The 55,318-nt window shown below is 48.5% G+C and overlaps 1 protein-coding gene across 1 annotated transcript; it reads left to right on the plus strand.

Annotated features, from left to right (window-relative positions):
* Window positions 1-8,757: 8,757 nt before the first annotated feature.
* KLF3 (Kruppel like factor 3) lies at window positions 8,758-33,267 on the plus strand. The gene is made up of 6 exons (XM_004703169.2): window positions 8,758-8,873; window positions 14,341-14,436; window positions 21,587-22,070; window positions 22,631-22,781; window positions 28,284-28,444; window positions 29,374-33,267. The coding sequence occupies exons 2-6, from the start codon at window positions 14,380-14,382 to the stop codon at window positions 29,553-29,555; spliced, it is 1,035 nt and encodes a 344-aa protein (XP_004703226.1). The 5' UTR covers window positions 8,758-8,873; window positions 14,341-14,379; the 3' UTR covers window positions 29,556-33,267.
* Window positions 33,268-55,318: the final 22,051 nt, after the last annotated feature.

A 55,318-nucleotide genomic window follows, 5' to 3' on the forward strand; every position in this document is an offset into this window, starting at 1 on the left:
CCGGCGCGCGGCTGCTCGCCCGGCGGAGCAAACTTGCCGCCGCCTTCCAGGCCCTCTGGGAAGAAACTTGGGCCCTTGGGACCGGACGCAGCATCCCGTTCCGTGTCCGGCGACTCGGGCGCTGCCAGGGCGCCGAGGACCCCCGGGGCGGGAGAAAGAGCTGGCCGGCTTTGGAGAGCCCTTCTCTGGAGCCCAGCGAGAACCTGCCGCAGTGACCGAGCGGGCATTGCTGCGTGGCTGGGGCGGAGAGCGCCCTAAGACCATTGCCTGCTGCATTAGGGACCGAAGCCTGGTGTGGGCACCGGGGCTGACCCCTGGGCCAGGACCCCCGAGACGGTGTCACTTTCCCAGAGATGGCAGCTAAAACCTGTCATTGCTTTCTTTTCTTGGGGCACATAGCAGAGGGAACACTATTGTGCCTGAAATGTACAGGGCCACAGTCTTTCGACCTAGGGACTATGTAAACGGGCCTTGTTTTTAATGTCAGGTGAAGTGGGTATTACTCATCTTATATTTCACTAAAATAAACATTTTACACCGGATTTTTTGCTAGTTTGATTCTCGACTCCTTCCCACCCCCCACCCCCCTAACTGCTATCACTCTAGAGACTTTAAATATATTGCCAGTCTTTGGTGTCTGGGGGGAAAGGATGAAGTGGTCTTCTGATTTCATTTAGATTTAGTATCTATAATTATGCGATATGAAGTGGGGAGTAAGGGTCATTAATAGGGGTTTCCACTGTGCTGTCCCTTTTGGGGTGTTCGCAGGAGTAGTTTTTCCAAGAGAAGTCTATCTGGGCGATAATCTGAGTTTTATGGAAAACTTGCTTTTTTTTGCGGGGTGGGGGAATCCGATAGCATCAATATCTCCAAATTTTTGTGAACTAATAGTACCTCAAAAAGTGGACACATGCCTACTGTGGCTTGAGACAAGACGCGTGTGCATTGACCTTAGGCTGTTAACTAACCTGAAATGAAACGTGTGATTAATTTAAACTCCCTAGAGAAACTGTTTCTCAATTTCTAGAGTCAGTGGGGTTTGCTGCAGTACTAGTAGGAGCAAACCTTATGTCCTGTTAGTAAGTGCTGCAAAGCTATAGTGGTAGGAACATTTGGCTTGCATGAAGGAGCTTGGAAGTATAAAACTCACAATGTGTAATTAACAAAGAAAAGTAGCTGTTTGGACCACAAGCCCTTGTCAGATACAAAACACAGAACCTTGCTTGGGAGAAATCTATTGCTTTCTTTATGCACTGCAAAATCGCTCCATCAGAATCCAGTCATTGGGTTGCTAGGGGCACAGCAGCTATGTCTTTTTTTTTTTTTTTTTAATGCCTTTGTTTGTTTACCTGTAATTCTGTATACCGTGATCCCCAAATCTCTGATGTAAAGCTGAGTTAAACAGCGCTGTCAGACAAAGTACAGAGAACAGTGGCTATGAACAGATTTCCTTTAAAGATCCCTAACAGAAAATAGACCTTGTGGGGAGGGATCTCTTTTCAAAGTTGGTTCCTTGTTCCGCAAACTGTATGCCAATTTTAGGTGAAATGAAAGGTCGGGAACGGGCCCACCTTCTTAAAGTGGACGTCTGTAGCTGTGTGGACACGTAGCACAGATGTGCAGCTGCACACTGCCTGTGTGCCCTTTGCTGCACAGGGATGGGGGGGGGCTGCTTGGAGTGCTTCTGATGACCGCTCCCCCCCCCCCAGTCTGTTTTGGAATGTAGAATTGGTCCATTTTCAGATACATGGGGCAACACCGTGGTCATCTGAAGTCTTCACCAGCTGTATTCTGTCTTAATTTGATTTTTTTTTTTTTAATGACGTTCTGAGCAAGAGGAAAATCATCGCCGGAACTCAGCATTTGATCAGGGCACGAGACACCAGCTCTGGGGATGGGTGGGAGAAAGGGACAAAAGAAACCTCCGGAGGGAAAAGCGGGGTACAGAATCCGAAGGTCTCGCTTCTTGAATATGATAAAATCACAGGTTTACCTACGCTGTTTACTGGCTGTGGCAGCCCCTATTTGTAAATAGGGCAGGTCCCTTCTGTAAAGCTGGTGTTATTATTCACACCCAAAGAACAAACACCTCCACCTCCTTGTTGTTGTCTTAAAAAACTCCAGCTGCTCATGAATACAGGGTCAGGGAGGGCCGGCTAAATGTTTCTCTGTGCTTTCTCTCCAGCACAGCCAGCAGAGCTGTTTCCTGTTCTTTGTTTCAAGGCTGGGGTTTGCGTCATACATTCCAAGTGGCATATGTGTGCGCTTTCCTGTTTCAGGCTGTTTTCTGGTAGATCAGTAGCCCAGACCAGGCCGTGGTCCCTGCCCCTAAACTCCCTGTCCCCACCCAGGGAGTTATCATGTCTCTACAGACTCAACGATTGCTTAAGATGCTCATGTTATGTCATAAGGAGAAGTCAGTTAACCTTTTAACATACATCCTTTGCTCCAGTCTGTTTATGTGGTTGAATTAAAAAACAAAAACTTTTACCTTTTGAAAAAAATTATTTTTCATGGGCTAAAACTGATTTTTTTAATGTGGATGCATATGAAGAAATCTAGAAAGAGGTGTTGTTGGTTTTGTTTCTTAGTGTTCAAAAAAGCTTGTTTTAAGGTGGATTGGGTGTGGGCAGCTAAGCAGCTGGCCCTGCAGCTGTCAGTTGGTGACTAGGATGAACACTTTACAGGTTGGCAGTCACCTAGCATTATCTGGGTGTGGTGGCCCACCCTCCTCCTAGGGGAAGACAGGATGCTCCAGGCATGGAGGCTGCTCTCTTGGAGGATATAAGCAGTTTCAGCAGTCTGAGCTAACTTTGTATATCTTAGAGAAGAAATCTTGGGGAAAATTATCCAAGCAAGACATTCAGCTATCTTGGAAAACCCAGAATCATGTCATTCTTCCTTTCTTCCCTCCTTCCTTCCTTTCTTATGAACAAAGGTTCAAATACCAGGATTTGGGGGGGGGGGGGAAGCAAAGATTTTACTGTATTCTAGAACTCATTCCTAGACTGTTTTGTGAATAAGAAAGCCCAAAGAAAAAGAACTGGGAATGTAAAAAAGTCCATTTAATGATAGAGAGTTTGGAAAATATTAACCTCACATTTTGAAAATGGGTGAATTCTCATGTTTCTTTTAATTTTTGTTTTTTTTAATAAGGACAACTTTTTGACCTTTCTGTTGGTCTCCTCTGCCAGTTGAGAGTTCCCGAATGGCTGGGGATAACAAGTTAAAACCTAGCTTGACGGATTATTTTCCTCTGTTTTTCAGAAACGAAGTTCTAAAGGAAGTAGTTGATGGGGAAAGAAACGTGGGGGCAGCTTTTTTATGTCAAACTTCCTATTTGAGGATTATCTGTAAATGTAAGGGGTGGCTCCACCATCTTCTGAAAGGAACTTAATCCAAAAGCAGCCAAGCAGACTTCATAATGTCCCCCATGTGGGGGCAGTGGTGTTTTGGTGTTAGCCTTGCTGCCCCTCCACACTTTATTAATGGGGGAAAGGGAAGTGCAGAATACCAGGCCAAGAGAAGTACTAGAATCAAACTGTCTTTGGAAAATGATGGGAAGTTTGGCAAGTTTTCCTACAAGAGACTCCTTTGTAGAAAGTAAACCTGCAGGACAAGAGACCCTTAAATGAGTATTCATAAATAACCCCAGTTGAAGCAAGCCATTTCAGGTGGTTTTTTGTTTTAGTTCCAAGGTTGCAAAAATCCAAGGAGATTTGGTAGACAGGGTGTTAATTTGGCATTCTTTTTAATCATTTTAATTATTCATTATTCCTCTTTTGGGGGTGGGGGGCTGGAGGGCAGTGGTTAATAGAAATGATTAGAGTCTAGTGTTTTCCATTCGAATAAAAGATTTGGAAGCATTTAAATGTTAAACACCTAGGAGAGTGTATCCTATCTGATAGAGGTATAGCAAGAAGAGAAATGGGAATTGAAATTCTATTTCTTGACCTTGTAAATTAATCATTATTGCCAATCCAATCCCATTTTCCCGCTGGCCTCCCCCTCTTAATATTTCCCAATTAGCATTTTTGCTGTACAGTGTTGTTTTTTTTCCTTCCCTCCTCTTCATTTCTGTCTAAGAAAACTAAAGACAAGCAGACCCACCCTTTGCAGGTCATCCTGGAGTCACTGGCAAGAACCCGGTTATCGTGAGGTTTCTGCAGCCTTCCTTTGGAGTCCGATCAGTCCCCTCTCTGGGACCCTGCATCTCATCTTAAGCAGTAATGCTGGCGCTCGAGACAGGAAACCAGACAGCAGTCTGCCCTGATAAGGGAGAGCATTGTCTAAAGGAGGTAGCCCTGCCCCCCAATCCCCACCCTACCCCTTCAACTCTCCTTGCTTGAATTCTAGTAGTAATAAAAGAGACACAGTACTATGGAACCAGTTTCTGAAACTAAGAGCTTTTTTTCTAAAGCAAAGAGATTGTGTGTGTACAGGTACTCTTAGTAGTTGGCCCTGGATGGATGCTGAGATTATCTGGATGCATTTTAGCTTTGGTGAGCGTGTTTAGTAGTAAACTTTTTTCTCTTAGCAAAGCAGGTTCCTGGAGCTTTTTGAAACATAGTCCATTGTGTTGTCAGCCAGAATACATTATCGGTTTCCCGTCTAATTATCAGCGAGGTGAAGGACTGGAGCCAGGGTAGTAGCCAGTAAAAGCCCCTTGGGCTCAGGCATTTGGCGGGACCCCTGGAGCTACAATTCACCCTGTCTCACGGGGTGACTCCCAGAGACTGCACACTAGGAAGACACCTCTGAGAACCGAACTTGTTCTGGGCCATGTCCAGGATACTGGCCAATCTCTGGGAGGTTTGGGGAATTTGCCAGGGATCGCCTTTGGCTAGTCTAGATCCAGAGCAGTGGAATTTGGCCAACTCCAGACTTCAGAGAGGTCCGGAGACAAGGGGTCAGCACGTTCTACACTGGAGAGCGCCATGGGAATCCAGGGTGGGCCTTGTCTGCTCAAACCCCCCCTGGTCTTTCTACTAACCACTGTTCTCTGAACTGAATCCCTGAAAACTACTCCTCTATCCGCCCTTGCCCTTTACACCCAGATTCCGCCCAAAGCCTTGCACCCCAAGTGTACTTTCTCATTAGTAAGTTCAAGTTCCTACTCGCGCTACTTTGCCAAACCTAGCACATTCGTTCGCATTCACAAGCTGCATTTCAGAAGCCTACTTTGGGTGGGGGGTGAGGAGAGGGATGGGGGCGCACTGGCTTTACCAGCCTCTGGGCAAAAGGTTCCTTGCGAAACACCCAGTAGGCGACAACCACCCTAGGCCTCGCCCCTTCATTTTATCCTAGCATGCGAGGTTTGGTTTACATTTCTGTATTCATCTCCCAGGTATTTTATTGAGCATCTACTCATTAGCGCTAATCGCAAATTATGTGCACTCATGCACTGCCACGGGACGGAATAGATCTGCAGTGATCCAACCTGAGAAGGCATTTTGAAATCATAATTGCCTGCTGGAACCTTCCGAGAGGCCGGCTGAGCGTGGACCTGCGTGGGGGGAGGTGCACCTCCCACTTGCCCGAAGGAGGTGGCGGCTTAGCCTCCGGAGGAGTGGCCCAGAGCAGGGGGCATGCCGGTGATTTTACCTGAAAGCGCGCCCCCCAGTACCAGACTCCGGGAAGCGGAGCAGGAAAGAGTCCGGGTCCGCAGGCGGACGGACTCCTGTTCTTGGCTGCCGCTTCAACAGCTCCGCGAGTTTGGGCGGGTCATCTTACCTCTGCCCCTCCATTTCCTCATTTCTAAAATGGGGGGTGAGGACCTGACCCTTCCACCTTGGTGCAGTTATTAGGAGGATTTCCGTATTTACTTGAGTCAAGCTGCCAATTTCTCTCGGCGGTTTTTATGGACCAATTGCAGGTGCATTGGCCAGGAGGAAGAATAGCCTAATTTGGGGCCTCCTGAACAGGTCTTTTGATCTCCGTCCAAGTTTGCTTTCTCTCTGAGAGGGAGGTAGGCTGCAGGGGTCAGTTGGGAGGAGTTGAAAGTGCTGCTACTGTAAATACACCACTCCAGAGGTTCACATCCTCTCCTCCTCCCCGCCCCGCATGCACCAGCTTTTCCGAAGAGATCCCCTCCCCTGCCCTCTAGGACCGCTCCGGGCTCTCCGGGTGCTCGCGTTGGGCAGCACCTGGTCTCACGTGAACTCCTGCAGATTCCCCACAGTAATCAGGGAAGTCGTGCCCGCCACTTAGGGGATTAAATAACCCAGCCTTTGTCAAGGGTGGTGGTGCTGGCCTGCAGGACCCCTGAGACGCCACTGGCCTCCGTGGACCAAAGTATTCCCTCTGGAAAGGTTTGTTTCCACCCCCCCACCCCCACCTCCCAGGCTCACTCACTATGCGATTTGGCGCTTCCCCCCTCCCATTTTTTTTTCCCTTCCCGTTTCAGATTTTAAATAGAGACCTTAACCCTAAACTTCTTTAGCAGACCTGTCTGGGTGGATTTAGAGAAAAAAATCCGAAGCTGATACAACTGAAGGTTCTGGAAATCCTGGGGCAGGCAAGGTTCAGATGACCATGGAGATCCTTTTGTTAAGGAAGTTGGGCTTAATGCACTCTCACTAGGTGTAGGGAGTGGGGAGGGGACATTGTTTGTTTAAGGGAGATTTCCAGTGCATGCAAAGAGAAAGGGAAATGACTCTGGGGCACCTACTGTGTGCCAGGTGCCCCTGCAGGAGCTCCCACTCCCAACCCGGGGCCTGGTTAAACGAGCGAACCTGGAAGCTGGGAGACTGGTCATCCTTAACTGAGTCAGTTCTACTCTGCCGCTTGAGGTCACTGTGAGCTGAGACGGACCTGAGGGCACCTAACAACCACGCCCAAACGAAATCCAGCCAGTGCCCCCACCCCCCTGCATTTAGTGTGAAGAGGTGTGGTCTCCTTAGGAGATGGGTAGGCGTTCCCTGAAGCTGCCTCCGGCACTTCTGCTGGTCAGGTGCTCAGAGCCCAGGTGGTGCTGGAAGACTCAGCCTTTGGAAAGTCAGGAGGCCGAGCCCATGTAGGTGAGAAGGGGTGCTTCAGAACTTCCTGGGAGCCATCAGCTGGCTGGCCGGCCAGGAGAGTGGCCAGGGCCTTGAGCTGGTCTTTGAAGAATTAGGCGGATTTAGATAAGCCGGAAGGGGGGTGGGCATTCCACACTGGTTGCCCAGCATCAGGGCCAGAAATGAACAAAGGGCATGGGGAGGGGGGCAGCTGAGCACCAAGGGCACTTGTTGGAGCAAGGGGCAGCTGGCTTGGAAGGGGGTGCCAAACTTGGGCCCTTGGACATACTCTCTAAAGCCCTGGACATCCTGGGGGAGAAGGGGTGAGCTTTGAAGGGCTTTGGGACGTTTAGGTGGCAGGGGGCTGGGGCATAGATGACTGTAGGGGTGAAGGGAGAGCAGTAGCAGAGGCTTAAGGCCCTGGGGCCTCACCCCATGACTGCAGGAGAAATGGAAAGAAAAGGTGAGGGAGACTGAAAAGATGACCGCAAGGTTTCCATGGTGGATGGCCTCAGACAGTGCGAAAGGGGAGGCGGGGGCAGGGCAGCCTTCCGCAACCAGGAGGAGGAGGAGGAAGATTGGGTCTGGGACATGTTGAATTCATTTTCATACACAGCAGTGGTTCCTGGGGCTTTTCTGTTTCCTTTTTGCTTGTCTTACAGGGGCAGCATTAGCTCTTGGTTCTGTAACCAATGGGGGGGGGGACAGGGGGGCTCCAGGCGGCAAACACTTAATAGAGAAACCCTGGGGAAGAGCATGCATGAACCGCCACCACCCCGGTCATTTTTTTTCTGGTTATTTATAAGGTTCCAGCCATCCTCGTTAGGGCTGGAATTTCCAGAAACCAGCAGCTGACTGGAGCCAACTGGCCCCTCCCAGCCTCCCACTCCCTGCAGGGTGTGGCCCATGGGTGGAGGCCCCTCCGGGTGGAGTTGGGTGGGTCTCCAGAGATAGGGCACCACCTCAGGCCCGCCCGGCAGATGAGAGGCCATGTGGCCTCACACAGGCCAGGCCTTCTGGGTTTGATTATATAACGCCCCACAGCAGACAATTGTGAGGTCCAGGCTAGGCCTTGTAAGAGGCTGCCATCCTGGGAGGGCTTAGGGATAGCAGGAGCTTTCCCTGTGAGCATTTCCCAGTTGCTTGCCCTGAAAACTGAAACACAAGATGATCAGCCTAAGAAAGGAAAGAAAATGAGAGAGAAAAGCAAATGTGTATTGATTGTTGGTGCCATGGAGTTGATTTTCGATTCACAGCCTCCTTAAAGAGTGCAGAATGTTTTACCCGAGGGTGTGGTTTTCACTCCTTCACCAGGTGGCCATTGAACTTGAGTGTTTACCCCAGGGGAAGATGGGGCTTTGTGTCCCCACCCCCAGCTCTGCTTTGCTGAGTGCTCCCCCTCCCCCTCCCTCCTCCCTAAGTCTGGAAGGGGTGTCGGGGATTTTGCTCAGTTGTTACCTTTGCACCTGTCCCTATTTACATGCAAAATCAATTGCTTCACTTGGTCTTTCCGAAGCACAGGGTGTGGGCAGAATCTTATCTGAAGCCGTGTCCTGTTTGGACAAGTTGGGCTCCCTTGGCGACTCTCCATAGGGTGGAGCAGATGGGTGGAGGCAGGAAAGTAAAATTGGGTGGCTTGTTAGCCGAGAGAGGAGAGAGGGCGGACTGTTTGCTCACTGGATCATTATATTTAATCTGAAACTAAATAATTAACTTCTTTCCCATTTACAAAACTTTTTAATGCAAAGGAACTAGTTTATGAGGGGCAAAGATTTAGAACTCTTGCCGGGGGAGCACTCCTTGCAAAGCAGCCCTGGAAGCCGGAGGCCGGTGGAAGAAAGGCTCCGGTGACAGGAGAACAGGCCAGTGGCTCAGGTAGGTGCAAACCTTTGGCTTTTCTAAAGGGGGCTTCCGGATGCCGCCGCTGGCCTGCCCGCTGGGACTTCTGGCCAGGGTTCCTGGGCCACAGACAGCCACAGAGAGCATCCAAACCCCGTGGGAGACTGGCTATAAACGAGAAGAAGGAACATTTCTCTGAAAAGGAAGTTTAGCTACAGGGCTATTGCTTACCTGCCTGGTATTCCTCCCCACCATGCATCTTTCTCTCTCTTTCTCTTATACACACACACACACACAATTTTTGTTATTCTTAACTTGTCCCCCCCTCCTCCCCCAACCCCTTACTAAGGTTTCTTTGGGAGTAAAGGGTGAGGGGTGGTGGTGTGCTTCCTCTCTGGCCTATCCCTGCGGTTGAGAGTTAAAAGGGGCACCCCTAAGAGACGGTGTGTTGGCTCAGCCATGCAGTGGTCCTCCTCCCACCTGGCTCAGGTCAGCTAGGCAAGAACAAGCAGCCTGACTGGAGGAAGGCTGTGGTGTGGGGCGTAGGGTCAGCGGGGTTGGGGGAGGATGAGGCAAGAGCCCTTTGAGGGTCTGGGAAAGGGATGGAGGACATGGGAAGAGTTATAATACACGAGGATGTCCGAGGCAGGCAGGCCCTCCTGTTCTCCAGAAAACGGGAAGAAGCCGCCTCTCTTCTCTTGCTCCAAAACTATAGACTCTCTAGTATTAAAATTGTGTACACACCACCCACCCACCCAGACACTGTAGTTTACACAGCCATTTATAAGTTTTGTTTCTTTAGTAAAATATATTCGGGGTTTAAAACCAGCCCCCTTCCTTCTGTGAAGGCCTGTGAGGATTTCTAAGCCGGGTAACTCCTCCTAACCCTCATAAAACAATTCTGCGGGAGGCCCCAGAGAGCCCAGTAGGACTCTGAAACAGAATGGTGTTGCATCTGAAACTCTGTGTCAATGATTAGCCATGGCCTTTTAATAAATAATCACACAGTCTGGCATTTTGGCCAAAAAAAAAAATCACCCTTATTTTGTCGTCATAGGAAAGTCAGAAGGCTAGTGTTCGAAGGAAATTATATTTCTTCTTTTCTGATGAAAACCAGTTTTGTCCTTCCCAGAAAAGTACACTTTGGCAAGAGGACATTTGCCCCACTCCGGGAAAATTATTTTGATATCTCTTCTGTTTCTGCTTTGAAGCCCCTGGGTAAGGTAGAGCTTGTTGTATTTTTCTAAAGCAGTGTCTGACTCGCCCCTTTTCCTGTTTGAAGTGCAGTTTTGTGGTCCTGGGGCAGCAGAGCTTGGCTGCAGAATGTACTTCTGTGAAAAGCCAGTTAAATACAGTTCAGATGTAAATGTGTTTGTGATGGGAAAAGAATTGTTAAAAAAAAAAAAGCAAACCAGAACTATACTGGGGCCTTCTCATCTCTGATACATAAAATGGTTAACAGAATTCCCGAGCATGGTTAAAACCACGAGGTTTAAAGACCCTGAGGTTGGCCAACTCCATTTACTGTGCAGCAGCACGCTGTCTCGAATCCTTGTTGCAGCACGCCACCTACCGGCTCTACCTAAGATTGCCTTGTGTGAAGGATTTCTACGTGTGTTCAATGCGTGTTGTTCATCTGGCTTTCCTTTAAAATAATGGATCACCAGAGCTCTGAGCTGCCCACACCTACCAAAAGCCACCAAGTTTAGGAACGCTCACTCTCCCAGTGCTTGCACTACTTCTCAGAGGTGTGGCTTTGGGGGGCTCTGCAGTCCCCATTGTGCTTCTGAACTAGAAATCCCAGACAGTCAAGCTCAGAGCGAAAGTTCTGTTCAAGAGTTGGGCACCATGGGTATAAAGTGTGAAAAACAAGTTTTAAAAAAGGCACAGAGAAGAAGCCTTTTGGTGTTAATGTAGGTAGTTTTCATTCTCGATTTGGTGCTCTTCTAGCTTAGCTGCCTTCTCTTGTCTTTATTAGAGTATTTGAATTATAGGCTTAACCAATTAAAAAATCGGCACACAGATGTGTACAAAGCTGCCTTTCTGCCGTCCCCCACACCACAGCCCAGATGCTCTTGTTCTGTCGAGGGTGTATCATTCCAGGTTTTTCTGTGCATTGGCTCACCTTTTCTCCCCTCCATCCCCCTCCCCTCAGACGGTCACTAAGTGGATACCGAGAATCAGTCATTTTAGAAGTGACCACTTGGGAGTGAGTGCTCAGGAGTTAGATGTGTGGGTGGACAGCGGGTTGGAGTCCTTCCCTTCGCAGTGATGTTTGAGTTTTGCACACCAGACTTTCGTTGTCCACGCATGCGTTCTTCAGCAGAGACGGGAGTCCCCAAGGACAGTATTCGAATTCTCTCACTTCTTCTTCAGTTGTTAGCGACGGTTCTCTCTTGAAAAGTACCCCTTCATCACCAGTGTGGGTACTGGGGTTACAGCTCGAGCAAATCAATGAAACACTGTGGCCGTGCTTTTAGAATTAAAACGGGCCCAGTGTTGTTAGGATTGATGCTTGTATTAGACCTTTGATTCCCCCCCCCTTAAATTCGGATAAGGCATGAAAAATTAAAGAACAGGAGTGATTAGAACATCTGGAGAGGATTAAATAAATACTATCTATTAAGTATGTCGATACATAAATATAGTACTGGCATAATATTAATGTTATGCAATATAGTAATAGACATTTACATTTTAACATATGTTAATATATATTAAATACACGTTTATATAATGGGTTCGTGCAAAATGTTTCCAAATGGATCCTGTGGTCTTTGCTGTTAGCATGCGAAAAAGTCATGGATGGCTGTATGCTCATCAGGTAGCTTTAGAACTGGGACCGGAATGGGGTCCAGAGCCCTTCATCCTAATTACTGGACCATGCTGCTGTTGCCCGTAGTAACGGGGGCATGGTAGACCTAGCCCAGCCAGGAAGCTCCTTGCAAGGTGCAGTTGTAGAAGGCCAGGGTGGGCACTCTTACTAGGTAGCTGTCAGTGATTAAACAGCATCAAGCCAGAGTTTATATTTCAGGGAGTAGGGAACTGTGTCCTCCAAGACTCAGAGTGCCAGCAAAGAGGCAAATGCCAGATGGTCCTCCAAAAATTGGAGCCCATAAGCAAAGTCCTGTGTGGTGTGCAGCGTGCATATCCAAAAAATGACGGATGGTGTTTTGTGAATAGAAGCTTCTTAGAAGGCAAGGACTTTTGAAAGTTGGTGGGCGGGTGTTATTATTATTTTTTTTTAACCACTGGTCTTTTCTCCTGGGATCTTCCCCAAACCTTGTGATAGAGGTGCTAGCATGAAATGACCTGCCCTGAGGCTGAGCTCGATGCCCACTGGCCCCGCCCGAGCTCCCAGGCCAGGGTACTTTGCTTAGAGAATATCAGCGCTTTCATTTAGAAGGACTCTCCACAGCACTGGTTCTCAACCTTCCTCATGCGAGACCCTTTCAGACAGTTCCTCATGTGGTGGTGACCCCCCACCACGAAATTATTTTCATTGCTACTTCATCACTGTCATTTTGCTACTGTGATGATTCGGGCAACCCCTGTGAAAGGGTCGTTCGATCCACAGGTTGAGAACCGCTGCTCTGCCGGAGCCAGCCAACTGGAGTCACTGAGTCTAAGGGGGACTTCCTTCCTTCCCAGAGGCTGTGGGGAGGTGAGGTGGGGCTGGTTGGGGGGCTGCGAGATGATCAGGTCTTGGTGATGTGAACAAGCCACTGCACATCTTTTGTTTGGGGTCCGCTAGGGAGCAGTGGACAGCAGTTGTCCAGCTGACCAGCTGCTAGGCTGGGAACTGGTTAATAATAGATCCCAAGACACAAAAGGGGTTTTCATCGTTCATCATGAAATCATCCCCCTCTCACCGCCTGTTGGGGTTTTGTCTTTGCTGGGATGCGTGTGCGGGTCGCACACCAGTGATTTGAGCAGCCGAGTGTGAAATTGCGTGGCAGATTATAGTGCGCCGTATCGTCGACGTAAGAGGATCATCATTCTGAAGTGCGGGTTAACACAGCTATTCCCATGCGGCCGCGGGCCCAGGAGATGCTTTCTGTGAAAGCAGCGAAGTCCAAGACAGCCCCATGGGCACAGGAATGAGAGGGTGCCGTCGTGGAAGTGGGTGGTGGGCGTGGGGAGTTGTGAAGCGGAAGTACCAGAAGGTAGCCTAGGACCGGGGTCTTTGGCTGCTTTTGCAGGTTGATGCCAGTCTACAATGGGTTGATTTTCCGTCCCGTACCAGGGTGAGCTTTATAAAGACCCTTCTTGCCTCTAACGGAAGCACTGGACCACATAACTGGACTTAGACAGTAGGGGCTGGAGGAAGCTTTGGCATCCTGAGAGATACAGCTGAACGGTGGCCTCGTGCAGACTGGCCAGGAACACAGGAGAGGATGGAGGGGTGGACAGGATCGCAGTGTCCATGTTCTCTGCATTTAGTGAAGGGTTGCTGCATTCCCCAGTGAGGGTAAATGGAAGTCAATGGTCAAGCCAGCTGATGGCCTTCACATGTGAAAAGTATCTAGAAAACAATAACAGGCGGGGGGAGGGGGGGTGCTCAAGAACCCTAGTAGGCATAGCTCCAAAGAAGGAATAGAAATGTTCAGTAAAGGGGGTGGGGGTGGGGTGCGAGTATTGTTTAACATTAATTATTAAGTCATTTTAGAATAAAATTACTTTGAGACTTAAAATTGGCCATGTTCCCATTTTCCCAGGGGCTTTTTAAAGGCAGCCCTGGATACTAGAAGTGTCGGAAACAGTTCTGTTTGACTGTGACAGTGCTCGTAACACACCCCGTGGGCAGGGTCCCTGCGCCTCTCGCTCACCCCGCCACTCTCCCTAGACTACCAGGGCCCCGCGGGAGACTGCGTAGAGGGTGCACCTCGGAGATTGGACGTGCCCAATTAAAAACGGAGTGCGTTCACTCAACCAATGGGTTCACACAGCGGCCCGCTGAATTTGGTGGCGCGGAGCCATGCGTGTTGAAAAGAAAACATTTTCACAGTATTGTCCCATGAAAACGTGAGGGCTAAATATTTGCACACCGCGGTCCCATTAACAAGACGATGTGGAAAGCTAGACGGGAAAGCCGTCACCGTGGTGGTTCTAGGTTGCTCGCCCCGCCCACTTTTCCTGTAATGAACATCAGGAGGAAAGGTGTTTAGCATTCATCTGTAACGTGAACTTCCAGATTGAGTTGCACAGCAAGCTTAAGCACGCTCTGCGACTCAGAAGGGGCTGTGCGTGTTGTTCCAGAAATGTCAGGGCTTATGCATCTGAGTTAGAAACGCTGGCTGACCCTCCTGATTCTGGCGGTGGAGTCTGGCTTTAATTATATAAAACAGCATCTTTCATAGGTAAAGGAAGCAGATTCCAGCCATTCTGGAGGAAGGGGGAGGGCTGGGTGCAGAGGAGCACAAGAGGGGCTCCGTTTGGGTGTTTTCCTAGTTTGTGTCGAACATTACCTAGAGCTTTAGCTGGGCCTTGTCTTGTTTTCCAGGCTCAACACCAGAGCACCCTAGAAAGTTCAACCAAAAGAATGCTAATGTTCGACCCCGTCCCTGTGAAGCAAGAGGCCATGGACCCGATCTCGGTGGTAAGTTTTCCACCTGGAAACACCTTTTCCTACACTGCCCCAAGTGATACAACCTTACTACATGTACGCATTCTTCCTTCACGGTTCTCGTGCCGTGAAGGGGCAGGCTTGTCTCAGAGCCCATGGTAGCAAGTGAGACGGATCCCCTCCCTGCCACCGCCGGGTGTCCCTTCCTTTATGGAGATCCACAGCTCCCTCAGAGGCACACCCCACGTCCCCTGACACGTGACCCACACCAAACTTGGGCCACAGGAGAATCTGGCCCTGCCGAGACGTGTAGTCTTTTGTATGTAAAAATGTAGTGGGGAGGCAGTTGTTTGCAGGCACACCATTGACAGCAGCCTTACGGAGCTGGAGTTGTGTGCGAGCGGACCAGCTAGAGAGAAACCCGCCAGCGCAAGCACTTGGCAGTGAGGGCGGAATTTAGCTTTACTTGGAAGAGTCCGCCTGGGGAGGCGGGTACTTACATGATGTTCATCGCCCCTTTCACCACCTACCTCCCCTCTCCTAAGCCAGCCCAGCTGGGCCATGGGGGCAGGGGGTGGGGGTTAGTCAGGTGTTATTTGGTGCGTATGGTGGTGATGAGACGCAGGTGACAATGGGAAGGAGGCCGGCTTCCAAGCAGGGAGTGGTTTCAGTGGAGAGAGGGTCTGGTTCAGGCGATCTTCCCTGGGCTTGGAAGCTAGTCACAAGGGGGAGAAAGCTTGGCCCGTGTTGTCGATCCGAAAGCTGGTAATGACACGCTTGCGAAATTAGATCATCCTCGTGTACCGGCGGTGGAGGTTCCTGCCAGCAGTGTTTAGACAAGACGTGGGGGTCACTCCAAGGCTCTTGGAACTGGGTTGCTATGGATATTTCCACCCCGGGGGAATGTCTGCGTGCATGCATGCGTGCGTGTCTCGTTCATGAAAAGTTGAGTACAAGTGACTGCCAGGCAGCAGCATCATACCAGCCAGCGTGACAGCGGGACGACTGGGTGTCTGAAGATGGTGGTAACTGAGCAGTCAGTGTTTTAACCCCTAAAAACGTAACCCCTTCCAAAAAAGGACTGGCCAAGTTGCTGGGTGCTGTCTTCATCAGCGCGGGGGGGCCCCCCACCCGCCCCTCCAAAAGCCCTCGCAGGATCGATTCCTTGCCTTGGTCTCATTGTACATACGAATATGAGTGTTTTCTGGTGCCTTCAGAGCGAATCTCCCCCTCGGAGAGCACAGCAGGAGCTATCGGCGTGTAGGGGATGTGGCTGTCTCACTCGGTGCCCTTGAGTTGATGCTGACAGGGTCGGACTGCTCCTGTGTGCTTCGTAGCTCTTTACGGGAGCAGAAAGCGAGCCGATGTCCACGTGAGCCCGCACACCTTTCTCTGCACCTTGAAGGTGGTTTTGGGTGGGTTCCCAAGTTAAAATCTGTAAGGACGGAAAGCAGGATAGACACCCATTTCACAGGTCCAGTGGGGGTGGGGCTCACGTGCAAAGATGCTGCTGACCACAAGGGTGGCATTTCCCCTGCACCTCCAGGTGCCTTGACAGAAAGGCTGGATGGTGTACCCTTGAAAAACCAGCCATTGTGGCTGATTGTTGCTGACACATGCGGGGGTGGGGGGTGGGGGGGGTGTCGGCATCACTGAACCTGAATCAATGGTGACTGGTTCCCCCCGCGTCCCCAGGTCTGTGCTGGGGTCTCTGATGTTCCTTAGCTACGTGGCAGTGACCACATTACCACCAGCCCTCCAGCCTCCACACCTCTAAACCCGGAGCTTTTCAGGTGTAAACTTGGAGACAGCCTGTGCGTGTAACATGCCCCCGTGAAGGAACGGATTTGACCAGCACGGTCCCTCAGAGACTGAATATTACAGGGCAGGAGTCAGGAAGGGAGGAGGAGAATAAGTTGTCCAACAGGTACTACGAGGTTGTTTCTGACCCATGGCGACCTACATGCACAACGACGGCACACCACCCACCGTGTCCTGCCCCCACACCACCCACCGTGCCCTGCCCCCACACCACCCTCCGTGTCCTGCCCCATCCACAATTCTGCCTGAGCCCATTGTTGCAGCCACACTGTCAATCCAGCATGTAGAACAGGGTCTTCCATTCTTAGGCAGCCCCTCTACTTGACCAAGCATGATGTCCTTCTGCAGGGACATGTCCAAAGTTCATAAGACAGAGTCTCGCCGCCCTTGCCTCTAAGGAGCACTCTGGACGTACTTCTCCAGAGACAGATCGGCTTGCCCTCTTAGCAGGACCGGGTATTTTCAACTCCAGCACCGCAAGTCACATGCACCCGTTTGTCTTTGGCCTTCCTGATTCAGTAGTCAGCAGCAGCCTCTCTTTTAGCTATACCTCTATACCTGTAGGAGTATTACTTTTTTAACCAAAAATCATTTCATTAGGACACAATCCAGACATCTTAAGATTCGATAGTTAAGTCACACCAAGAAGCATTGTATAATCGCAACCACACTCAGTTTCAAATCATTTTCTTCCTTCTTGTACTCCTTGTTATTCGTTCCCTGTTATGCCCCCACCTCCGCTGCTGTGACCCCCGGAAGCCCCTTAGTCTAGTTATTGTCTCTATAGCTTCTCCCATTGTGGGTCTCATGTACTGAAAAACATGGGAAAATATATAACAGAGTGAAGAAGGCTGTCAATAATAACAAAACACAACAGAGATAAACCCTCATTTGAAACAAAACAAAATATTAAAAACCAGAGTAAACGCAAAGTGTGTCAAAATAGAGATCAAATGATAAAAGGTTGTAACCGTTCAACTCCGATATTTTCATTTTCATCCACTATAGTCTCTACAGTACTCTGCGTCTGATAAACAGGCTAGTCCTGTCCCTTGATTATGGTCCGAGGGGAATCGCAGGAGGCTTATTCCATGTGTAGACCCTGCAGCTGGATTTTGGGCTTCCACTGTCACCCATAGCCTTCTGCAAACCAGGAGTGCACAATCCTTTGGGTTTATATTATATTATTTTTATATATTATATTATTTACAAGAAGTTGACTTTTAAAGAAAGCTTGCTCCTCTTTTTCTTTTTTGTTTCTTTCAACGACAACTGCCATCTCACCGACTCCTTCCAGATGGAGTCTCTCAGCCCTGGCCTAGTCAAACCTTCGCGGGACTTTTACAAGTCTCATAGAAAACCGCCTTCAGCATTTGTTTGCATGGAGGGGCAAGATCCTGGCTGTTTCCAGGGTGTTCGTTTATAGATGAATCCCACCCGCCCGCTCCGGGAGCCCCACCCTTGCTGGAAGATTCCTTGGACTTGCTGTCCTGCTGTCCCAACTGTCGTTTTCATCCCCCCGCCCCTCACATCCAAGAAGCGGGGAATGGAGACTCTGTTCCCCTTGGCCGTGGCCCTACCTGCCTTGAGCCATGGAAAACTCACTCACCAATTCCTCATGAAAAAGACACTGTGGAAGTTCTCACTTCGCTACCAAGTATCCGCTGGAGGGTTGGGGAATCTTCCAGACCCCGGGCCCTTTCCCCCGTTACAGTCATTTCTTTCTGAGTCAGAAGGACAGCCATATCCAAGCCCGAGCCTTGTGGGTAGTGAAGCCTTGCCAAGATAGCTGTGCTACTTTGCTGATTGCCTTCATGGAGTGCTCGGCTGGCATTCCTGTGAGAGCAAGTAGTCATTGATAGGACTCGGGTCGGGGTGGGTTACAGCTGAACACTTGTCACTACAGACATAAAGACCCCTCTTCCTAATAATCCCTTTTGAAGACCTGGTAGCATACTGGTGGGCTACTAACCATAAGGCCAACAGTTCGAAACCACCAGCTGCCCTGCATGAGAAAGATGAGGCTTCCTAGTCCCGTAAAGAGTTACTGTCTTGGGCAGCTGTGCATCGGAATCAACTCATAGCAGTGAAGGTTGTTTTGTTTGCTTGCTTGCTTTTTAAATTATAACCCGTTACCATCCTTAAGGGCTTCTTCCTGGGTAGAGAAGTACTTGACTAATAACAGAAAAATTGGCTGTTTGAACCCATTTGTGTTCAACCCATTGTGTGTTTTTCCGGGTGTACTAGAGAAACAAATTCATAGACATTCTTATGTGTATAAGAAAGAGCTTTATATACAAGAGCAATTGAATGTTGAGAAAACATCCCAGCCCAGATCAAGTTCATAAGTCCGATATTAGCCCATATGTCCGATACCAATCTATAAAGCCCTCTTCAGACTCACACAACACATGCAATGATGCTGAGTGCAGGAAGATCACAGGCCAGTGGGTGGAAAGTCTTGTGATCGGTAGTGGAAGCATCTCAGCACTGACAGGGGTCTCCATGTGGCTCCTCCAGCTCCAGGGCTCTGGCTCCATCAGTGTAGCTCCATGTGCCTTGTCAGCAGGAATATGTAGCTGAGAGAGAGTGTCTGTCCTCCAGCGAGCTATTTATCTCCATCATGCCTCCAAATGAGGTCATCAAACTGTGACCTGATTGACAGGCTAGACTCCACCCCCTCACTCTTAATAGTCTCAAGTTGATACGAGATTATCCACCTGGGAAGAAAAACCCGATGATCTTTGCTTCCAAAAAGAATAAACAGCCAGAAGGCATCTTGCCATCACGTTGATGCTGACTCATGGCAACTCCCGCTAAAATCCCAGTGGAGCACACTGATTTCCTGACACACGTGGGGTTGCCAAGGGTTGGCTCAACAGTGGCAACTGGAGTGCGGCATGCCCGTGTGTGTGTGTGTGTGTGACCCTTGCCGTGTGGGTGGGGAGGGGGCCCTTGCTCTATCTGTCTTCAGAAGTACCTCTGCTCCGGGTTGCAGGTGTCCTCCGGTGCACAGGTGCTGGCTGTGCAGAGCACGTGATGTGGCCATTCGTGGCTTTGTGGCAGGCCCTCTGCGGGTCAGTGTCAGCTACGAACGACCCCATGTGACAGAGCAGGACTGCTCCACAGGGTTTTCTAGGTGGCCCCCGCAGGGACGCTGATGGCAGGTCTCTCCTCTAGGAGGGTTTGAAGGGCCAACCTGTAGGTTAGTTGCCGAGTGCTAAACCACTGCGCCACCAGGGCCCGTCCCTCTGGGGCAGAGGTGCCTGTTCTGATTAGGATCTGAGCTGGTGCTGCCACACTGGTTTGCGCTGCTTTGTTAGAAGTCAGGAATGGCCTGAAACAGGAGAAGCCTGACTGGCGTGTCCTCGCCCATGGTGGCCACCCCCAAGTGAGTCCCAAATCAGCCTGTACACGGAGGCGAGCCGGGTTCCTGCAAGCTGAGCCCCCCACCCCCGCCCCTCAACATCATTGACATCCCTGTTTCTCATGTCCGGTTCTGACGGCCTAGGCTGCGAAATGTGCTCAGGAGGCAGTGTGAGGGACCGGTTGGGTGGAGCAGCCTGACTGGGAACAGTTAATTATCTGAAAGCGTCTCCCTGCATTGCATCCGCGTCTGGCTCCTCAGTCACCCCACAACCAAAGCAGAGGGGTGGCTCCGCCTGGTGAGAGCGACCGCTCAGAAACCTGAGCATGTTAGTATGAACATTTGCAAATCTCCCAGGTTTCCTAAACTCACCCTCTGGATAAAACTTTGAGAAAAAAAATCCAGCAATGACAACGATAAGTGAGTGTCCTTATTCTGCTCCCATCTCCCTGGCACAAGTGGTTGGCATTACAATCTAGGCCATGGGGAGGTCCTCGAAGAACAAGGCTGAAGGTACATTTTGATGGCGTCTCAGCAGTTCCTGGATGCTGCCTCCGCTTTCCTGAAGATCTGTCTTACCTCTCTGATCGGCTCTTATAAAGCAGGTTGAACTTGATGGACCTAGGAGCCTCTCCTCCCCACCCCCTGTGTGCAGATTTTTTAGCTTTCCTTAGACCTGGTGGCATAGTGGTTAAGCATTGGGCTGCTAACCACAAGGTCTGCAGTTCAGAACCATCAGCCGGCTCTGTGGGAAGACAAGGCTTTGTACTCCCATAAAGAGGGCTAGTTTCAGAATCTCACAGGGTCACTTCTACCCTGCCCTGTCTTGGGTTGCTGTGAGTCAGCATTGATTCAATGAGTTTGGTGTGGTATGCCCCTGCTTTATATAAACACAGACAAGAGGTGGCCTTGGATGGCACAAACGGTGACCGTGCTTGGCTGCAGACTGAAAGATTGGGCAAGTTCACCCACAGGGGCAGCGGAAGTAAGTCCCGGTGTTCGGATCCCTGAAACACCCATGGAGTGTGAGTGCCTTTCTGCCTTACACAGTATTGATGCAGGGCAGCCGGCCGCAACAATCCCACGGTGTGGCCACGGGGGTGGGGTGGGGGTTGGGGGTGGGGGGTTGGATGGTGAGGCTCCGTAGTGGGTGTTCTGGGTCTCCTCGTGAATGAGGATCGCCTACATGCCATAAGAGCATGACTGTGGGAGCTGAAGGGACACACACACACTGTCACCAACCCCACCACACATTCCAATAGGAGTGGCTCGACATCGTTAGGTGGGCTTGGAGTGTGAACACCCAAAATGTCGGCTTTCCTCAGGTGACTACCCTATAGCAAGGAAACCGTTTCCGTGGCTTAGTTTTTCACAACTTAAACATGTTAGAAGGGGCTTCCCACTCCCGTGAAGCGTCCCGGTCTCAGAAACCCACGGGGGCAGTTCTGCTCTGTCCTGCAGGGTCACGGTGGGGGTGGGGGGGATCGACTCGGTGGTGTGTTTAGTTTTCAGAAGGCATTAATTGTTAGAAGGCATTCAACAACTTTTTTTTTCTGCAATAGAAGTAACATTAGTGAATACCATGGCCAGAGGATGGTATCCACAAATTGGTTGCATTTGTGACTGGTTGATGGTGGTGTCAGGCATAAATCTGGTAGCTGGAGCAGACACACTAATAGCATAAGAAAGGAAGGCGTATTGGAGACCATGGGGAACCACGTGGAGGAGGCCTTGGCTTTGGGGGGAAACTGACCAGCCTGGTTCTCTCCCTTTTTTCCATCAGTTTTATTGGCATATAATTCACAGCCTGCGATTCATCTGTTCAGGGCACATCAAGAAGAGCTGCACAAATCGGATCGCATTCTAAAGCCCACATGACTGCAAGTGCTGATTGCAAACGTTTGCCTGAGTTTGTGTTTCGGGCACGCGTCTCTTAGATCATGAGGTATCTTCTTATCGGTTGATGGTTTTCTTTCTTCTTCTGCTTGCTGCTAGTCCTACCCGTCGAATTACATGGAGCCCGTGAAGGCCAACAAGTACGGAGTCATCTACTCCGCGCCTTTGCCGGATAAGTTCTTCCAGAACTCGGAAGGCCTGTCCCATGTGCAGCTGGAGCCTGTGGACCTCACCGTGAACAAGCGGGGCTCGCCGCCTGCGCCCGGGGCCTCCCCTTCCTCCCTGAAATTCCAGCCGCCGCACCGCCGCGCCTCGCCCGGGCTGAGCATGCCTCCTTCGAGCCCCCCGATGAAGAAGTACTCGCCCCCGCCAGCCGGCGTGCAGCCCTTCGGCGTGCCGCTGTCCATGCCCCCGGTCATGGCCGCCGCGCTCTCCCGGCACGGCATCCGCAGCCCGGGCATCCTGCCCGTCATCCAGCCGGTGGTGGTGCAGCCTGTCCCCTTCATGTACACAAGCCACCTGCAGCAGCCACTCATGGTCTCCTTGTCCGAGGAGCTGGACAATTCAAACAGCAGCATGCAAGGTACGTGCCAGCTCCCCGGGCAGCCTGGGGAGGAGGCCCAGAGCCTGGGAAGTCCCCAGAGGAACAGTGCCTTATAGACTTGGCCTAATGCTGTGTTATTTTGGGGGTGGGGGTGAGGGGAGCTCCCAAGAATCAGGCTCTCGTTGTTTAGTCCTGCGAGATGATGACTTTCAGCGTAGGACTGGCAGGTCTGGCTTTGTAAGAAGCTTAGCTTGAAGCTGCTCCGCTGGGTGCCAGCGTGGTTTTAGGTGCGGGAAAAGCCTTTCACAAATGCATTCTGACCGGTGATCGGTGATCAGTCATGACTGGATACAGCCGTGTGTATCAGCTGGTCGCAGAACTGTCGGGCTGCAAGGACATAACTAAAAGTTGTCCTTAGAGAAAGGCTATTGGGGGGCGGGGGGTCATATGCTGGCGAAATAAGAATTCCCCTTAAATTTCATTCCTGCGTGACTTCTGCCAGAGGCAAATAAACAGCGCGCCTGTTTTGTAGCTGCGAGGCATGCCATGATAAGTGAGTTGTACCCGGAGTGTGACGCTGTCCGTTTTTATTTTTTCAGTACCTGTAATCGACTCCTATGAGAAGCCTATATTACAGAAAAAAATTAAAATAGAGCCGGGGATCGAGCCACAGAGGACAGACTATTATCCTGAAGAACTGTCACCCCCTTTAATGAACTCAGTGTCCCCCCCGCAGGCGTTGTTGCAAGAGTAAGTATCTACAGGTCCACCTGACCTTTGCGTCATGGCGTGCAGCCCAGAACCCGGGGGAAAAGAGCCCATGTCACGCATGTAACAGGTAGGGGGTGCCAAGAAGGCGTTGGTGCCTGGGCAGCAGTTGCTGGGCAGTGTGACACCCCTGTGCCCGCTGGCCAGGGCTCTCCCAAACTGGCATCTTGGGTCACACAGACTGCAGCCATGTCACCTTCCCTGTCCAAGCGTCCCTCGCGGTCTTGCTGCCTCGTTCCTTGTAAATCCTTTTTATTTGGCTGTTCTATGTTTCCCCCATCCTTTGCACATGGCTGTGACACTAACGGGTGAATTGGGTGTCCTAGCACCCCACGTCGAAGGCCGTGCCTTGAGAACGTCTCGGGTGGTGGACACACGGTGTCTTCCTCGTGGTCGCTTCTCAGTCACTTACGGGGCGTGTCTTTAATCAGTCATCAGGCTGACCACAGGGTCGAAAGAGACTCCAAAACAAGTCCTGTACTAGTGGTGGCCACGGCACGTGGTCTGTAGTTCGGGGTGGCTCCACATTGAACAGGAGTCTTGATTCTCGGGGCATTTCATCTGACCTGCCTGCAGCGTGTCTGTCACCCTCAGACCGTGCCCTCCAGAGAGAAGGTGTGCCACGTGGGACAGCTCCCCACCCCCACCCCCGAGCGGTCGGTGGAGGCGGCAGGCACCGTTGCCCATATTCTTGATGTAACCAGCAATGTCGCTGGAGGCTGCTGCCACCGCTGAGGAGGCGACGTCCAGCTCCGCTCTGCGCCGTGCACACCTGACCTGGCCTTGGGCTACTCGCTTAATCCTCTTCGTTATCGATTGTCATTATTATTATTTGTTGTTGCTATTGTGTTAACGCTGCTGTCCACGTTGGATGCGGTGCCTGGCTGGCCTCCTGGTGCAGAGGGAACAGGTAGCAGCATGCATCCTTGCGTGCGTACCTGCCTCCTGCCTCTTCCTCCCTCCCCTCTCCCTCTCCCTCACAGACTTAGCTCTGCAGCCGAGCTGGGACCTCAAGCCCAGAGCAGCGGTTTCCTGTTAGCTTCCCAGGGGCTCTCAGGACCAGAACTCACTGCCATCGACTCAGTGCCTACTCCTAGTGACCCTGTAGGTCAGGTGGCACAGCTCCTATGGGTGGGTGTCTAACACTGTAATTCTTGATGAGTTGGCCTCCTTCCAACCACATGTAATACTTGTCTGTTGTGCCAGGTCGTCATCAGCTTGGGGTTTGTTTGTTTGTTTGTTTGTTTGTTTTGCTTATCTGCATTACTTAGCACTGCTGCAACAGAAACATCACAAATGGAGAAATTTCCTTTCCCACAGCACAGGCAGCTCGAAGTCCATATTCAGGGGACCAGCTGTAGGGGGAAGGTCCCTGACTCATCGGAGCTTCTGCTCCTGGGAGATCATGCGATGGCCGGGCATCCGTCTTCCCCCATCTCTGCTTCCTCCCTTGCTGGTCGACTCCCTACTGTGTCTTGAGAGAGGTGCGCCCTACATACGCTCCTCCTGCTTCATGCACATAAATTGAGCCCCGGCCCCGTGGACACAAGAGGTTAGGATTTACACCCCTCATTTCAGGGGGACACAATTCAACCCCTAACAGGTGTCTAGATCCACTTGCAGGTGAAGACACGGGGCTGAAGTTTTTTACCCAGGCGCATTAGCTGGTGGGGAGGAAAGGTCTCTCAGGCAGTGATATGTGACTACAACTGTGCAGGGCCCTCCTCCTCTTGGAGGAAAAGAAAAGACACAAAACACTTCCACGTGTTCCCAAAGGAATGAGTTTGTGTTATTCCCCTTCCTTCACAAGCTTGCAAGAGTCCCAATATAGAGGGAACCGATAAGCCAAGCCATGAAATAGCTCACCTGTTGTTGCCACCACACTGCCCGCAGATCCCTGGGTTACATTCACTCAGAGGTTGGCGGCCCAGATCTACCCTGAGGCGCCTTGGAAGAAAGGCCTGGCAGTCTCCCTCTCCAAGGACACAGCCGCGGAAACTGCTCTGCAGCACAGTTCTGCTAGAAGCTCAGCGTCAGCTCCAAGGGGACCCACTCGGTGGCAGCTGGTTGGTTAGGTCTTGGTGGTGGAGCTGAGTCACATGATGAACAACAGGGAGGGGAGGGACCCGCGCTTCCAGCGCCCGCCATCCTCACTGACGGCATCTGTGAGCCTGCCCTCTCTCGGGTGACAAGAACCATGGCACACCTGCACAAAATGTACACTCTGATGGAGGGAGAGGGGGCCTCTTCTCTGGGCAAGAAACTAGCAACCCGGCCAACACTTGTAATTTGTCCTTGCCCTGGTGAGGGTGCCGTTGCTCTAAAACTAAATGTAGCCAGCTACCCACCCAGGGACCCAGCGGCTGGAAGGGGGCTAGGGCGTTAGGCGGTTACCATGTGAAGCAACCCTGCAAATGGGTGGAAGGCAGTTTGCAGCCCGGACCGCTGCTGTAAAGGAAATGCTTTCTCCAGGTGTACTGAGATCTGTGCTTTCCACGGTCCCCCTCCAGCCCGGGGAGCATGCTCATTTTCATGCTGACAGAAAATCCAGCAGATTAGCCACAGCCGGCCACGTCCTTGCGAACATCATTCCCTGACAGATTCGAAGATGTGCTTGCGTCATGTCTTGGAGGGTACCCAGCAGCAGCCCACAAAGGAAGCCAGCTAGCCAGGAAAGGATCACTTGAAACCGAGCAAGAAGGAGGCCCCAGTCCTACTGGCCTTAGGCAATCCTGCCCCCCAAAGGGCAGGCCTGTGGAATCCATTTGCTCCGTCACAGACTTAGCTATGAGGGCACTGACATGTGCATCTGCCCCCCACCCCCCATCCCACATGGAGCGTGTGTGAAAATGCATTTAGAACAAAAAGACCCAATTTCCCTCTTTGACTGTGTATGAGTTGTAGCAAATTTAAAAGGTCAGCTTGGCCTAAAACCAGTACGAGGTTTTTTATTTTTTTTTAAAGCGAATCCAACCTGTCGATTACAAGGATCCCAAAGAGCGTCTAAAACCTGAGGAGCCCAGAAAATGTGAGATCCTCAGGCCCTCCCTCTCCGGCACAGCCTACACCATCAGCCATCCCCCAGGGGGGAAGCCCAAGCCCTCTGTCACAGGGTCAGTCCAACTCAGAGCGGCCCTGGGAGGACAGAGTAGAACTGCCCCGTAGGGTTTCTCAGAGGCTGTTAATCTTTATAGGAGCCGACAACCTCATCTTTCCTCCTGAGGAGGGCCGGTTACACTTGAACTGCCAACCTCATAACCTCGTTCACGAGGTAGGCATAACTATGCTCTGGTGGAGAACCCTCCGGGAATATCATCATCCACATTCTGCAGAGAGGACAGGAGGCCAGAGGGCTGAGCACCTCATCAAGTGCTGCACACGAAGCTAGGTCTTGAGCGCGGAAACACCCAGCCTGCTAGAGCCCCTTTGCAACGGAGGAAGCAGCTGGAAAGAGCAATGTGCATGACCGCCCAGACGCCCACCCCAGACCCCGCCCATTGGGCGCCACTGCTGCAGTCGGAACTTACCCCCAGGCCCCAAAGGCAGAAGCAGATCTAGCCAACCAGTCAACCAGCAGAACTAGCCGTCTGGGCAAACACCAGGCGGGCCTACGAAAGAGCAGTGGTGCTCGTGAGCAGCAAGCCATCAACCATCCAAGACTGCGAGGGGCAGCATTTGCCCAAAACCAGAAAGAAGGACAAATGGGAACGGAGCCCCGGGAGGAAGCAGGACAAGCGCTGTTCCACTGAGGGGGAGGCGGCAACACCAAATGCAGCTGTGGTGCTGAGTGGAAAACAGGCGTCCTGTCAACTCTTGTGGACCCCACAAATGAAAATACACTGGGGGGTGGGGTGGCACACATCTTGTCTGTCTGTAAACCTCAGACTTCTTTACTCCGATACCTTGTCTAAACAGATATATCATCAAAGTCTCTGTTCTTATTTGTTTGTTTGTTTATTTTTGCCCTCAGTATTTCACCTTCGGTTTCCCATGTATCAAAACGAGGCTTTTTTAAAATCCAGGACAGGGAGGCGAAGTGATAACCCCAAACCGGGAGTTTTCATTCGCAACCAAAGGGTGAGAAATGTTAGCAAGTGTTCTAGAGTAATGGCATCTCCTCTCGTCTTACCGCTCACTAGCATGCCCAAGAAAGCACACAGCACCACTGGTAACGGGAGTTGCGACCAAGGTTTTAAAACCACGACCAAAAGCAAGTTGCACTCCACGAAGCCCCTGTTGATTTTGTTTTCCTAAGAGCTGCATTTTCACATCCCTTCTGTACCTCCTAAGCATGGGTATCTGTTCTCCTGGAACCTGGATCTTCCCCCAAGCAGTTTTCGTACTTGGACCAGATACTCACTCAGGATGGTGCGGTCGTCTACTGCAACTCCAAAGTTCCACGAGAAAGGAGCCCTTCACGGGTTTCAGGCCAAACACTTAACTTGTTTTGTGTCGAGTAATTAATCGAAAGGAGAGCAAGAGTACAGATTCTGGCTGTCATCGAGTTGATTCTGGCTCCTAGCACCCGGCAGGACAGGCTGAACCACCCTGTGGGTCTCTGAGGCCGCCACTTTATGGGGGTAGAAACCCCATCTTCCTCCGGAGGAGTGCTGATGTTCTGAAGTCACCGTGGGGTGGCAGCCCAACGTGTAATCCCAGCGCTCCTTGGGAATAGACTGCGCCCTTCCAATACCCTCCACGCCCCCATCGGAAACGTGAAGGAACTTGGCCTCCATCTTCCTCCCTCCCCCCTTTTCTAAAAGAGAAAATGGATCATCGTGCCACTTCACAGGGGCAGATTTCAAGCCCGCCCTGGGAGGCGTGCGGGACGCAGGCACTGGGTCGGGGAGACCGGGGAGGTCACGGGAAAAGGGCTGAGTCTGGGACGCTGCCGACGCCAACATTTCCTTGGTTTCTGGAGGCAGCCGCGTTCCTCCTGCCGTCTGAGACTCCTACTAGGTGTCTGTCATGTGAAGGACCACAAACCCGTCAGCCCCACCACGGTGACTGCATGGTGACCCTTTTCCACCCTCCCCCGTAGGGCCCCAAGGAGCATCCCAGGGCATTAGCATGGGCACTGCCTTGCACACCCAGAGCTCTCTACTGAGGCGTGAGCCTCCTTGGGCCCTGGGCCCCCCTCCTGCGCAGCACCGCCCGCTTCTTGCTGTCCTGACTTACCGACGTGTCTGTCTCCCCCAGAGTGTGAGCTCCTCCAGGGCAGGACCCCTGTTTTTATGCATCTTGGTGTCCTGGTGCCAAGCACGGCGCCTGGCTCCGGGTAGGTGCTCCGTACCTGTTTGTTGAATGCCTGGCAGCGCTGCTTGGGTGGACGAGCGCATTTCAGTTTTCGCTTTCTGTTCCTTTCGTTGGGGTGTTGGCTTCCGTCCTCGTTTTGTTGCGTTTCGGCCGTGTTGTTTGAATGCTCTCGGTAGACAAGGAAGAGCCCGTTGCCCCACGTCTCACGTCTCACATCGGCTCTTGCAGGAATCACCCCTCCGTCATCGTTCAGCCGGGGAAGAGACCGCTGCCTGTGGAGTCTCCAGACACGCAGCGGAAGCGCAGGATACACAGATGCGACTACGACGGGTGCAACAAAGTGTACACGAAGAGCTCCCACTTGAAAGCACACAGGAGGACGCACACAGGTATTCCACACGCACGCGGCGGCGGCGCCGGCTGTTGATGATGCCTTTGACCCGTTCGGAGTCAGCCTCCGTAGACACAACAACACAACACCCTGCCTGCCGGGCGCCCATCCCCACACTGGTTCCGACAGGACAGGACGTTGAGCCCTTGGCGTCCGTTGCTATGGGTCAAAGTGGAGTCAAGGCCGTGAGGATCAGGGGGAAAATCTCAGGCGCTGAGAAATCGCCTTAGTTGTCTGTAGATGCCTCTACTGGTTTCGAAGAATGACTTTCTTGATAAGGACCCGCCTTTTTAATACTTGGGAGGCGATTCCAGACCATATATGTAACCGGGTCTTTCGCGATCACTTGCCCTCCCTGTCGTGAGGGAGACGAGGGGATTGAGTCTCTGCCGGAGCCAACACACGGTCCTCTTCAGGGTGGCCAAGGACAGTTCTTGGTGCAGAGCCAGTGACCACCACTGCTGAGTAGAGAAGAGACGCAGACAGGAGCGTCTCCATGCATGTACCTTGTCCCTAACAGCTCCCCTCCGTGTGCACCCTCGGAGTGCGGGACTGTGGAGGTACTGGGGAGGGAGGCAGGGAGGTGAGGGCGAGGAAGTGCAGTTTCTCAGTGAGTCCTGGCTGGAGGCAGAGGAGGCTTGCTGGTGTGCCACCGTGACCCTGGACAGCTGAGGTGGTGCTTCCAGACAAAAGCAGTGGCAGCTGATGACAGCACACTGTGAGGACTGGTACTATTTGTGAATGCGCCTGCATGTCCTGTTTGTGGTTTATAAACACACTGGTGCCGAGGGCTGACTGGATGGCCATTTCTTGGAAACATGGCTTGCTCAAGAGCTCAGTGTGCCCAAGCCTTCCCTCCGCTGCCTTGACTAAGCAATAGCCCTCTGCCTGCAGAAAACCGTAGCTCTGTTGTCTTTCCCTTTGCAGGCGAGAAGCCCTACAAATGTACCTGGGAAGGCTGCACATGGAAGTTTGCTCGGTCTGATGAACTCACCAGACATTTCCGGAAACACACTGGCATCAAACCCTTCCAGTGCCCAGACTGTGACCGCAGCTTCTCCCGCTCCGACCACCTCGCCCTACATAGGAAACGCCACATGCTGGTGTGAACGCCACCATCCCTGCCTCCTCGGCGCAACGCCCCACCCTCCTGGCTCTCTCTCTGCCCGCCTGCCCATCACCTAACTCATTTTTTACATGTACATGTTCATTTGGATTCAGCTGGTCTGAATCTTGGAATTTATATCATTCAAACTTCCGTACGGTCATTAGCAGATCTTCTCTAACCCTCCTCCTCCTCACCACGGGTCAGACCTAAAGAATGTGAACACTTTTGTTTTGTTTCGTTGTTTCCTCTTTCCCCCGGGGATGCTAAGCAAACCCTTCTTACACATACGTTTAATGTACTAAGAACAAGGGAACTTGTAAACTAACATAACCAGTTGTTGGCCTCTCGATGTATTCCTCAAAAGAATGTCAAAGTAAATGTATTAGAAATACAGTATCCAGCCTGCTAGTCCTTGCCAGAGACTTAGACCTGTGTTCCCATGGTGGGCTCCGCGGTGGAAAGAATGGCGGATCCTCCCAACACTTGGTTAGCTAGACGCGCAGTGAGAGGTCAAGCTAATTCCGTCCGCGCTTCCGCTGCCCACCACGAGTCTTGCTGTCCGACCTGGATTTATCGCTGCATCTAAATTGAGGCGTCACCCTCCGTTGGTCCAGCATTCGTTTGGAGGTCTTTGCCACCATTGGGAGGTGAGCCAAAGTTGCTGCTTTAGGTGGGTGATGCGTCCCTGCTGGGCCACCTTGACTGGGTCGATGCTGTGGTACACACCATGGAGTTGGAGCCAAGGGGCGCTGAGCGGGCGTCAGCAGAGGCAGACAGAGGAGGGAGCCAGCCATTCTTTCCGGGCTCTGGGTTTTCGGCGGGATTTCCACATTGGGCCGGCTGTGCGTCGCCTCAGCCCAAAGCTTTACTCTGTACACATAGGGCGACACTGCCATCCAAATGCCGATGGGGTGACCATACGACCGTCTCTGTTCCTTACCACGAAAACCCGAGCATTTTCCCTGGAGGCAGCACAAAGGTATTGACCTAGTCGTGATAAGAATCGTTTAGGTAAATATGCGCATGGTCTTTTTTGACCCAACTAGCTAACAGGGAAATCTTGGTACTTAATTCCCACCTCAAATGAATCATGTAGCCTCTCGAGAGAAACTCTTCGGTGTGAGCTGGAAGGAGCCAACTTGACTGCCGTTTGTGTTGTGGAAACACATTAATCAGCATCCACTAAGGCTGTAGTAGTTTAATTGGATCTAAGCCGCGGGTTACAGGATTTGCAAACGGAACAGTGAGGAAGCAGCACACAGCTTGCTTTGTGGGACAGGTTTCTTAAAAAAAAAAAAAAACACACCGGGAAAACACAGTTCAGGGATTCCCGGGTGTTGCTCCAAAATCCCCCAAAGTGGGCTATCGGTTGGAGTTGTCAGAGGAACAAACCAGAAGAACCAGCTCCTGTTGGAAGTCACGGCGCCACCGTCGCTGGGGGAAGGTTTTCATTCAAAAGCAGGCTTTTGAGTCCGTCCCGCCATCCAGATGCCAAGAAAAGGAATTCACGCGTCGAAATGCCCTTGGTCCTAAAGTCACAGAAAGTGGGTACCCGTAACCAAACAGACCTTCGTCCCTTGAGAAAGGATGCGGGAGGAGAGAGAAGACAAGACGACTCCTGCAGGTTCATCGCAGCCACAACTCAGGATCCAGCTCAACCGGACTGGGAGCCGTGCGTTGTGAGTCGTCGTTTGATCCAACAACCGGGAAGGAGCGGAGGCCCGTGGGTGGCGCGGGGAGCTTGCTTCGGGGCTGCCACGCTACTACAGGGCCGTTAACGGAGCTTTGCTCCTGAGACCTCACCCGCCCCGCCCTGGGAACTCCTGCAAGGAAATGACGTGGAGAAACGAGAGAAGCCATGTGATACCTGGCACTTGGGTTTGATTTGCTTTCTTTTTTTTTAAGCGCTGCAAATTGATCTTTCGCATCTTAGAGGGCATCCTGATTGAGTTGTCTCTTTTGTTGTAACTGTGTCACCAAGTGAGGGATAAAAGTGGAGAAACAGGCAGCATTGTGTGCATTGCCCATGCTTAGTCACGCTCTGCCCGAAGCGTCCCCGTCTCGTTCTAACACAAGGGACGGAAGCATCTATGGAATGTAAGGAACATGTTTGCTTGGACAGGGCTAGCCAGTTCGTGTGTCCGACCGTGTGGAGGAGGAAGAGAAGGGGCAGGCAGAGAGGACCGTGGTCTTCGCCTCGAGTCTGAGTCGAACGATAGAAAGCTTCATGGGTCCCCATGCACTTGAATGGGTTTGCTATAGCATGTTTAGATGATGTTCAAGAGAGCGAGGAAGACCCAACCCTCGCCCTGGCACTACCGGACGGCTTGGCTGATGTGAGCAGTTCCTTGGCAAAGGTCCATTTTCACACGTTGAAAAGAAAAGCACCCCGAGCCCATGGGCTACCCCATGCTGTTCTCTGGGCTTCAATTTCCCAATGGTGCTTACCAAATGTCCCTTCTATGTATATTTGTATTCTACCGTGATAGTTGAGAAATTCAGTCTCTTAGTCATTTTTAGCTGTGACTGTGGAAGACCTCAAACACAAGATAGTCTTAGGATGCCCTTGAGCGTGTGGTTTTCATGGTGTGCCATTGCTGCCCGTCAGCAGTGGTTTAATGGTCAAGTGGTGAGGATATAAAACACGAACTCAGCATCATGTCACTTCTGTTCATTAATAGGATTTCTTGATTATTTTTACCTGGGTGCCACCTTGGGGAAGCGGTCTGAGCAATTCGATCGGCACCCATCCTGTTTTCGTTTTACAATGTGAATCCACACCGTACATGGGCATTAATGTAAATCGCGTTGTTTGGCAAAGGTGTTTCTCGGCACAGCTCAGTTCAATTAAGGAGATGCTAGATCGCAGAAGTTTCGAGAGCTTTTGAACAGAATTGACAGGGGGACTAGAGAAGTATGTCTATTTTATTTTGTTAAACACCCATCTGCACAATCAGTATTGCACTAATGTGGAATTTCGAAGGCTGTACAGCTGATAACTGTGTATCTGCACGTCATTCCCGGTGAGATTGTTTTAAACACAGCCTCCTGAGAGCTGTGACTCAACAGTGATTCGGTCGGTTTGGAAATACAGAGCATAGTCTTGAAGGAATTCCTGTCACACATGAAGTGGCTGCAAGTTTGTCTTTATTCTTGCGTCGAGGTTAACAATTCCTAAATGATTGCAAATTTACTTAAGAAATAATACATTTACAAAGCCATCCTACGTGCATTAAACGAGGGCTACAACAATATTATGTTTTACAAATAATAGCACTTTTTTTTTTTTTTGCTGTTATGTACTTAGTGTTAGAGGGTCAAAATAATCTTTTCTGCTTAGCATCTCTTAAACCAGACCTGCAATGTAGCAGGGTTTTACATTTACAGTACTTTAATACTTGTATAAACTATGCAGAAATTTTTAATAAAGTGTAATATATTTTATAAGCTAATAAGACTGAATGGGTAAAGGTTTTTAGCATGCATTAGTATACTTGCAGATACTGAAACATTTTGGTAATCTTTCTTACTAAAGATGTGAATGTTTAATGTACCTTCTCTGTTTCTACTCTGTAGTCCAATGGGAATTCAGTAATGACATTTTGTCATGTCAAACTGTGAACATAAATTTGTACTGTACAGTCCTCATATACTATATATAGTATGCAATATATGTATTATATACTTGTTAATAAAACCATCAGAATATTAAAGGTGATCATGTGATTACTAGATGTGCAATGATCACAAGGAACAATATCTAAGAGATACTAAGTTAGCCCCTTTAAGAGAGTCTGCTTAGAAATTCATCAGCCACTCTTGGCTGGGTGCTGTTGATGGAGGGATAAAAGAGCGGATCTAAGGGGAAGATGCATTAGGTAGTTTAAGCCCTGAAGCTTGTCTTCCTGGGTTTCTGGCAATACCCAACAGGAAGTCCCCGAAGGGCAAGCTTTCTAAGCCTTCAGACAACCCATCATTAAGGTAGAAATTTATTTGTATTTGTGAAAGATTGACTGTCCATTGCCCCCTGCTTTCAAAAGAGTGCAGTGTCTTGTATTAAAAGATACCTTATGTGTAATAGTTTAAACATTTTAACGAAAAGATAATATTTAGTGAGTGGAGAATCAAACAATAGTAATTGTATCAGAGTCAATAACTCTGGATAAACATGGGTTATCTTTGAAGACTTCAGGAAGCCATGACCATGGGCACTGGAGCCTACAGCATCACACGACAGGATTCTAGAACCATTCATTTTAAAGGCTATTCTTAAGTAAATGTCCTTAGCAATATTGTAAAAAAAAAAAAAGGCGGGGGGACATATTTATGGGGGTCAGTATTTGAACTCTACCCAGGCTTGCTGTGAGTCAGAATTGAATCAACGGCCTTGAGTTTGTGTGGTTCTTTGGGGAGGAGTTGCACTAGGATCCCAGGTGGCGTAGTGGTTGCCTGTTGGGCTGCTAACCTCAAGGTCAGCATTTCGAAACCACCAGCTGCTTTGCAGGAGAATGACAAAATTTTCTATTCCCGCAAAGAGTTAGTCTCAGGAATCCACAGCGGCAGTTCTACACTGTCCTACAGGGTCACTGTGAGTCGGCATCAACTCAGTGGCAGTGAGTGTGGTTTTGGATTTCCACCGATCTCTAAGTATGCCTTCACCACTATCACATTATTTTGATGACAGCAGTTTTATAGTAAACCTTGACAGTAGACCCCATGGTTCATCCAAGCAAGTTATTTATGTTAGCTCTGCTTTTCCATGTAAATTGTAGAATCAGTTTGCCAATCTCTAAATGATTTTTTGTTTTTAAGGTCTTGGGAATTAGTTTGGGAATGCATTCTATTTATAAATCAATTTGGGAGAATTGACAACTACACCTTCCAATCCAAGAATATCCCATTTATTTAAGTCATCTTGGATTTTTTTTCTCCGCAATCCTATATGTTTCATGTACAAGTCTTGTAAGTATTTAAACAGATTTACACTTAAGTTTTTCCTGTTTGTAGGTGCAGGTGTGTGGGCACAAGGATTGACTGAAGCAGTGGTTCTCAGCCTTCCTCATGCTGCAACCCTTTCATACAGTTCCTCATGTGTTGACACCCCCACCCCCAACCATGAAATTATTTTGGTTGCTACTGTTATGAATCAGGCGACCCCTGTGAAAGGGTTGTTCGGCCCCCAAAGGAGTCACAACCCCCAGGTTGAGAACCGCTGACTGAAAGAGACAAAGGGATGGGGAGGTCCAGCCCTTAGTGAGGTGGCGAATGGAAACCGCTGCATAAAGCCCCTGGGCATGAGCAAAGGCAAACCACCCTAGAAGACCGTATCAGGACTTCAAAATGTTTGTAGGGAAAACTGCTTTTTCTTCCCTTAAGCTTCTGAAGCACCTTCATACTCTTGAAGCCACAAGACAGAAATGACAGACAGTTTGATGACAGACTTGCTTGATAAGTACAGGGGAAAACTCTATGAGCGAGGGTCAGCAGCCTCACTGCTAGTGACATGATAGAGGGACCGTCTGAAATTGTAAAATGTGAATGTTTAAAGACGACCCGGATCCAAAAAAAGATCCCTGGTTTTGCTCAAGACATGAATAAGTGCATGTCACTCGATTCCTCCTGTCAATTAAAACAAAAAATTCTGATATGTCACATATATATATAAACATTTATTTTATATATATAACATGAAATATAAGTGTGCGTATATATATATATATCATATTGTTATCAACTAGTACTAGATTCTGAAAGGAGAAGGGAAGATGGTGAATAAGCTAAGGAATTGGGGGCTCAAGAGCCAACCCAACAATGAGTGTCCTGGGGTTGAGTTGGTTGTTGGTTTTGATCTGAGCACTACAGCAGCCAGAGCCCAGAACCACTGGCACCAGGTACAGACCAGAAAATAAGAAGCCATGTGGGGGAGGGGGAGGGCAGCTGAGCCGGGTGGTGCCTTAGGTAGTGAAGCACTTTATTGAGAACCAATTGGTTGGTGGTTTGGACTGGGAGACATGTGATGGTTTGCTTCCCAAAAGACTGCTGTCGTGGGAACCTTATGGGAACAGTTTCTTGCTGCCAGGCAATTGGTCGTTATGAGCCAAAATCAACTTGATGGCAATGGGCTTGGATTTTTGGCTTCCTAGACAGAAAACCAGACAGACGATGACTTTACATGATGCACCTTTTATCCAGTGCAGTGGGTTATGATCCTTTGGGCTGCTAACAGCAAGATGAGCAGTTCAAAACCACGCTCAGGAGAAAGATGAGGGTTTCTACTCCCATGAAGAGTTGTCGTCTCAAACCCAAAGGGCTAGTTCTATAATGTTCCACAGGGTCGCTATGAGGCTGAATCAATTCGATGGCAGTCAATTTGGTATTGGTCTTGCTCTAAGGAAACACAAGGCCAGAACAGCCTTTTCCCCATCATGCTGCAGGGTTTGGTGGGTGTAATTGTCAGCCGAGAAGTGGTCCCCCTGCTTTCCACTGATGCAGCGGGAGCAGCAGAGATCACAGGGCAGAGCCTTGCTGAGGATACAAGCAGAGACAGCGACTCCTTAGCACCAAGCACAATGGCCCCAGAGACTGGGGCAGTCTTGTTGGCTATACCCACCCTTCACTAAAAGGCAGCATCCCCTCCCCATATGAACGAGAGAAGGAACAGATCAAGAGGTCTTTCAAACTTAAGTTTGAAGACCTTAGTGGACCACGCAAAACCTGACCAGTGTCACCCTAGCAAAAGCTTTAGAATTGGACTCATGTGGAATACCACCTAGGTTTCAAAGTGGCCCCTTGAGTAGCACACAGTGGGGCAGACCAGAATAGCATTGCGAAGGTGTTCAGAAATTAAATTACCACTCAAACCACAACCCACAAAAGCAGGCCAGGAAGTGTGTGCTATGTGCAAATGGGCTGTCTGCTTGCTAAAATAAAAGATTCTCAACTGCTGAAAGAAAGAAAAAACACAAAACTTGTCAACCCAGAAATCTATGTCCAGCAAAAAATGTTTAACATCATTTACAAAATAAAGACAGAAGAGAAATAGAACTTCACACCAAGAGATCTCAAAGAATTGCTGAAGGCAGCTCTTCAGGCAGAAATCATAACAGAAGGCAATCTGGAAAACTAGGATTAAAGAAAGAGTAGCCAAAAGGGAAAAAAATTAAGTACACCGAACAATTGCTTCTTTTGGTCTATAAAACTTTTTGACAGTTAAAAAGCAAAAATGATAACATTCACATGGCCTAAGGATGCTTAGACTGTATCAGGAACCCTGTGGTGGGTCAGGGATTGTGTGTGTGTGTGTGTGTGTGTGTGTGTGTGTGTGTGTGTGTGTGTGTGTGGTGAGTAAGCACGAGGTGGCTAACTGGAAGGTTGGGAGTTCAAGCCTGTGGGTTGCTCTGTGGGAGAAAGATGTGGCCATCTACTTCTAAGAAGAGTCCCCCAAACCTAGCCCACTGCTGTTGAGTTGCTTCTGACCCTAAAGGACAGAATAAGGTCACCTCTATAGGGCGTCCAAAGCTGTCAGTCTTTACAGACAGACTGCCACAGCTTTCCCCAAAGAGCAACTGCTGGGCTCCACCACCCAACCAGTTCATTAGGAGCCCCGTGCTTCCACGGTGCGTCACCAGGGTGCTTCTGCAAAGGTGGACAGCACTGGAAGCCAGGTCTGCCCTGTCTTACAGGTGTCAGGAGGTGCAAGTGACAACCCACAACAACAACAGAAATTGGAGCGAGTAAGAAGACCTAAATTATGGTAAAGTGGTAACATACTGATCTAGTAGACAGGGATAAACTATGTGTGTATATGTATATACATTGCTTTAGTCTGGGTTGATCAGAGAAACATACAGGGACAGTCATTTCTGTATAGGAAAGAGCTTTATATGGAAGAGTCATTGTATATTGAGTTCAGTCCATAAGTCTGATATTAGCCCATAACTCCTATATTAGCCCATGCATTCCTCGTCAGACTCATGCGCACATGCAATGATGCAAAATGCAGGAAGATCACAGGCTGGTGGGTAAAAATTCTTGTGAATCCAGCAGTGGTGGAAACATTTCAGTGTTGGCGAATGTCTCCACGTGGCTCCTCCAGCTCTCTGGGTGTCTCAACAGCAGGAAAGTGAAGCAGAGAGGGGCTCCTCGCAGGTCTCAGCAAGTCTCCCAGGCTTGTCAACAGGAAGAAGGCAGACAGAGTGTGTAGCCTGTTTCCGGTGAGAAAGAGGAAGTTCCCGGAATCCTCATGAGAAGGTCACTCCCCAAAGAAGGCATCATCAGGGTGTGACCTGATTGACCGGCTAGACTCCACATCTAGACTTTTTTTTCAAGTTGACAAGAAATTATGTAACCATATATATGTTAGCAGATAACTGACGTAATGTAAGATCTTTACAATACTACATCAGAATCATACAAAGGATATGTGAATCAGCATACATTTGGAAAAATGGTATTGAATGAAAAAAAATAGGAAGCAACAATATTAATACGACAAATTATTCATGTAAATTAGACCAATGCATCAAGGTGGAAAAATGAGTCACTAACATTATATGGAGAAGAAAAACTCTGGAAAAGCAAAACCTTACTACAGAAGAGATCAGGCCTACGCTCCCTGATCTCAAAAGCTACAATATAGCCGCCATGGTCAAAACAGTCTGAGATTGGCAACAGACACATCATAGACCAATGGAACAGGACTGAGAATCCATCAACCTATGGACAGCTGATCTTTGACCAAGATCTGAAACCCATTAAATGAGGAAGAGGTGGTCTTTAACAAATGATACTAGGAAAATGAAACAATCCATATCTCTCAACGTATGCAGAAACTAACTCAGGATCGATTGAAGGTCTACATTTAAAACCTAAAACTATAAAGATCTCCAACCAAAAGGTAGGGGCAAATTTAGGGAACCCTGATATATGATAAAACCAAACTATCAAGCATAATTAAAATAGTAGGAACAGATAGACAAACTAAGTAGTCGAGACCTCTTAAAAATTCAACATGTATGCTCATATATGGCAGGTTTTGTGTAAAATTTGGTTGCACCTGTAAGAAGATAAGGTGGAACTCACCTCTCAATCAGGTCACAGCTTTATGAAGTTTACTTGCCTATCGGATATATATGAGAACTGGCATTCCCTAATTATCCCTGGTGGCCTGGATCTTGTGTCTCACATTTTGGGACAGTGGCCACCATGTGGCCTGTTTACCCAAGGTGCTGTCAGAGGCCAGAAAGTTGTCTGTCAACTTTGGGTACCCTTGACTTTGTCTCCATCAGCCTGTGTTCAGCCTGCTTCTTAGGTCATTGCTCTGCTAGCTGCATGAGTGAGGAAGGGCATCTAAAATGTGGACTTGATTTGGACTGGGCTTACTCGCTCTGCAACTGTGTGGGATGCTTTCTTGACATCACTTCCTTTCTTAAACATCTATGAAGGAGCCTTGGTGGCATCGTAGTTAGGAGTTGGGCTGCTAACCACAAGTCCACAGCTGGCAACCACCAAGTGCTCCAAGGGGGAAAGATGTGGCCTTCTACTACTGTGAAGAGTTACATACTGGAAAACCCACAGGGGCAGTTCTACCAGGGTCACTTTGAGTCCGAGTCAACTCCTTGGTAGTGAAATATATGTCAACTTGTCAACTGATTTTGCTTCTCTAGAAAACCCAGCCAAGGGGGAAAGGAAATGGTGTTAACAAACCCAGGGACAAGGGAACAACAAGTGATCTAAAATTGATGGCGGGGGGGGTGTAGGAGGCCCGGAAGGACTTGATCAAGGGCAATGTAACCGAGAGGAATTACTGAAACCCAAATGAAGGCTGAACATGATAGTGCATCAGGAGGAAAGTAAAAGGAAATAGAGGAAAAAACTAGGCGGCAAAGGATAGTCATAGAGGTCTAAATACAGGCATGTACATATGTAAATATATATGATGAGGAGGACATAGATCTATGTACATATACTTATAGGTTTAGGATTAAGGTAGCAGATGGACATTGGGCCTCTACTCAAGTACTCCCTCAAGCAAGAACACTTTGTTCTATTAACCAATGCTTCCTCCCCTCCCCCACTATAATGACCCCAGTTCTACCTTATAAATCTGGCTAGACCAGAGGATGTACACAGGTACAGATAAGAGCTAGAAACACAGGGAATCCAGGACAGATAAAACCCTCAGGACCAATATTGAAAGTAGCCATACCAGGAAGGAAAGGGGTAGGTGGGGGGAGAGAGGGGAAACTGATCATAATGATCTACATATAATCCCTCCCAGGGGTATGGACAACAGAAAAATGGGTGAAGGGAGACATCATCGGTCAGAGTAAGACATGAAAAAATAATAATTTATAAATTATCAAGGGTTCATGGGGGAGGGAGAGAAAAAATGAGGAGCTGATACCAAGGGCTCAAGTAGAAAGAAAATGTTTTGAAAATGATGATGGCAATGAATATACAAATGTGCTTGACACAATGGATGGATGTATGCATTGTGATAAGAGTTGTACGAGCCCCCAAAAAAATGATTTTATTTTTTTTAAAAAGAAAGAAAACCCAGCCAAATACAACACCAGAAGACTTCACCAAAAGAGTAAAAAGAGAAGCTATAGACAGGAGGGAAAGTTTGGCATTTCAACAAGGAGCTGCTCTCTAAGATTTATAGAAAAATTCAACATCTCAGCAACACAAAAGACAACAATCTCATTAGAAAATGAGCAGAGGACATGAACAGCCACTTCACCAAAGAAGACGGTCAGAGGGCCAACAGATACATGAAGAGATGCCATGTTCGTTAATCTTTAGAGCGATGTAAATCAAAACAACGAGGCTACCATCTCCTCTCCACATTAATATCAAAGTTCACAAAAGCAGGAAGTAACTTCGGATGAGGGTGTGGAGAGACAAGCCCTCATGTCCTGTTGGTGGGGCTATGAAATGGTGCAATCAGTGTAGGGAACGGAATGGTGCTTCCTGTAAACATGTAAATGTTGGAAACAGAGATACCATAAGCTTCGGCAATCACACTACTGGATAAATAGCCTAGGGAAATAAGACTCATGGCGTGAACATCACAGCACCACTCAAAGTAGTCAAATGACGGAAACAGTCTTTCAGTGCCCTTCCATGGATAAGTGTATAGACAAACTATACACGCCATGGAATACTAATCCAACGTTAACTAAATCTGCCAAACACTTCATAACATGGACAAACTTGGAAGGCATTAAGGTGAGTGAAGTAATCCATGACAAAAGAACACATCGTGTATGAGGCCAATACTACTGAAAGTCAAGAAAAGGTCTACATGGCGACATTCTTTGAGGATGATTCGGTGTAGGGTGCTGACTATAGCTAGGCACATATTAGCTTGGGGAAAGGGAAAGGCAAAATTTTCAAGGGAGATCAGCCCCAATAATCAAGGCACAGGAAGCCACCAGGAGGAACACACAAGTTAAAGGCAACAAAGAGTTAAACACTCTTACATAGACGATTCTACAATAATAGTAATAACAATAATAGATGCCCGGTCACATAGATAGGCACACAGCTGAACAGGCATGGGAAGATGAATGGGGGTACGATTACTCCCAACCAAGAAACCAAAATCACTGCCATCGAGTTGACACTGACTCCTAACAACCCGACAGGATGGGAAGAACTGCCCTGTGAGTTGCTGAGAGGGTGATTCTTCATGGGAGCAAAGAGCCTCCTTTATTCCCCAAGGAGCAGCCAGTGGTTTCGAATTGTTGACTTTGGGGATCACAGCCCAACTTCTGACCACTACACCACCAGGGCATAGCATACATAGGTGTGGAAAAAGATATATCTATACATACATTTGTATTGGTACAAATACAGCCATGAGTATAGTCGAGCAGACTGAGGGCAAAGTTATGAAAACTCCTTCGCCACAACCAAACACTTGAGGAAATGAGTCACTGGGACTCAAAGCTCAGGGTCATAATCTCAGGGGCCATTAATGTTCAATTGGCATAACAGTCCACAGAGACAATGTTCTGCATCCTGCTTTGATGAGTTGCCATTGGGTCTTAAAAGCCTGTGAGCAGCCATGTAAGACGCACCGATGGGCCTCTCCCATCTGTAACAAAAAATGAAGACAAGCAAGCTGCCCAGAAACAATCAGTCTGAAGAACAAATGGACCATGGAGACCTCAGCCTCCACAGCCCTAAGACCAGAAAAACTGGATGGTACTGGCTCCAACAGCTGACCTTCTGAAAGCGATCGCAATAGGAGGCCCTGGATAGATTGGGAGAAAAAAATTGAAGCAAGACTCAGAATCAGAAAAAAAAATCGGGCTTATTCTAGGATGCACACCTTCCCGATACAAATGCTGAAGAAAAGGTGAACATAAGCAAATGTGGTGAAGAAAGCTGATGGTGCCCGGCTACCAAAAGATATAGCGTCTGGGATCTTAAAGGCTTGAAGACAAACAAGCGGCCATCTAGCTGAGAAACATCAAAGGCCACATGGAAGAAGCACACCAGCCTGTCTGACTACGAGGTGTAGTAGGGATCAGTTATCAGACATCAAAGAACTGAAAATCATATCAGTGGGTGCCCACCTTCCTGATATGATCACTGAAGACAAACGTGTGCATAAGCAAATGTGGTGAAGAAAGCTGATCGTGCCTGGCTATCAAAAGGTATAGCGTCTGGGGTCTTAAAGGCTTGAAGATAAACAAGCGGCCAACTAGCTCAGAAGCAACAAAGCCCACATGGAAGAAGCACACCAGCCTGTGTGACCACGAGCTGTTGAAGGGATCAGGTATCAAGCATCAAAGACCAAAAAATCATCACTGTAAAGGTGGGTGAGTGCAGAGTGGAGACTCAAAGCCCATCGGTAGGCAACTGGACACCCCCTTACTGAAGGGTTGTGGGGAGGAGATGGACCAATCAGGGTGCAGGGTAGCAACGATGAAACATATAACTTTCCTCTAGTTCTTGAATGCTTCCTACCCCCATTATCATGATCCCAATTCTACCTTACAAATCTGGCTAGACCAGAGGATGTACATTGGTACAGATAGAAACTGGAAACAGGGAATCCTGGAAAGATCTCTTCAGGACCAACGGTGAGAGGGGTGAGGCCTGGAGGGTGGAAGGAATGTGGGGTAGAAAGGGTGAACCAATTACAAAATTCTATGCATAGCTTCCTCCCTGGGGGATGGACAGCAGAGAAGAGAGCGGAGGAGACATCGGACAGTATAACTTATGACAAAACAATAATTATTTGTGAATTATGGAGGGTTCATGAGGGAGGGGGAGTGGGGAGGGAGGGGGAAATGAACAGCTGATATTAGGGGCTAGAGTAGAAGGCAAATATTTTGAGAATGATGAGGGCAGCGAATGTACATATGTGCTTGACACAATGGATAGATGGATGGATTGTGATAAGAATTGTATGAGCCCCCAATAAAATAATTTTTTTAAAGTCGGGCTTACTGGTCAAATACAGACTGATGGGGCTCCTGAGACTATGGTTCTTAGATACCCTAGAACTGAAATCCCCATCGAGTCTCCGCTCAGCCAAATGCTAACACGCACACCCCCTCTACCACTGTGTCCATTTGGATCCACGGTGACCCCATATAAGGTTTCTGAGGCTGTCAATCTTTAAAGAAGTGGATAGCCTCACCTTCTGCAAAGCTGCTGGTGGATTTGAACTGCTGGCTTTCAGTTAGCATGCCAACATTTCCTGACAGCACCACCAGGACTCATAAGTCACATGGTAGGTGACAATGACACCAGGCAGGTATGCATCCCTTAGAACATTCAACCAGATGTGATCAAAAGGGCAGCATTTGCCCAGGGCTAAAGCTCAGAAGGCAGAAAAGGAGGAACGGAAATAGCAAGCACAGGAAGAGGTGTTGTTACTGTGTGTGTGTGTGTGTGTGTGTGTGTGTGTGTGTGTGTGTGTGTGTTAGGGTTAGCAAAATTGGTGATGCGTGTATGTGGTAGTATATAGAAAGAGATTTACATCAAGAAATGGCTTGTGCAGTTACAGAAGTAGGCAAGTCCAGCCTGGTTCGAGTCAGGCTTTTCCTGACTCGTGTAGTTGTGGAAGCCTATGGACAGGAAACAAGATGGCAAAGCGGTGGGGCAGGGGGTGGGCACAGGCTGGTGGATGCAGAAATAAATGAATCCAAGTTTACCCAGATGAATCCACCACCAGCGGTCCGCTGATAACGCCTGGGATGGGATCTGCAGGCCGTGTGACAGGAAATCAACAAACCAGATGCAGGACCCCGCTCCAGCAGGAGGGGAAGAGCCAAAAAGAAAGATCATCTCTGCTCCGTTTCTCTCCTACACAAAAAGTCACACCCACAAGGAGGTGTCATCAGGTTGCAACCTGATTGGTGAATTGGACTCCACTCCTGCCCTTAGCCTGGAGTGTCTAGTTGACAGGATCCCTAATAGTCACAGGGGGGTTGCAGTCAATGCCACGATGCAAAGTATGCACGGATTGCAAAATCCATTTTTTCTGTAAACTTTCACGCAGATCAGAATAGCATGTTAAAATAAGTTAGAGATACAGATACCTAAAAATCAACACTATGGATCTTAGAAGAATACACGTGCATTCAAGCCACAGGTCAAGCACATGGGAGTCAGAGGAGGAGGGAGTCGAACCAGAGGAAGGAAAACGGAATGAGAGATCCATGCCTCCTCTCAGAGCATAAGGTCACAAACCCACTGCCATTGAATCAGTTCTGACTCATACTGATCCTGCATAGGGCTTCTGAGGCTGTAAATCCTTGTGGGATTAGATAGCCTCAGCTTTCTCTCAAGCACATGCTGGTGGGTTTGAACTACTAACCTTGCTGTTAGCAATGTTTACCTGACAGCATCACCAGAACTTTTAAGGTCATCATTACTTTCTCTTTATCATAGGCTCCCAAACTTATTTGGCCTACCACCCCCATTTCAGAAAAAAAATTACATTACTCAACACCCCCTGGCCATTAAAAATGTTTCCACTATCTCCCACAAGCCAGAGTAAAGTGTAATAAGTATCTGCCTTTGCTGCCCCCCTGGATTATTCCAGTGACCTCCAGGGGGCAGTGTCACCCACCTTGGGAAACACTGTTTTATAGTATCTCAAGTCTGCCGAAAAAATAATCAGACTAGAGAATATCTGCAGACGTTTCTGGTTCAGTCCCTGTCACAGCATCACGGCTGCTGCTGTGCTTGGTATATGCTGTCAAGTCAGTTCTGTGCCACAGAAAAGAACCCTGCGTGGGCATGTGCCAGCCTCAGTTGCTATTAGGTTTGTGCCCATTGTTGCAGCTACAACGTCCAGCCATCTCATCACAGGCCTTCCTCTTTTTTGTTGACCCTCTGCTTTACTGAGCACAATGTCCTTCTCTGGGGACTGGTAACCAGGCCTGCTGCTCCTGATAAAGTACAGGGGCCAAACTCTCACCGTTCTTGCCTCTCAGGAGCATTCTAACGATACTTCGTTCAAGACAGATCTGTTCATCCTTTCGGCAGTCCATGGTATTTTCAATATTCTTCGCCAGCGGGGAAACTCAAGTGCATAGATTCTTCTTTGGTCTTCCTTATTCAATGTCCAACTTCCCCAGGCATAGGAGGCCATTGAAAATACTATGGCTTGAGTCAGGTGCGCCTTAGTCTTCAAAGCAACATCTTTGTTTGTTAACACTTTCAAGAGGTCTCGTGCAGCAGATTTACCCAATGTAATATGCCATTTCATCTCTTGACTGCTGCTTCCATGAAAATTGAGTATGGACCAAAGCAAGATGAACTCCTTAGCAACTTCAACCTTTTCTCCATTTACATGATGTTGCCTACTGGGCCCACTGTGAGGATTTGGTTTTCTTTACGTTGAGTTGTTATCCACACTGAAGGCTGCGATCCCGATCTTCATTAGCAAGTGCTTCAAGCCTCATCATTTTCAAGAGCATCATTGTTTTTGTTATTAGTTGTCATCAAATTGCCCCTGAATCCTTGGAAACCTGTGCTCACGAAGACCCTGCTGGGTCTGTGATATTCCTATGATGGCTTGCAGATCCCACTGCTGTGATCTACATAGTTTTCATTAGCTGATTTTCAGAAGTAGACCACCAAGCTTTTCTTCCTAGTCCCTCTTAGTTTAGATTAGCATGTTGGCTGAAATTTGTTCGGCATCAGAGCCAACACACAGAAGGGAGATGGATTTGCATGAGGTACACAGAAAGCAAGAATTCTACCAATGAGCCACCAACGCCCCCTTGGCAGTTAGATTTTATGTCAGCCTGCACCTGTGTGAAAGGTGGAGTCCAACCTATTAATCAGGTCACCGCCTGATGATGCCTCCATGGGAGTGTGGCCTTTTTATAAGAGGTGGTGAGAATCTCTCTCTCTCTCTCTCTCTCTCTCTCTCTCTCTCTTGCTCTCGCTCTCGCTCTCGCTCTCGCTCTCGCTCTCGCTCTCTCTCTCGTCCTTCACTTTCCTCCGCACTGGGACTGGGTGTTGGCCTTCAAGGGTGGCCCCATCTGGGCTGCTCAACCCTGAAAATTGTCACACCACCATCTTCCCACTGACCTTGGACTCACAAGATTCTGCACCCGCTGACTTGTGATCTTCCTGGATCCTGCTCCACCGTACTGCGTCATCAGCCTACCTCTACGTGAAGCTAGTGGCTCTAGCTAGTGTCAGATCTATGAATTTGAGTTGGACTGGGCTGGGATGCCTTTTGGATATAAAATGACTTCTTGATATAAATTTCTTTCTAATACATATATGAGTGTCACTGATTTTCAGTTTTGTTTCTCTAGACAATCCAACCTCATGTACCCCTATTACCTACTAGCTGTGCAGTGTATCTTAGCAATCTTCCATCACTAATCTCTTTAAGTCCATACAAAACCATGCAACTCTGACCAGGTTCCTTGGATTTTCCCCCCTTTCTATCTTTTCTTTTTTTTTTAAAAAGAAAAATAGAATTTAATAGAAAAAAAATCCGCAGGATAAAGCACTTTGATACATTAAGAACAAAAAAAACTTCCTAAATCTAATTAATGCTATAGTACAAATAAAACTGACCAAATGTGATTTTTGGCCATTCTATATCTATTAAATTAATTAATATGAGAATTAAAATTTTCTTTCATAGAAACTAAGTACATATACTTTGATAGAGAAGTAAATTATTTCAAATAGTTATGGAAAGTAGCAGCAACTTTGCACAGATTTTAGGGAAAAGGAACTAAAGAACATATGTCTAAATAATTTTATTAAGTCAACATAATTTTGATATCAAACCTGACAGGAACACAAAAAGGAAAAATTATAAGCTCTCTCTCAGTAAATCTCAAAATGAACAAACAGAAAAAACTGAAGTTGTCAAATATTTAATTTTCCTTGGTTCCACAATCAACACTCACAAAAACGGCAGTTAAGAACGCTAACGGCATATTCTACTGAGCAAGTCTGCATCATATGCGCTCCTTAAAGTGATAAAGGGCAAAGGAGTCGCTTTCGCACCTAAGTTGTACCTGAATCAACCCACGGGAATTGGAATCACCTCATATTCATACTAAAGCCAGGCAATGCATAAGGAAGACCAAAGAAGAATTGATGCATTTGAATTATGGTGTTGGTGAAGAATATTGCATATACTACAGGCTTCCAAAAAAAATGAACAAATCTATCATGAAAGATGTCATGGCTCCAGAAATCCCTTGAGAACCAGGGATGACAGGCTTCTCCTCACATACTTGGACATGGTATCTTTCAGGAGGGCTCGGTCCTTGGAGAATGACACCGTCCTTGGTATGTAGAGAGTCAACCAAAAAGAAAACTCTCAGGACGATGGACCGACCCAGTGGCTGTCATGATGCGCTCAACAACATAACAATTGTGAGGACGGTGCACGACTGGCTCCTGTTTCATTCTGTTGAACACAGGTTCACTGAGAGTCAGGATCCATTCGACCACACCTAACAATAATCTCTCTCAGATACAGTTGTAGAAATTCTCAAAAAGAAACCGGTAAATAAGCAAGCCTAACAATAATAAGTGAACAAAAAGACTATATTATAAGCACACTACCTCTATTACAAGAATAAAACACTGCCTTAACACTTAAAATTAAAAAAACACATTTACAATAACAAAATTAAAGAGAAAACTAACATGATTATCCAAGTATATGTATTAGGAATATTCAATAAAAAGGCCCTTTCTTTCTACAATGAAAAGCCTTTCTAAGAAGTAAAACTTCCTTTTTATTAAAAGCAAAATGACTGAGCTAAAGGCTGAGTTGAATCTTCAAAATGAGTCACTGAGCCAGTTTCTTTCAAAGATTTCCCTTCCCGACTAAAGAATGGAGTGAAACAATGGGGTATATTTTAGCTTTTAATCAAACCAAATGTTATATGCCTGTAAGTCTTCTGCCCTACACACACACACACACACACACACACACACACACACACACACACACACACACAAAACAAATCTCCTCTGCTGATTTTACAAGCATTTAATACATGGGAGGACAATTTGGCTGGTATTAAATAGAAGATTATCAAAGTAAACGAGAATGACAGAAAGCAGTCACGGGAAAACCCAGCCTTCTTGTAGTGTGTGGCAGGGGTGGGCAGGGAGCCGCAGGGGAAAGGAGTCTTCGCTAAGGGCAGATCTAAGTTTTGTGGGGCCCAAAGCTTACCAGTTCATTGGCAAGAGCTCTTAAGAAAAAGAATATAACAATTTGAGTACAAAATCAGTTGTGATTGTGAATATTTGTAAGGAGAAAATGAATCACAATAAATTACAGATTTTTAGAACTGGCAGATACGTTCCAAAAACATGATGCCGTCAAGTCGATTCCAGCTCATAGCAGTCCTCTAGGCTGCTATAGGGCAGTGTGGAACTGCCCCACTGGGTTTGCAAGACTGCGACTGATTATGGGAGCAGGAAGCCTCCTCTTTCTGCCTCAGAGAGGCTGGTGGTTTCGAACTGCTGAGCTTGCGATGAGCAACCCAATGCATAACCTCTATGTCATCAGGGCTCCGGGTAGATACATTAGACATTACAAGATATACACCAGTGTTTCCCAAAGGAGCCCTGGTGACGTAGTGGCTAGACGTGGGGCTGCTACCCGAAAGGTCAGCAGTTTAAAATCACCAGTCATTCCTCGGGGGAGAGACGGAGGCTTTCTACTCCCGTGGACAGTTACTCTCAGAGGGTCTAGTGATGACGTTCCTAGGGACAGCAGCAGACGTAGCTTCTGTTTACCAAGCTGATTCCGCCCATCTTCCGCCCAATTACGTGTCGTCAGCGCGCTGAAGCTGGTGCCCGGCCCACTGGAGTTATCCGCACCCACCAGACCGATGCTCCAGATTCATCATTTCTACAAAATGTATAGATGGCTCCCCACGCCTGCATACATACCGAGGAATTTCCTTTGTGTTCTCTCCCCTCTCGCGTCTCACCCCTGCTCGCTCCGTGAAATGCTGTTCGCCCCCCACCCACCCACCCCCACCACAGAGTGGCTCTTGTGGTCTCTCGACTTTTGAGTGAGCTGATTCTCAGGCTTTAGATAAGGGGCCAACCCTAACCTTTCTTTATCTGCCTATCCTAAACCCCTTTCCCCTAATTTCCTTCGATTTCCTGTTCCCTACACACCTCACCTCCCTCAAAAAATCTGTTGGACTCTTGTCTCTGAAAGACCTTACAGTACAATCTCAGACACCCACGGGCAGTTCTGCCCTCTCCTATAGGCTCTGTGAGTCAGCCAGTGAGTTCGGTTTGCCATTGTCCCCTGGGGGTGCTGGAGGGATCCAGCGGGGCTGGGAAAGCAGATACCTACACTTTACCCTGGATTGTGGGCTAGCGTACAGAAGGGGGTCATTGCCCCAGGGGCGTTGAGTAACTTTTTTTTTTTTCTGGAAAGGGAGTGCGAGGCCAAATAAGTTTGGGAATTAATGATCTAGGAGCGTCTCCCATCTCTAATGAGTTCCCTGGCCAGCTTTACAAAGCATGTCTATTTTTTTGACCGCCTAGTTTGTGTGCTCTTGCTAGGTAGCCAGACAGGGACAGAGGTTGTCCCTCCCATGCCACAAAGGAGGTTGGAAGAGATTCAGGCAAGCATTCGCCACCCATAAAGATTTTAACTGGGCATGCTCTAATTCAGGCCTCTCCCCCGTCGCCCCCGCCAGCCAGATGGGCGTCACATCTGGGCGGCCCAAACTAGATCCAGGCTCATGACCCCACCCAGGTGGGCTTACTTCAGCCAATGAGGTTGATCAGTACCAGCAACCACACCTTCTCAGCCACAGAGGTTTTAAATATCCTGGCAGCCAGAAAGCCGCTCTCGTTTTACCCTGCTGCTGGCTGCCTGGCGGGGCCCCCACCTCCACCCCCCACCTCCTACCCTCTCACCCCCCCACCCCCAGCGCCCGCTCTGGACCAGCTCAGGATGCACGTGCTGGAGCTCCAGGCCCATTCAGGGCCCACCGGCTCTCCTCTCACTTTGACTCTGGGAGGATTCTCTCCCGTCCTGCCCTGCTCCTGGCTCCGGCCCTGCAGCTCGCTCCGTGGCCTCAGGTGGGCGCCCAGTCCCACGAGGTTGCCCACGTTCAGTGGTGGGCCCCAGTGTGGCTTCCGCGCAGTTGGGCAGGCTGCCCTGAGATAGCGTGGACTCTTTAGAGACTGTAAAACCTGAGACTTCTCCCGCCCTTTCTAAAACCCCACTTGGAACACAAACCAGGTTTCGGGTGAATTCTTTGTCTTGTGAAGCCAAGAACGGAAGTGTTAGCCACTCGAGAAACCGAACAGTCTCTCTCTGGCTGCAGTTTCGCAATGGGGTGTGTTTCAGTCGTGTGTAGCTTCCCAAAGGGGACAACATCCATCCCTGTTATTGAAAATTCCCGACTTGTGTCGATGCGTTTGTTCAGCAGCTCGAGGGAACTGAGACCCTGCCCAGGGCTCCTCATGGAGAGCCTCTTAGGGCAGCGGTTCTCAACCTGTGGGTCGCCACCCCTTTGGGGGTCGTACAACCCTTCTGCAGGGATTGCCCGATTCATCACAGTAGCAAAATGACAGTGATGAAGTAACAACGAAAATAATTGTATGGTTGGGGGGGTCACCACCACATGAGGCACTGTATTAAATGGTCGAGGCACTAGGAACGTTGAGAACCACTGCGTTAGGGAAATTCCCCAAAAGTGCCAGCAGCAGTTGTTGTTGGATGCCTATTCAACACAGGAAGGCAGGAGACTGGAGTCTTGACCCGTTGGGTGGGGCATGGGGGCAGGTAGCGGAGACACAGGCCCCTGACTGGCTGCTCACTGGTATGGGGAGGCAGACGGTTGGGAGACGGCAGGAGAAGAAAGCCGTGGAGCCAGGCACCCAACCCCGTGCCATCAAGTTGGTTACGGCTCTTAGATCTGCCGTCTTCCGGAGAGGAGCCAGCCTCATCTTTCTCCTGAGCGGCGGCTGAAGGGTTTGAGCCACCGAAAATATTTGTTTAATTTGGTGAATAGATCAATAATAGAAACTGCTCGGTGGCACCCCTTTCAAATAGTGTCCACCATACTGATGATACCACAGATAAGCCTCGGATAGTGACCTGATAAGAGAGTTGAGCTGCCCCCTAGAGTTTGCAAGGCTGCCATCTTTCTGGACACAGTTGCCGTCTCCCTCCCTCCCAGAGCTGGTGGGCTTCCATCACCAGCCCTTTATGGTTAGCAACCAAGCCCTTGACTCTGTGCCACCCTGGGGCCCTGGGTCTCCACTCCTTCCTCAGCATGTCAAGTGGATGCCAGTTCACATGACTGTGACCCGTGGGGGAATCCAAATCACTTAACAACCAGTTTGCCTCCTAATGACCATTTTTAAATATTAAAAAACAAAAAAATATGCTAAAAAGTAGTTTATTATTTCATGCAGTTAATACTTAAATAAGAACAACGAAAGAGATACACACAACGAGACCCAAATCGCCCCTTCACTACTGAGAAAGCCCAGCCTGGAGGGTGCTTAATGTGAGGACCAAGTGCGCTGCTTACTGGACCCCAGCACTAGGCTGACTTACCTGCCCACACAAGGCAATTCTCGATGAGTAGAGGCCTTCCACACTGGGCTGGGGCAAGTGGAAAGATGCTGGTGACACTTTGCCTGGGATTGCTTCCATATTCACCAACGAGGTCAGCAGTTCAAATCCACCAGCTACTCCTCAGTAGAAAGATGAGGCTGTCTATTCTTGCAAAGATGGGCAGTCTCCGCAACCCAAAGGGGCCAGTTCTACTCTGCCCCCTCAGGCTGCTATGAGTTGGAACTGACTTGACAGTTCAGGTTAAACCCACTTCCTTCATCTCCTAGAGCAGTGGTTCTCAACCTTCCTAACACCATGACCCTTTAATACACACAGTTCCTCATGTTGTGGTGACCCCCAACCAGAAAGTTATTTTCGTTGTTACTTCTTAACTGTCATTTTGTTACTGTTATGAATCGGGTGACCCCTATGAAAGGATCTTTTGACCGCCAAAGGGGTCGCGACCCACAGGTTGAGAACCGCTGTCCTAGAGGCACCTGAGGTGGTTTGCCCTCAATGACTAACCATGTGGATAGTTGCCATCGATGTTATTCAAGCAAGGTATTTGTGACATTTCCTTGCAAAATCCTGTCATACGATCTCCAGCTTAATTTCTATCACCAAGGTCATATTTTCCAACTACTGCTCCTTCCTCTTTGTTTGCAATGTTCTCATTACAAGTGCTAGTAATTATGAATGCATCTTAATTGCATATTTGATCAATTTCAGATTAGAGAAGTTGGTAAAAATTTTCAATTTCTTCATGAGGAGCTTTCATGGTGGATGTGTAAATTTGAATTACAGTTGTATTCACTTGAACTCCTTGTATGCTTCTAGATGTTATGTTATCCTACCGCAGACAGTATTGTATAGCAAGATCGATTTGGACATGTCCTTTTTGACAACAAATAGGACCCCATTCCTCTCGTCATTTGTCATTCCCAGTAGAAGAAACCATAGGATTTTCTGACTCAAAATGACCTAATCCAGTCCATTTCAGTTCGCTGATGCTTAGGCTGTCAATCTCTATGCATTCCATTTTATTTTTGACGACTTTCAATTTTCCTAGATTCATACTTCATACATTCCAAGTTCTGATTACTAATAGATGTTAGCAGCTGTTTCTTCTGCTTTTGAGTCACGACCCACCAGCAAATGAAGGTCCCGAAAACTTAGCTCCACCCACATCATTATGGTCCATCAGGTGTGGAACTGAGCAGGTTCGCATGGTTCTGCAGAAACTATATCTAACTGTTTGTCCAGTTTGTTGAACTGGTCGTTATAATGGCACTGGTCATCAGGGTTCTCTCCAAGGTGAGCAGCTGGGCAGCGGAAATGTGGAAATCACACATTTACAACCCTTTCTCCTCTTCAAGATCCATCTGTGCCACGACGTGTTCTAAGCACCTCTAGTAAGGCTCATTCTGTCCATAGCTACTGGAAAGTTAGTCGTAACTTGTTGCGTCCCGGCCTGCGGGACGCACGAGCAAGGCCCTGCGGGGAAAGGCGAACCTGGATGGAGAAAAAAGACACTGGGACGTGGAGCAAGACAAAACTCTGATCAAGCTCATTTATTTGGGCAAAGCTGGGGTATATAAAAGGGGGAACTGGGAGGTGCATATTTTAATAAGGTGTGCGACACAGCATCCAATCCAACAGGTACATTAATGAAGCTCCAATGAGCGCCTGGCATTATTAACCAATGGGTGAAAAGGTCAACTTTACAACTGCCCATGCTACAGAGCACGTAGCTAGGAACGCGGAGGCAGGGTTGGGCAGGGATTTCAGGCAGGGTCAGTTCCCACAGATTTAGCAAATGAAAGACACACTTAACAACCAGGAAGCAGCCAAGTTCGGCTCGTGGCTGAGGCTAAGGCCTTAAAGGCCACCGGCTCCCAACAGTAACTATGCTTATAATGCTTATTTATTCATTTCATAAAACTCCCATACTTTTGATGAAATACTACATTTATTCCCTTACTTCAGTACACAAGCCTATAACATAAAGAGAAGTGCCAAACACCAGAGGGTGACACGCTGTCATTTGTTTCAGCTTTGTGTTACCATATCCAAAATTCCCATGAGGGATGATGAGTGAATGATGCCATTCCTGAAAGTTCTCAAAGATCTAAAATTCTTGTCAGAACAATGGCTATAAGTTTAGCAGAAGCAGAAAGAGGTTTTTCAAAGATAAACATAGTACGTTCAGCGAAGAGAAGTCGCGTGTTTCTAAAATATCGGCCACAATGACTATTAGTTAATTGGCGTACGTCTAAAGGAATGGGATCCTACTCCACCAGAGAAAAGACAGTTAAGGACACATCACACAGCTGATAAGGCCTGAATAAAAGGAAGGATACTGCATGTGAGGATGACACTTGAGAAACAATATGGAAATAGCTTTACTTTTGGGGGGTGGGGGGTGGTCAGGTGTTATTGTGTATTTTTTAATTAATATTTTAACTCTTTTTCTAACACTCTAGTTTTGTGTGCCTTCTGTATTCTTCTTTAAGTTTTAACTGTATGAAGTAATAAACTACCTTTTGGTCTATCATTTTTTTAACATACTTTAAAATGGCCATCAGGGCAGCAAACCAGTTGTTAAATTATTTGAACCCCATCACTGTGGTCAACTCTGCTTTGAGAAGGTGACTCTTCCTCCGTTACGTTCTTCCAGCACTTTCTCGACAATGTTCTGTTATTGCCCATAAGGTGTGCAGCGGCTAGTTCCTCAGACGTGGACAGCCTCTTCCTTCCCCATAGTCTGTTCTTAGTTAAGAAACTAATGGAATCTGCTTACCTAGGGTGACCCTGATGGTTTTGTCTTAGCGGTAACATCACAGGCACACCAAAGCCAGCACAGTACAACTGACTGACAGCCAAGTGGTGGAGCAACTTGGAGTAGAGCTTTTTATTTAAGGTTATTTCCTTGCACCCTCAAAAGAAAAGTCAGCATGCTCAATAAGGTCTTTTTGTTTGTTTGTTTTTCAAATTGAGTTGCCAGCAGACAGAATTACTGAGAATCCTATAGGTGCGCGAACTCAGTAGGTGTTGCTGTTAAGGTGCCGGGGAATCAACTTGACCGCACATTGGCCACAGTGTGTGTGCAGAGTGGAATTGCTCTATACAGTTTACAAGGCTGTGATGGTTTAGAAGCAGGCTTTCAATCTTATCTTCCAAGGGACCTTTGGGTGGGTTCCACCGGCCACTTCGTGGCTCATAGTTCAGGCCATCACTATTTGTTCTTCCCCGAGGCTCCTCAAGTACAGCAGGGACTTTTGTTTGTGTTCTGATTGGCCCGTGTTAGCCCAGATTAAGAGGGAATATCGGATAGTTTAAACAGAATGGGGGATTACTGGATGGTTTAAAATCAGGAAAGGTGCAGCGGAACAGCAAGGGAATGGAGCAGCAAGGTCCCTAGTGAATGTTAAAGGTGGACTTTGGGGCCAGGGCATGGCGCCCCAACAGACTGGACTGGAAAACATTCCTAAAGGCCAGTGATCCTTGAACTAACTACAAGCTTTTGTTTCTTGGTGTGTTTTTATTTATTCTTTGTCAGTGGTTTGTTGTTGTTGCTGTTTTGTTGTACATTGTTGCTTGGTTTTGCTCTGTCTTGTTTTTGTGTGTGTTTTTGTCTCCGCAGGTCTGTCTGGATAGGACAGGCTGGATGAACAATCTGGAGGAGAAAACAACGGGAC

This window comes from Echinops telfairi, unplaced genomic scaffold (assembly GCF_000313985.2).
Source record: "Echinops telfairi isolate 266 unplaced genomic scaffold, ASM31398v2 ScPeMD7_7468;HRSCAF=8506_0, whole genome shotgun sequence".
Lineage (NCBI taxonomy): Eukaryota > Metazoa > Chordata > Mammalia > Afrosoricida > Tenrecidae > Echinops > Echinops telfairi.

Bases quoted from the DNA above. Each gene is read 5' to 3' on its own strand.
- KLF3 (XM_004703169.2), top strand. From the start codon at position 14,380: ATGCTAATGTTCGACCCCGTCCCTGTGAAGCAAGAGGCCATGGACCCG. The intron at 14,437-21,586 runs GTAAGTTTTCCA...GCTTGCTGCTAG, and splicing joins CCATGGACCCGATCTCGGTG to TCCTACCCGTCGAATTACAT. The intron at 22,782-28,283 runs GTAAGTATCTAC...CGGCTCTTGCAG, and splicing joins CCGCAGGCGTTGTTGCAAGA to GAATCACCCCTCCGTCATCG.